Here is a 72,089-nt window from a genome sequence, read left to right on the forward strand (position 1 = left end):
ATAAGGCTATACAACAAATAGGCTTTATTGTTGGGATCACATTCATCAAATCTATAAGGAAGCCTTTTCTGTGTAGTCAAAATGCTACTTGGACTAGTAAACACTAGCCTATATTTAAAATAAAGTTTCATAAGATTTGCACATGAGCCTATCAGTATAAGAAAGTAATGAAAGATAAACTGTAACCAAAGTGATTTTTGACGTCAGTCAGTAACGGCCATTTTCTGTACAAGGTCCTCATGCTCGTCATTTTGATGAAGACTTAGGCTAAAATAAAGTAGACCTGCTTGTCCGAGAACTTGTTTTAAGATCCAAATAATAATCCTAATAATGAATCTTATTCTAGATTTCTGGTTCAACCCTGGTACCAGTAATTAGATCACTCAAAGGTTTAACTTGATTTTCTTTTTCCTTTCCTTTTTGTGTTTACAGAAGTCAGTCTCTCAATATGGCGATGAAGACAATAACACCACAACTACACCATACATTCAAAACGGTCACTGAGCACAGAGGCGGGCACAATTGTAAATACAAATCCACACAGCATAGAAATCTTTATCTCACCCTTTCAAATTTTCAAAAGTTCGTTGGTTGCCTCTCCATAACCAGCGGAAACGTATTATTCCCCACTCTTCCTAGCCCACATTGTTTACATTTAAACCAACTCTATAGGCTGGTCATCAGCGTTCAAACATTTTGAACGACGGTTCCTCTTGCGTTTACCGCACGACATTAATGGAAGCGCTTTGCTCACAGTGAAACGCAGCGTTCTCAGAAAACCATAGGTAACATAGAGTCGTTAGCCTATAGAATTATTCCATACCGAAGCTATGCAGTCGCTAGTGGGCGGAGACGCCTGCATTCCTTTGCGATACATTCGCCATAATTTACTTTCTTCACAACTGTAAATTAATTGAGCAGGAATGTGTTGGATGCAAATACTTTTCTCACATAATTTATTTGAGAGTCTTAGGTAATATAGATAACGCCAGACTAAACAAAACACGGAAATAATAGAAAAGTAGCCTAATTCACAGTAGTGGCTACTTTTGCCTGCAGTAGGACTGCTACTGAGAGAATGATCCGACTCCATATCAGCTAATCGGCGGCGTATAGCCTCTGCTTTGTAAGAGACAAAGTTGATAATTTAACACCTCCGGTTTTCTCAATAAGTTTAATTACCAACCTACTAAGCCGAGTAATGACACATAGCCTAGGATATAATTAAGTCAATCAAATAAAGATGCTTAATGCATGCCCTATACAAAGATGTCGACGTTTGTTTTGAAAAATAAATCCAATATTCCCGGAGTAATAAGTAGCCTATCTATGATTTTAAACTCCTCTCTGTTGAATAAATAAAACCAAATCGTATCGAAAACAAACGAAATTCGCCCGCAGAAGACAACAGATCAACTGTATCCCAGCCGTTTAGTAAACTGGTGTAGGTCCACTTCACCTCAACAATCAAATATGTATTTAAAAACGGGTGCGTAAAAGCGCACTTTGTGGTTGTAGAGTAACACTGTTTATTTCGCGCCTTAAATATCATAGTATAGGGGTTGTGAAAACCAATGAATGAACCGCTTCCGTTTGAGCCAGCGCTTGGTGTAAGGGACAGCGCGAAACGCTCTCTGATTGGTAGATTAGTCCCACCAATGGGAACGCGGCATGGGAATGCCAGAGGAGAGTTTTATTTGCGCTGTCAGTTTCAGTCAAGCTCGCCTCACTAGTAAGGGCGGCCAGACTGAATGAACACAATCTACACTTCATCCAAATTCTCACAATTTCACAGCAGCACATTAACCGGTCATCCTGCTACAAACGATAAGCAATTATGCCTGCAGTTATTAATTAACTTATTTCAAACCAAAACTTACGACAAGTATAGCCTAACTACATTCTAGGCTTACATTATTTTGATTTGTGTGAGACTTCCTATGTAATCATTGGCCTATACTAATTCGCTAATGTGTTGACTTAGGCCATACTTTTGTAGAATTAAGGGTAAATATATCAGTCTTTGTAACCTATGCCTATACCTACTAAATATGACCATTGGTTTTGGTCGATAGTCGTGCTCACTCAGAGGACGATAGTGGTGACTACGTAGGGAGGCAATATCCACAATAATGTCATTAGCATTATTAAAAACCAAATAGCAAATTCGACAGATCCCAGTGCTCGTTTTAAACAGAAAATGCTAATTTCTAGGGTCACTACATCTGATTTTGAATGAATTCTAAAAAATAACAAATGACGCTGTGAGCCTTTATATAATGGTGTTGGGCCTATCAATAATGACACACCGAATTAAAAACGCATCTAACTGTTGAATCTAATTCTTTGTTCTATAGGCCAACACGCTGTCTATCTAAGTCCGAAGAAATGTTCAGTTAGACCTATGGTTTCATCATGAACGCCGACCGCACGCGCCCCCATACCCTGCTGTAGGCCTACAGGGCACCCTCCTGCTGTTTCCTAGAGTGCACGTGTACACCGGAAATGTAAAGCGGGTAGCCATATCACCAACCCCCCACCCCCACCTCACACACAGAGAAACTGTCAGAATCGTATTATCCAACAGGCCCTGATGTAGGCCTACTTCAAATGGGTCAGAAGTGTGATTTATAATTCTACCTGCGTTGTGATAGTTCGAGTCAATTCTAACCTAGTTGGCATGCCAAAGAAAAACATGGAAGGGTTGCGTACACAAGTGGACATGATGCCTTTGTCAACGTGGACCACGCAGATGGCCACACACTCCCAAAAGCCATTCATGGAACACAGAGAAAGTGAGAGACGTGGTAGCCTCTGTGTAGTGGGCTACGGCTTGTCATGAGAGTGGCAGCCCCACCCCCAGTTCAATGCTACAGCCGCGACCACCGTGGAGAAACGAGGACTTTACAGAGACCCCGCACACTAGGCTTCCCGTACTACAAGGGGGCGTGCGTGAACCGCAGTTCTACTATTTCTCCGGCGACCAATGAGGTGCTGGAAAAGCAGATGGGTGAAAAAAAAGTCCACCGGGCAGCGAAGACAACCAAACGATACAGAAGGGTTCGCACGGAATCCCTCTGCTCACGTAGTCGGACTTGACCAGTCCAGCACCACTCCCATCTTTTCGACCCAGCCCATTTCAGATTGCCCCCACCTCAATCAACCCGTGCCATTAGGCTATAACGTTACTCAATACAGAGCCTAATTGAGTAACCGGGATTCCTCACGTGCGGGGGTTGATTTGTACTTTGAACACGTGGCTCATTCAGAGAAGCCGGAATATCCGAGTTTTTTTTTTTTCATGAATCTTTTTCCTCTCTTCTTCAGTTTTATTTAGAGGCGGTGCCGACATTTAACACATGTGACATTTAAGTCGTTCCGGCAAAGCAACATCGTCCCGCCATCCTCGGGAGAAACGGAATTAATAATTAAGTTTTTTTTTCCCGCACGGGAAAGGGCGAGCAAACGCTACCACGGTCAGCACGTCCATCAAATATCTCCGGTAGTGCTGTCTGATTGGGGAGTACGCGAGCGAGCCACTCCGTTCGGCTTCAGTACCATTCGTTCTAAAGACAGCCCTTCCGCGAGCACCGACAAAGGATTTCTCTCTCTCGTGCACTAAAGGTCGACTTTAAGGTGCAGCAACATGAACAAGCTTTATATCGGCAACGTAAGCGAAGAGGCCAGTGCGGTCGACTTGGAAAGTATCTTTGAGCAGTGGAAGATCCCTTATAGCGGACCGTTTCTCATTAAAACAGGGTACGCGTTTGTAGATTGCCCGGATGAAAAGGTAGCAATGAAGGCCATCGACACTCTCTCAGGTGAGTTTAAATTGTGTTCAATTTGTATTCCTTTTCATGGCGGGCAAGCGGCACTTGACCCTTTGAAATGTTGGCGTTGCAAAAAAAGTCGTCCATATGTACGGAAAAAGGTTGGTCCCTGCTCTTTGGGAGGCTGTGGTGTCACGGCGGTCCCTACCAGGTTGAAATCTCCTGCAGCTCTTCGTCCACTTCTTTCTTACCAAATTAAATCTGTTGTAGGCTACATGTTTGATTGAGACGCTACACGACCAAGAGAACAGCTTGGAGACGCATGTACAAGCATCGTCCTGTCCAAACTCAATGCTTATGGCAGGGTTTCTATTAAATAACTGTCGAGTATTGTTGCTTTCTGTATTGTCTTTCGAGTTTGGATTAAGTAGACCCGTTCCCAATGTTCTCCCAGTTTGGCTTTAAAGAGTCACAATGTAGGCCACATTATGATTCCTAAAGTGGTACAATTTAACTACAAGTCGTTACATTGTATCATATCCCATTCTGCAGGGCCATAGCAAGTCGAGCCAATGTAACGTTAGTCTATTATAGGCCACGAAGCACTCGTCTCAGTTATTTTAATAAATTGAGGTGCTTAATGGCTAATTTGGGGTACAACGCATATACTTCGGCTTGTTGTTTTTATGCCAGCCATAAAGCTCAGGAATTCCAAGCGTTTGGTGAATTTTCTTTTTCGGGCCTAGTGATCCTCTCTGGCGAAGGAGGTGGGGGCAAGTTTTGTCAACCATATTTAACCTTTGGGAATTCGTTGAACTCTTTTAAGCTGCCTGTTGAGATTTTAAAAACTTTGTTGAGAAAAAGTTGAAATTTCTGCAAAAACATGTATCCCTCTAATATTTAATGCGTCAATGTTACGTGACTGTGCATTTTGTCTTTACTAGGCTACGTTTTTATTTCAAGAAAATTGAAAAGAATCTCATTTCCTCTAGGTAAAGTAGAACTTCACGGAAAACTACTAGAAGTGGAACACTCTGTACCCAAAAGACAAAGGTAAATTAATTCACCACCAGGCTTATTGAAGTTGATTATGTGGCCATTTATATATAGGCTATATATATTTTTTTTATTATTATTTTGTATTGTTTTGATGACTGACTGTAAGAGTTGCTTAAAATGGCTATAATGCCGAGCATTTTCTTTTCTGAGTCTAGTTTAAAGTGGAGAATGGGGAACCTATGTCTTGCATGTGTATTTTAATTTAAGCATGAAGGCCATATGGGCTGGTCACATGCTTAGGCCACGGCTGTGCTTTGGGAGGTTAACAGGAAATAACTGCTGAGGATGTGTTTGTTCATTTAACCTGGGACATTAAAATGGGCCTATCCTACGTGTGTTCAGTCTTATGGGTGTGTTGTAGAATTGTGCAGAGTGATAATGTGCTGTGGCTTCAAATAACGTATCTGGGGTATTTTTTGTAAAAACATTTTTTAACTGAATAATTTTGACGATCTATGGCGAGCAATGAAGGTTATTGCAAAAACAAAATACGGTCTGAGGCTGTGGCTGTATGTAATCTGCAAGTCTGAAAGAGTGCTGTGTGTAGTCACAGGTCCCATGCTCGCGCCTGGCGTCCATTTGGAAGAAAGAAGATCTCGCGCTTCCGCCCCTTCTACACGTCCCCCTCCCCCTCACGCACTATGCAGTTCTTCCTATGCACGAGATGGATTCAGCAGCACGAGTAGAACTGGAAGGCTGAGGCCCCGTCACGGAAACCTGCATTGGGGTGGTCTGGGAGGGCCTTGCCCATGGGGGCACCATCTAGCACATGTGAAGAGATCCGCTTTTAGGCGTAGTAGTGTAATGGCGTCACCGGCCTTTGGTTCAACTCCGCTGTGATTAAAATGCTGGTATTCCGTAATTGATATATACGCAATCGTCCCCTATAGCCAGCATAATAGGACCTTATGTGATTTGGCGAAGATTGCTTCTTGTTCTTTCACTGCACAACACTTTTTCATTTTTAAAAATATAATAATGCCATTTAATGACATTAGTTGGCTTACACGAACGACCAGGCCTTGTTTGCGGTTTACGTATACACTTTTCTAATTAGACGTATGGCGCTTCCTCAGTAAACAGAAATTTAACAGAATGAAAAAAAAAAACCAACATGGCTATCATACTTTTGGACATAGATAGGCCTACATACATAATACATTTAAAAAAAATAATCAATTTTTTTCGCCAGATGGATAGAAAAGTGAGTGATTCAACTACGGTGTATTTTGTAAGTCAGGCACATAATGGCCTGTAGTCTGATGGCACACCATTTGTGGGTTTAAAAATCAACAAATGTGGCAGTAAAATGATATAGAATTGTGTTTTTTCAAGTAGCCTTCATACAGACATCTGACACCATTTATTAAATGTTGGTGAAATCCGGCTGCGCTCACACGGAAAGTCCCGTCCATAAAGCGAGTGTATGCCTCACGCAGGTCAGAGGGCATGGGTATTCACGTTGCCTGTAGTTGTTGAGAGCCAATGAGCGGCCGAGCGTCAAACCCACGCCCATTCACAGCAGTGCATTTTGGGAAGTCCATACATCCATGTGTGTTGCCCCAGCCCCCACCCACCCACTCCCTGCAGGCGATGGCTCTGTTACCACGCTTTAGGGGCGTGTGCATCTCCGTCGTTAACGATGGATTTTGGTGTCATATTCATATGTGGGGGAGGACACACTGGGTGTTTTTAACCGTAATTAATTTTGCGAAAAATAACCATTAATCGTAAAATTGCATGTGTAATTTGTGGCTATCGAGAGGTTTTCGTGTGTGTGTGTGTGTGTGTGTGTTTCTGTGTGACGGAGTGAGTGTGTACAATTTTGCAGACGTGTGTGTGTGTGTGTGTTTTAAAGGCGAGGTAGTAGCCCCACCTGAGAAGGGGGAAAAATACCCCACCTAAAGACGTTGGAAACACTCATACACAAGCATATAGGCTACGCTAGCCCGAGATGGAATAGTGCTAGTTATGTAGGTCACAGGTCGACTTGGCACATACGCTTCAGATCTCCACACATTACGTTTTCTTTGACTTGTATGTTTAAATAATTTAATTAATACTGTTTTGAAAGGAGAACTGAGATATTTGATGTATTGCTATTTTTAGTTTTTATGTGGTAGCCTATGCACCCATTTTATTTTTGACCACAGCATATGAATTAGATTGTTGGATTTACCCAAAAAAAATGGTTGTTCATGTGTCATACCTATATTCTCACAAACAGGGTGTTTTTTTTTTATTTATCTATTTTATTTTTTTTATAAATTACCTTCACTTCTAGGACATTTATAGTGAAACTATTTGGCCTTTTTGTATGTGTGTGTGTGCATGCGTGCGCCGCACCAGTTCTCCTACAGAATGAAGATGTGTTCTAGTGTACCCGATCACTATTTCCTGAGCCTGGGTTTTTCCCATGGGCTGCCGCTATAGGGGTCCCCCTGCCTATAGGGTCATCCTGCATTCCGAAGCACATTCCCACCACAGAGTAGGGCCCTGATGGGAACATTTGGGATGCTGTAGCTCGGATTGCTTGTAGTTTGGATTTTTCAATTTTATTGTATTTTCCCCCTCACCTTTTGTCATTGTTCCTTTTTTTTTATTGGGCCAAATTGATTGCATAGATATTTTTACCATTAATTTTAAGATGAAAGTTTAGTCTGAGCTTCACATCCACACAGTGTATCAAACTTTTGTCATGAGTGTGTGTGTATATATATGTGTATATATATATATATGTATATGTGACTTACAAGCGCGTGTGCACACACACACACACACACACACACACACACACCTAGAACTGAAATTTTGTAGTAGTTCAGCCACATGCACGTTGGTTGGTGTGTGTTGACTTGGCATGTTTGTGTGTACATTTAGAATGGTGAGAATAGATTAGAATGTGTTGGAATGTGAGAACATGTTCTTGGCTCAGGGCCAAAAGCATGTTCTGGCAGACTACTCATAAGACATGTTATGTGTGTGTGTGTGTGTGTGTGTGTGTGTGTGTGTGTGCACAGCTTCATCTTTTCTAGTTGTTCGTCTGGAGTGGCCCTTTTTTAGTTGTGTGATTTTAATAAATAAAACAATTAAAAAAGGGTGGTAAAATGCCTTTTGAATAAATCTTATAGAACATCCACCCCACACCTCTGTTGGCGGTAAACTGTTGAAGGTAGCCTAACATGCTAACTGGAAGCCCCCAGCTGCACTGAACCAGCATGTTTTAAAGCTAACTGGACATTAAATGCCTCTTTAAAGCCATGCTATGCATACCTTGTAATTCAGTACTGTTTTTTTTTTCCAACAGTTTTTTTTCAGTTATTTTTTTCAGCTTTTGTTAATATTTGAAAAAAAAAAAAAACTTTGCTTTATCTGCTCAAACGGTGCAGCATTGCTGTTTTTAGTGGCCCAGAATAAGTCAAATTTACAGAAATGCATTTAACAGGTGCATTCTATTCCCATGTTTTAAAAGTCTGAATAATATGTACTATCCAATACACAACTGGAAACCACCTTTCATTTACCTGCAATATGAAAACATCATCTTTCATGCCTTGTTTTTTTTTTTTTGTTAAAACAAATATAAAAGATAAGAGGTGTACTAATATGTTTAATGTATTTTGAACTGAAAGTCTTGCTGAATTTTTTTCTTAACTTCTGTTTAAACTAAACATAGGACCACGCTTCCTCCAGATGTTTTACTGTGGGAGCTAGCGGCAGCTCTTAAGTTTCCTTCATGGTGGGGAGCGGCTCACTTGCGAAGGGTTAAAGTAGAGCTCTGTCTGTGTGTCTCTCTGTACATTCTGTTCCTGTGGCCAGGTCAAGGTGTCAACACACATGCACGTATGTTAGACTTTGGACGTAGTTGCTGTTTACGTGGTGCAAAGTTATGACCAATAACGCACACTCCCTACTCTCCTAGAGTTCTTTGTGAAGTTAGACCAGTGAGTCCGCTCTCTCTCGGTGGGCTTATAAACTGATTTCTGGAAGTGAAGCAACATTGGATGTGAAGAGGTCATGTTATCCTGGTTATCTATCTGAAGTATGGTCTTTGAACAGATTTTAAACATTGGGTTGCCCTCTACAGCCAGACTAATGCAGGTTGGCAAATGGATTAGAAGCTGGAAGAAAGAAAAAATCCATGCCCATTCTAGTTTGATCTGTAAATGAGCAACACTCTCTGAGCGGTTCTGAAGCTGTGTTCACTGGGGCATGAGGATGCCCAGAACGGATGTATTGGTTAGTTACATTAGCGTGGCTAGTGTGCGTTGTCTCGCTAATATCCCAGGTGCACAGCAGCGCCGGTGGGTTGGGTAGTACGCTGTAGACGGGTCCCCTGAACGGCTCCTGTTTGAGCATCACCGCCCTTGGCCGCTCCATAATGCTGCCCCCCTGGGCCCTGGGCCGCTAAGAAGGTCAAGGTTGTTATTTCAGCTCATCATGGGACTTGCTTTGAAAAAAAATAAAAATTCTTGTGACCTCGGGATTTTGCTCCGATTGTAAAACCTAGCTTAATCCTGCTTGAAATAATGTCCTGTGTATCGGCCTTAAATCACCTACAGGGAACCAATAGCCTGGCACAGCATAAGGAAGGCCACCAACAGTTGTATAAAATGCACCTACTCTATGGGGGTTGGGGCGGAGAGGTCTCAAAACACTCCTCCACTATGGAGGATGACGAGGTCTCAAAGCACACCTCCACTATGGGGGATGACGAGGTCTCAAAGCACACCTCCACTATGGGGGATGACGAGGTCTCAAAGCACACCTCCGTTATGGGGGGTGACGAGGTCTCAACTCACCTCCGTTATGGGGGGTGACGAGATCTCAAAGCACACCTCCACTATGGGGGGGCGGGGTCTAATTTATGTTAAACTTTAATACTTGTGTTTAATATTTGAATAAACAGTAAGTGTCTGCATTCTTCATATGAATGAATAAATGTAACCATAAACATAGATTGGAGTAATAGTTCAAATGCTTAGCAATCGCTTAGGGGAGAGGGTCTGAAATGGCCATTTGTATTGAGGTGTGCTGCTTTGAGACCTGTGCACAGGTGGCTTTCAAGGCCAGCTCAATATGAACACCTGATGTAGAGCCAGTTTCCAGTCATCATGGGAATTTGGTTTGCTATCTTTTGTACTTTAACTTTGTGTTGGCTTTGAACCTTAACAGTTAAAGATGAATGTTGTTTGGGCTTCTGACTTGTAGTTAACCGCAACCATGCCCTAGGTCTGTGTGATGCAGTGTGCAGAAAGCTCATAGTTCAAAGCAAATTTAGCTTAAAACGAAACGAAACTCCACGTTTATCCCTAGGTCTCAGGTGTTCATAGTCAAATAACTCTCACTTATTATTATTATTATTAGTAGTAGTATTATTATTAGTAGTATTATTGTTATTAGGAGGTGCATTGACTGGACGGTGAGTCTTGGCGGTCCTCTGTTCTTGTTGGAGATGCTTCCTCCGTCGCTAGGAGACGCTTCCTACTATTAGAATGTGAACGTTCTAACCCCCCTGAGATGTTGTCACATCATTTTTAATGTCATGGCTTAGATGGCCCATGTGTCTGTGCTGTAGAACACACAATCACACGCACACACACACACACACGCTCACTTCTCACTACTTTCTCTTCCTCCTCCTCCTCCCCTCTGCTGTATGTGGCTTGAAGACACTGTTGTGGGCATTATATTAATTAAAGGATAAAACCTTCTGTAACACACACACAGGAGCACAAGCGTGTGCACACACACACACACACACACACACCATATTTATGACGTTGTTATGCATGTGTGTGTCCTGGCAGAGATGATTGCTCCATGCCTCACCAGGATGACTACAACTCCATATCCCATGCTGCCGATATTGATTTTATTTATTTATTTATTTTATTTACTAATTTTCTTCTCTTAACCAGTCTCTTTAATTTCCCTCTCAATTAGTTTTTATTTATTTTTATTCAAAATTTCAAATGTCAAATCAAACTTGGAGGGGGATCACTGTTCATGGTTGATATTGGTCTTGCAAAGCCAGACATAACAGTCCACAATACCTGGGGGCAAATATGGGGGAATGTGCTCTAAATTTGGTTGGGAACCGTGTGTGTGAATTGGAGGTTGAAAACCAATCCAGCACTACATGAGCGATGAGCTGAAAGTGGTTGTGCAGATTTAAAAAGAGGCTAGGTTGTTTGAAAAAAAATCAATTTTTTAATTTTTAAAATCCAGTTTGATGGTGGGGTTGGCAGGAAGCCCAGTCGTGGTTTTGACAGTCACCGTGATTGGTCAACCACAGTCTGGTTGTGATTGGTAGACCAGAGTCTGGTGTCCCGTGATTGGTAGACCAGAGTCTGGTGTCCCGTGATTGGTAGACCAGAGTCTGGTGTCCCGTGATTGGTAGACCAGAGTCTGGTGTCCCGTGATTGGTAGACCAGTGGCTGGTGTCCCCTGATTAGTAGGTCTGGTGTCCTGTGATTGTCCAATGGGGCCCCTGGCGGCTAGTGTGATTCCTGCTCTCAGGATGGGCAAAAACCTTTTGATTTAATTAGCCGTCAATTGTCTTGTTCATCTCGTCAGGTTTTTTGTTTTTGTTTATTTCTGTATGTATTTAACGTTAACAAAAGTGTGTTTCCTCTCTCCCCCGCTCAGGAGCTGTAAACTCCAGATCAGGAACATACCACCTCACATGCAGTGGGAGGTGAGTGAGAAATGCCTCTTGACTGGGCCATGATTCATCGGAGTGTTTGGTGTGTGTGTGTGTGTGTGGTGTGTGTGTGTGTGTGTGTCTGTCTGTGTACCTGATTTTCACTTTGTGGAGCATCTTAGGAATGTCACACACACACACATACAATGCACATGTAGGACTTCCACTCAATTGAAGCTTAAACCATAAATAAGACTTTCAAGTGTGTGTGTCTGTGTGCCTGTGTCTGTCTGTTTACCTGATTTTTCACTTTTTGGAGCATCTTAGGAATGTCTCACACACACACACACACACACACACACACACATACAATGCACATGTAGGACTTTCACTCAATTGAAGCTTAAACCATAAATAAGCCGTGCGTGCGTGCGTCCGTGCGTGCGTGCGTGTGTGTTAGATTGGCAGCCTCATCATGTATGTTTGCAAGCATGTGTCTGGGGTAGTCTTTATGGAGTGATTTCATGTCCAGGGGCTGAGCCCAGAGCATCCCGACACTGTGTGTGTGTGTGTGTGTGTGTGTGTGCGTTTCAGCATGGTCAGCCCACACAAAGATCCAGTATCTCTCTTGCTCATTCTCACTCTCCCCAATCTCTCTCTATCTCTCGCTCGCTCATTCTCACTCTCCCCCATCTCTCTCTCTCTCTCTCTCTCGCTCATTCTCACTCTCCCCCATCTCTCTCTCTCTCTCGCCCATCTTTCGCTTGCTCATTCTCACTTTCCCCCATCTCTCTCTCTCTCTCGCTCGCTCATTCTCACTCTCCCCCATCTCTCTCTTTCTCTCTCGCCCATCTTTCGCTTGCTCATTCTCACTCTCCCCCATCTCTCTCTCTCGCCTATCTTTCGCTTGCTCATTTTCACTCTCCCCCATCTCTCTCTCGCTCGCTCATTCTTAGTCTCCCCATCTCTCTCTCTTGCTCGCTCATTGATTCTCTCTCTCCCACATCTCTCTTTCTCACTCACTCATTCTCACTCTCCCCCATCTCTCTCTCTCTCTCGCTCGCTCATTCTTAGTCTCCCCCCATCTTTCTCTCTCTCTCTCTCTCTCTTGCTCGCTCATTGATTCTCTCGCTTGCTCGCTCATTCTCAGTCTCCCCCATCGCTCTCTCTTGCTCACTCTCATTCTTAGTCTCCCCCATCTCTCTCTTGCCCCTTCAACTAGGGGCCTCTGGAATGTAAGCCCCTCCCCCTCCTGCATTGTCCTTTGATCAGCTGAACAGGGGCCTCCCTGATTGATAACTGCTTTGACCAATAAGATTGGCTGCCTAGGGCGGGAGGGACCCTCCCAAGTCTGAGTAGTCAGTTGGGGGCAAGCGAGGGGGGTCGGGAGGGTGTGATGTGCACATATGTATGTGTGTGGTATGGATATATGTCTGTGTGTGTGTGTGTGTGTGTGTGATGTATGTATGTGTGTGTGTGTGTGATGTGTGCATGTATGTGTGTGTGTGTGTGATGTGTGAGGTGTGAGATGTGCGCATATATATGAGTGTGTGTGTGTGTGTGTGTGTGTGTGTGTGCGCGCTATGCATATATACGAGTGTGTGGCCTGCTCGTTGACCCTTGTGGGAACCGAGGGAGGGAGGGAGGGAGGCAGGCAGTTCTGGGTGAAGGAGCACGTAGCTTAAGCCAGACTTTATCAGTCACCACCACTGGCCTCCCAGTTCGGCGTAACCACTGGTTGCGTCCACACCGTTGGCTAGATTAGAGGGCGGAAGGGGATTGGATGAGACAAGGCGGTGTTGAACAGCGTCTTCAGCCTGATTGGTAGATTAGACGGCAGAAGGGGATTGGATGGGACGTGGCGGTGTTGAACAACGTTTTCAGCCTGATGGGCAGTTTTAAACTGGCTAGTCCCACTTGCCTTTATGATAACTCTATAGGTGGCTTCGCACAGCTGTCTGGTTGACCGCACACATTTTTTCTAGCAACACTTAAAACCATTATAATAATAAGTGATTAGAACTGAACGTCATTTTTGTTAGACAAAAGGAGTGTAAGCAAACTGTTTTACTAATTTCATTTTCAAGGAGTTTGCCTGGTTTAACCACGGGCCTTTTTTTTCCTAGAGATAGCACAAGCCAGCTTTAGGTGTGATTCTTTCCCTGCCAATTTGTTGTCTCTCCAGTATCTCCAACACTGGCCAAACCTGTGTGTGATCTCTTGCCGCCAAGTTAGTAGTTTCCTTCCAAGTGTGAATGGTGTGATCCCACTATCTGAGATTGCAGCGGCCGTTATCCTCACTATGTTGCAAAGACCTCCGACTGTTATTACTCAAAATCATACCGTCACTAGCTTTGAAATGCCTGAAAGCACGTCCATCAAATCAAACTATATTCACATGCAAATGGTCAACTTGCGCCACATTATTTTGCACTTGGCTATTTTGAAAAATTTAGTGTGCCTAGCGCTGCTGTTGTAATGGTGGGAAATGGTCTACTGACTAGAAATGGTCTGCTGCCCTGTTTGGAAGGGTCCCATTAAAGCAGGTTCCAAACTAATTTCACATCCTTGTGTTGTATAGTGTGACCCAAATCATTCTTTATTGATGAATACAAGGGCAATGTTCTACGTGTGGACTGCTGTCCAGAGGCTTGACACTATGGTGGCACATGACACCTGGAGGCTCTGAATGAGCTTCAGAAGCAACCAGGACTCTTAGAATAGACTTGAGTGAAAGGGCATGCAGAACAATCCTCCTACCCCCAGATTGTGTAATATAGCACACAAATCAGATCATAGAGTGTGAAAACATGGGAGCTATATCAATCATCACCCCAGATCAATGATTAAGGAGAACTTTCTCTTCCCTACTTCGGTGTCATTTGGACATGACGGGGAATTCTGGGAAGCACCGTTGGAAAATTCTGTATTTTTTTTTTTTTTTTTTTAAGCTTTTAGGGAAAAAAAATAAGTTTGCTCGACAGGCTGGGCTAGATGCTGAAGCTGACAGCTAAGGAACCTGTAAATTGATCAGAAGCTTAATTTTTTTCAGAAGCAGTCATGGTTGTGACTGATCCTGGGCTCTCCTTCAGCATCTTCATGTCTCTTGCTCCGTTTCAGCAAGCATTTCTGTAGCCATGGTGATTAATACAAATCAGAACTTTTCCCATCATTTCAGTAGCCATGGTGATTTAAAACAAATCAGAACATTCCCCATCATTTCAGTAGCCATGGAGATTTATACAAATCAGAACATTTCCCCTATTGTACATGTATCAAGCAAGTTAATAACTATGGTTACTGCTTGGTGCGTTAGGCCAAGGAAGTGATGTCAAGATGAGCACATGTGCCTTCATCTCTCCGCTCAAGCTCCTGTTGTCCACTTGTTAACAGAGACCACTTTCATTTTAGATGCCTCTTCTCCGTGGCCATATTAACACGGGGCTGCTAAACACCAACCAAAACAAAGCAAGTGTGTGTGTGTGTCTGAATAAATAATCCTGTGTTTCACTGTGCAGATACAAATCAGATTAGTTTGTGGGGCTTGTCAGCCACCCAATCACAAGCGGCTGTTGCTTTGACTGATTCCCTAAAGAGATCACCTTACAGCTATACCATGGGACCACCTTACAGCTATACCCCGGGATCATGCAAAGCTACCAGAGACCGTTAGTTATGAGGAGGAGAATCATGGGGAGAAGTTGTGTAGTGTGAGCTGAACAGAGGCCCCAACTCCACTCCTGTGTTTGTGTGTGTGTGTGTGTTATGCGGGGCGAGTTTGTGTTGTGAAGCCTGTAGAGCTTCGATGCTATAGATTCTACACACACACACAAATTTGTTTGTTTGTTTTGAGCATTGAGTTGTTGTGCTTGACTCTTCTCTCTCTCTCTCTCTTTGCTTCACTCATAGGTTCTGGATGGGTTGTTGGCACAGTACGGCACAGTTGAAAGCTGTGAACAAGGTAAAATGTCTAAACACGTCACGCACACACCCTCCTGTTCCTTTAAGCTCACTTCTGTCTTGTTTTAGTGTCTCACATTAAACACACACACACACACACACACACACCCTCCTGTTCCCTTTAAACTCACTTCTCTCTTGTTGGTGTCTTACAGTGAACACAGAGACGGAGACAGCTGTAGTAAACGTACGCTATGGAGCCAAGGACCAAGCCAGACAGTAAGTGACTCATCCACACACACACACACACACACACTCTTTCTCTCTCTCTCGCTCTCTCTCTCTCTTGCGCTCTCTTGCTCTGCTCTGCTCCCCCAACACCATATCAGCTCCTCTCCATCCTTCTGTATTTTACAAAGTCAAAGTGTGTTTTGTGTGTGTGTGTGTGTATAAGAAACTTGGTGTAGTCACAGCATTTTCACCAACTAGATGCTTTGGTTGCATGTTTGGGTCCAGGCCAAGCGGTGTTTGCTAGGTGTTAGAGTTGCTTCATGTGGTAACTGCTGTGGCTGATGGTCAGTTTCGTGTCTTTGAATAGAGCTGTGGGCTGTGTTTGGTACTGCCTCCCAAGACCTAGAAACCTCAATCTCTCTTGCTGTACAACGGATGTCTGCCACATTAGGGCCATATCAGAGCCACCCACTAATTGGAAAATGGCTAATTGGGTCTGCCCTTGCAAATGGACATGTACAACATTCGTCTTCGTAGTTGTGATATGAGTGTCCACGGTAATCTAGATCAGTTCAAACTTAAGGTGCCCATGCCCCAATAGGGTGATTTTTACTTCTGAGTCTGGGATTGACATGGAACACGGGTGTTGGGGAAGAGACTTTCCATTCCACCGTTGGGAATTGTATGGGTCTACCACATGCCTCCCTGAGCCAAACAGCTCTCTGCAGCCCACTGCTGGTTGAACGCCCCCCCCCTCCTCTATCCTTGGTTGTAGCTGACACTGGGGCTCAGAGTTGGTTGTCATCTAAGGGTCCCTTCTCTGCTAACGTGTGTGTGTGTGTGTGTGTGCGCGCTTCAGGGCAATGGAGAAGCTGAACGGCTTCATGATGGAGAGCTATGCGCTGAAGGTCTCGTTCATCCCAGACGAGTTGGCCACTGGCCCCGAGGGGCCTGGCTTGGGGGGCCGCAGAGGTATGGGCTCCCGTGGAACCCCTCGCTCCGGCTCCCCCTCCCTGGGCGCTCGGCCCAGGATGCAGTCGGACGTGCCACTGAGGATTCTGGTGCCAACGCAGTTTGTGGGAGCCATCATCGGCAAGGAGGGCTCCACCATCCGCAACATCACCAAACAGACCCACTCAAAGTAAGACTGGACCAGAAATTATACCCAGCGCTCACACACACACAGAGACACACACACAGAGACACACACACAGAGACACACACACAGAGACACACACACAGAGACACACACACAGAGACACACACACACACACACACACAGACACGGTAAGCCGAAGGTACCAATACAGTCTAAAAGAAGCAAACATTTCAGTGTGGTAAAGGCACTTTGAAATGACAGGCTCTTCAGGGGCCGTATTCACAAAGCCTTTTATCTTACCACTAGGAGTGCTCCTAACTCGCGCTAAAACCTTTTACGTAGGAGTAATTTCTTAAAAGTGATTCACAACGGCTCTGAGACCTACTCATACTAAGGATAATACCAACTCCTAAGCTTAAGATAAAAACTCTGTTGCTATGGATGATGTCCAATCTCATCCACGAGTTTAGAAGCGGTGCGTACGGTGATTGGTTGCTGACAGGCGCTCTCATTCAAAACTCAGTCCTAACATCCCCCTAACGATCCCACTAAATCAACAGAAAATAAGAGAATAACCTAGGCTTAAAATGAAGTCATATTAAATAGTTATGGATAGTGCACTTAGCAGAATGCACACGCATGATGACAAGTTTGTGCATCCAACGAGAATGACACTTTGCACGTTAAAGAAAGAGAAATTGCCGAAAAAAACACGGAAATTGCATGAAATCAAGGAAGTAATAATTAAAGCTCCCTGCAAACTATTAGGTAATCTGCATATTTCCAGCCCTTAAACACTTCAAATATCAGTCTATACGGCTCTTTAAGTCCTCCTGTCATAATGGACGAAACGAGGGCGAGACGTAAGAGAAAGTCGAACTGGTCCCAGGACCAACTGTCCATGTTGGCCCAGAGTGTGCTGGAGAGGAAGGGAGTTATAAAAGCTAAATTTGGCTGTGGGGTGACCACAAAAAATAAGCGTGAGGCATGGGAGGACATATGTGTTAACATAAATGCTTCATTCCCTGCCGTGTGTCGCTCTGTCTGACTGCGAGAAGCGGTGGTATGCGCTCCAGTCACAATGTAGGATGGAGATTGCGGAGTGGACTTTAAAAGAGCCGTCGCGGCTACAGGTATTGTGTCACCAAAATAGGCCTCATGCGTATACTTGCATGTTGTAGTTCAACTGTGCTCCCGGTTGTGGATTGAGGAAGGGTGTCAAAAGCCATGTCTTGCATGGATGGCCACTGTCACCCAACAAGTGGCATCCAGCAGGTACATGGTGCCGCTCAAAAAGCTGGCGCAAACCGCGCTCTCCATTAAAATGCGCGAATCGTGAGTAGATCCAGGCCACTTCGCAACAATATCCATGATTGTGAAATTTGGATCAAACACTATCTGTGTATTAATTCAATGTACCTTTTTGCGGATTACAAAGACGTCCTCATCTCTGGATGGAGCAATTATTTTAATGTGTGTTCCATCGATGGCACCCACGACACCGGGCATTCCTGCAAACGCCATGAAATTGACCTTGATCCTTTGAAGTAGGCGATTGTCCAAAGGGAACCGGATAAACTGTTGTACAATGTGTGGTCTACAGAGTGCGGTGATTGTTTGATGAATGAATCGGCTTACTGATGATTGCGATATTCTGAAGTCGTCTGCGTTGCAAAGTTGCATTTTCCCCGTAGCCAAAAATCTTAATGTTATCAAACATTTAACTTCCGGACTGATTGGGTTGTTTCGGATAGTTGGAGACGTGATTGCATCCCGCACTAATTCTAGTAAAATGTTGATGCCTTCACGGTTTAAACGATATCTTCTCAACAATTCAGAGTCGTTCATTGTCTCCAACACGTTGCGTCTGGCTTCAGCCATTTTAAGACTTTTTGTGAATAGGTCTTAGTGACTTAGGAGTCCTCATGAGGAGTTTTAAGCTGTCCTAGACTTAGGTGCTACTTTTAGGGATAAAATATTTTGTGAATTGCTCTTAGTAAAAAAAAATAGGAGTCCTAAATTTAAGACTGACACGCCCATTATTTTTAGGAGTTTCTCCTAAATTCGCCACTTATGAGCTACTTTTAGCCCCAAGATTCTTTGTGAATACGCCCCCAGATGAGTAGCATGTTGATTAGGTCATTGTCATGACCTCATTGCCTAGGGTTAACTTAGTAAAGGACGGTTCTCAATGTTGTGGTCTGCACGATGCAGAACTTCCTGTTACCCTTAAAGATGACTTGTCTTTGGGTGGAACATCAGAGGAACCGTGTCACTTAACCCCTACTGCAGCACTTTGGCGTATTAAGCTTTAAAGAATTTTGTGTGTGTGTGTCTGTGCCTGCGCTTATGCCTGTGTGTGTGTTCATGCTCCTCTGTACATGGGTGTGTGGTATTGTTTAGTCTCTGTGTATGTGTGCAAGAATGCTCACACGTGTGTGTGTGTGTGTGTGTGTGTGTGTGTGTGTGTGTGTGTGTGTGTAGGATCGACATCCACCGTAAGGAGAATGCGGGCGCTGCGGAGAAGCCCATCACAGTGCACTCCACCCCCGAGGGCTGCAGCGCCGCATGCCGCAGCATCATGGAGATCATGCAGAAGGAAGCCATGGACACCAAGTTGTGAGTCTGACTGCTCGCTCGCTCTCGCTGTTTGTTTCTATGGAGCTGACTCTCTCTCTTTCCCGCTCGCTCGCACTCTCGCTGTTTCTATGAGTCTCTCTCCTCTCCTCTCTCTCTCTCTCTCTCTCTCTCTGTTTCAATGAGGCTGGCTCGCCCTCTTTCTGTTTCTATGAAGCTGACTCTCGCTGTTTCTATTAGGCAGGCTGGTTGCTCTCTCTCTCTGTTTCCATGAAGCTGACTCTCTCTCCTATCTATCTATCTATTTATCTATGACTATCTATCTCTCTTTCTCTCTGCTGTTTCTATCATTTGTTCTCCATCATACGTTCTCACTCCCTCCCTTCTCCTTGATCATCCTTCCCCTTGTCATAGTTGCTCTGTCAGTCTGTCCCTTTCTCAGTCACACGTGTTTAAATCTCTCTAGTGCCCTCTCACTCTTCCCTCTCGTTTACGCTCTCGTTCTGTGTGCCCCTCCCAATCTAAGAGGGAGCTCTGTGACCAAGCGAGTGGCAGACGGAGACTCGACCTCACTCTCTAGTCTCAACCACACTTGTGTCTCAAGTTCACTCTCATATCGTCCCCCTCTGTCTCACACTTGTGTCTCTCTCTGGTGTCCTCCCTCATTCACACTGGTGTTTGTCTCTGAGACAGAAGGGACAACACTGTCATCCCCTCTCTGCCTTACTCTTGTTTCTTGCTCTTTATCACTCTTTCTCGTCCGAAGGCCGTGTTCTTATAGACTGTGGTCTTTGTGTTTGTGGTCTAATGATCTGTAACTTGATCAGTTAAAGTACTGCTGTGACAACATATGGATGTGTCTTATTGACTTCAGACGAGCAAATTAGTCAATAATAATAGTCTGATACGGTTCATTCGGTATGAAATACGCTAGTTTTAGGATGTGGCTTCACAAAAATCAGTCATGGACAGCTTGTTCCTAACCTCACTGTCTATCCCATGAGACTTCAGTCTTTACAGGCAAGATCAGTAGGACTGAATGGATGTTAACTTTATTAACACAGCAAATCTCTCTCTCTCTCCCCCACCCCAGTACTGAGGAGATCCCTTTGAAGATCCTGGCTCATAATAACTTTGTGGGCCGTTTGATCGGCAAAGAAGGACGAAACCTGAAGAAAATCGAAACGGACACAGAGACCAAGATCACCATCTCTCCGTAATTCCAATTTTCTATATCTCTGCCTTCATCTACAGATACATTGTTTGAAGAAAGCTATAGGTAGATGATGGGAAACGTAACTGTTAATTCATTTCCACCTGTGCTGGCACTTTTGCCTGGATCAAAGATTGTCTTTTGCGCCCTCTAGTGGTTTTAAATCATGTTTGCTCTTTCACTCACATATTCATTCAGATTGTCTGTCTGTCTCTGTCTGTCTGTCTCTCGCGCTCTCAGTTTGCAGGATCTGACCCTGTACAACCCTGAGAGGACCATCACTGTGAAAGGATCTATCGAGGCCTGTTTCCAGGCTGAGCAGGAAGTCATGAAGAAGATCCGAGAGGCCTACGACAATGACATCGCTGCTATGAATGTAAGCCATGTTCAACACTGCCCTCTAGTGGGCTGGTCCCACCCCTGCGTCAGCCCTGTAGGGTCATGACCTGACATTGGCTTGAGCTGCAACCTGTGCATTAAACAATCAAAGCATCTTAGTCTGCGTAGTTAGTCTAGTGTCTCTCGCGCTCTTCTTCTTCTTCTTCTTCTTCTTCTTCTTCTTCTTCTTCTTCTTCTTCTTCTTCTTCTTCTTCTTCTTCTTCTTCTTCTTCTTCTTCTTCTTCTTCTTCTTCTTCTTCTTCTTCTTCTTCTTCTTCTTCTTCTTCTTCTTCTTCTTCTTCTTCTTCTTCTTCTTCTTCTTCTTCTTCTTCTTCTTCTTCTTCTTCTTCTTCTTCTTCTTCTTCTTCTTCTTCTTCTTCTTCTTCTTCTTCTTCTTCTTCTTCTTCTTCTTCTTCTTCTTCTTCTTCTTCTTCTTCTTCTTCTTCTTCTTCTTCTTCTTCTTCTTCTTCTTCTTCTTCTTCTTCTTCTTCTTCTTCTTCTTCTTCTTCTTCTTCTTCTTCTTCTTCTTCTTCTTCTTCTTCTTCTTCTTCTTCTTCTTCTTCTTCTTCTTCTTCTCTCTAATCCTAGACCTGGTCTTGGTGTGTCGCTGTTTAATGACTATAGTAAAGAATCAATGTCTGTGTAGACAGGCTAACATGATCCCAATCTCTCTCTGTCTGTAGTTACAGTCCAACCTGATCCCTGGCCTGAACTTGAATGCACTTGGGCTGTTCCCTGGTGGGGCGTCTGGGGGACTGAGCCCCTCCATGATGTCAGCGCCTCCTGCTGGTCCTGGACACCCCCCTTTTGGTGTGAGTATCCACAAGGGGAAGGGGCTGTAAAATGCTGTGTGTGTGTTGGTGCTTTGTGTGTGTGTGTTAGTATGTCTGCTTGTATGTCACACTGGGCATGTCCTGTGCAGTATGTGGGGCTTAGCTGGAGCTCCCTGAAGTGTCTGATCATCTCCCTCATGTGTAAACGGGAGCAGGGAGCGTCTCCCTCATGTGTGAACGGGAGCAGGGAGCGTCTCCCTCATGTGTGAACGGGAGCAGGGAGCGTCTCCCTCGTGTGAAAGGGAGCGTCTCTCTCATGGCCTCATGTGTGAACGGTAGCAGGGATCGATACTCAGGAATGTCTGCACCCTCAGTCTCCCTCCTGATGACCTAGTAACACAGAGGGGGACACGCCTGTATGGCTGTGTGTGAATGAAATCAGTAACATTGCGGGTAAGCACATTAATCCATCTACCGCCATCTGCTGGACTGTCCCTCACCCTGTCTATTGTGGGGGGTGTGTGTGTGTGTGTGTGTGTGTGTGTGTGTGTGTGTGAGAAAAGGCGTAGGAGGGAGATGTTCCTGAATGTAGCTGCATGTTTGAATAGTGACTCATCACTAGCAATGCCTGATGGGTTATCCCTGTCTTTTCCCCAGGAGCTCCGTGTGAAGGAGGCCTATGCGTCTGCTTAAGAGCACCTATGAGCTAGCCTGTAGCCATAGCCTTATCTGCCCAGTAAAGAAGGGCCACACAGTAGTTAATTAGTCTAACAACCCTGGGGCCGGTACTAATGGCTTACAAGCCTTACTGAAATGATCAGCCAGTCAGTTCCCTAATTGAACTCCTAAACTGTCCCCATTTTAACCAGCATGCTAATAGCATGAACATACACCTACGTACCAGACTGTCTCACTGAGGGTTTGAACGTTGTGTGTGTGTCCTCTCCAAATCTTGAATGTTTGTGTGTGTTCTCTCCAACTCTTGTGTGTGTGTGTTCTCTCCAACTCTCGTGTGTGTGTGCGCGTGCATGTCCTCTCCAAATCTTTAATGTGTGTGTGTGTTCTCTCCAACTCTCGTGTGTGTGTGCGCGTGCATGTCCTCTCCAAATCTTTAATGTGTGTGTGTGTTCTCTCCAACTCTCGTGTGTGTGTGCGCGTGCATGTCCTCTCCAAATCTTTAATGTGTGTGTGTGTTCTCTCCAACTCTCGTGTGTGTGTGTGTGTGCGCGCGCGCAAGTGCATGTCCTCTCCAACTCTTAAATGTGTGTGTGTGTGTGTGTGTGTGTGTGTGGTTGTGTGTTTGTGTGTGTGTCTCTCTGTGTGTGTGTGTGTTCTTTCTCTAGTACGGTGCGTGTGGGAGTGAGGATGCCCCTTGGCCCTCTGTCCCTCCTGCAGCCAGCCCCTTCCTGTCTGTAAGTCCCGCCCCCGTGACTAAAGCGCTGCACGATTGGCTGCTGCTCACGTGTCCATTGGGCTTAAGGCTGCTTGCATTTCATTGGCTGGGGGCCAGAGCTCTGAAGGCTGCTCCCCTTGTGTAGGCTCCGCCCACACAGCTAACATGGCTGTCCTTGCAAAGGTGCTACCGCAGTAATGAAGTATCCTCCTAGACGTGCACTGCAAACCTCAGCGTTTGTGTTTCCGAAGTCTTGTGTTGTGGACACGCCTCTGAGCACACAAGCTCAAAACACTCTGCCCCTTCGGAACCCTCTACTCCTCTATCTACATGGCGCTAGCCACCTACTTTAAAATATTGTTGCTGGTAATCTAATCAGCTGTGATTTTGATAGAATGAGTTTAATTTATTTCATGCTTCCAAGACTCCACTAGTTTATTCCGAGGGAGCTAATATGCTAAAAGAAATGTGTTTGCTTGACCCTGAGCCAGCGCTTTAAAACCTGCATGCACAATCTTAGAAAACATGCAAACACACCAGTCCACGCAGGCAATGCACACACACATACACACACACACATACATACACACACACACACACCAGGTCAAGCAGGCAATACACACACACACACACACACACACACACACACACACACACACACACACCTGTCCACACTGGCAGCACGTACAGGTCTGAGTAGATGGCACACTGGAGAAGGGACAGTTTTGGATGAACAGACCACCACTGGAATCTGTCACTAGTCCACCCTGCCCAGTCCCTGCCTCTGCCTGCCCAGTCCCTCTCATCCAACCCTGCAGTCTCGGTGAACTCTGTGGTCAAGTGTCTGCCTGTTTTTTTCCGGAGGAATGCCATCAACAATAATTTTGATCATAGGGTGTAGGGTATTTAGGCTTCTGTGATGCTGATCTGATACTGACAGCCACAGGATAGGTCAGAGGTCAGGAAAGGGTCAGATGTCAGCTGTTCCAGGGTGTAGCTGCTTCTGTCCCCCCCCCCCCCCTTCAGGTTGATCTCCGTGAGCCCTGTAGGAATCAGTCTGTTGCACCCCTGCCAAGGAGGTTCTGTTCCCTGTGGTTTGTTTGTCAGTAAGATTAGCAGGAAAAACTAGCGGCCCAGTTTTCATGCCACTTGGCGGAAGAGTGCATCATGGGCCCAGGGAGACTCCATTCTACTCTGGAGTGGATCTGAATCACGGGGGCAGGCACACATTATTTATCACTTTTGGCCAGGCAGTCCAGCTCGATCTCCACTGGCGAAGGCTTGAACAGGGTGATTTTAACAGGACAGGTGTCTGTCTGATGCTGCTTGCCCAAAGTGACTGTGTGTGTGTGTGTGTGGTTGTGTGTGTGTGCGCGCATAGATGCTGACCTGCTTAGAAGCGCATGCAGCTGCAGGTTTTCAGGACGAAAAGATGTGTACATATAGTAGCTGATCATATCCGTGTGTGTGTATATGCCCCCTCCTCCAGGGTCCGCAGGAGACGGAGACTGTGCACCTGTTCATCCCTGCACTGGCAGTGGGGGCCATCATCGGCAAACAGGGGCAGCACATCAAACAGCTCAGCCGCTTCGCCGGTGCGTCAATCAAGGTGAGTGACAGGTGCCAACAGACTACCATGGTAACGCCGCTCCAAAGGCACTGGAAGAGTGATTTCCATGCTAACACGGCTGCTATTTTGTCAGAGATGTAGAAAAGAAGAGGAGGCCCTAAAAGATTTAGGGGTCCAGCTCTGAATAGGGGGCCCAGCTTTGAATAGGGCCCCTGGAATATGCCATAGATGTATGTTATTTTGAGACTATTGTTGGGTAGGGATTTTTATTGGGTCTCCTTGCCTCCGCTGGTGTGATGACCATATAGGAGTGACTATAACGTGATGGATTGCCATGGTAACACGGCTGCTGCTTCTCCCTCAGATTGCCCCAGCGGACGGTGCTGATGCCAAGCAGAGAATGGTCATCATCTCTGGCCCTCCGGAGGCCCAGTTCAAGGTAGGCTTTAAGCCTTAAAAGACCTTAAACCTTAAAAGACTTTAAACTCATTTTGTTTTGTGCACGCTGCTAGTTTAAACATGTGTTTAGCGATGATTCTGCTCCGTGAGACGTATAAAGTGGAAGGGGTAACATCTAACAAAGATGTTGCTACGGTAACCTCCTGCAGCACCTTATAGCCAAAAAAGCACAGTGGACCTTTAATCAGCATTTATCCAAACAGCGTGTGTGCGCTTCTACCCCAGCCTTTAATTGTGTGTGTGTGTGTGTGTGTGTTGCAGGCTCAGGGCCGTATCTTTGGAAAGCTCAAGGAGGAGAACTTCTTTGGACCCAAAGAGGAGGTGAAGCTGGAGGCGCACATCAAAGTCCCATCCTCTGCTGCTGGCAGAGTCATCGGGAAAGGAGGCAAAACTGTACGGAACATCCGCGCATGCACACACACTTATTGACACACACACACACACAGCAACTGGCATTTCATTTATTTATTTATTGGTTGGAGGCATGGCCTTCACACCTGCACTGCAAACAGCTTTCCATGGCTAAGTGAATTTTTATTAATTTAAAGGTGTTTAAGCCTAAGAGTTAAGAGTGTTCCCTCCTCCCCCAGGTAATTTAATTGTGTTTATAAACACAATGTAAATCACTTTCTATTTAAATCACATCTAAAATCACTTTCTAAAACTTATTTGAGAGCGTTCCCTCCTCCCTAGGTGATTTAAATGGTGTTTATGAAGTGATTTTAGATGTGATTTAAATGGTGTTTATGAAGTGATTTGAGAGTGCTTCCTCCTCCCCAGGTTAACGAGCTGCAGAACCTGTCCAGTGCTGAGGTGGTGGTGCCCAGGGACCAGACGCCAGACGAGGAGGAACAGGTGGTGGTCAAGATCACAGGCCACTTCTACGCCAGCCAGGTGAGGCTAGCAGTCAGGCCTACACACTCACACACACACACACACACACACACACACACACACACAACATATATACACACACACAGACACCATCAACCTTTACACACACACACACACAATCGACCTACACACACACCATCAACATATATATACAGCCGCGGAAAAAATTAAGAGACCACTTCAAAATTATCAGTTTCTCTGGTTTTACTATTTATTGGTATGTGTTAAAGTAAAATGTACATTTTAGTTTTATTCTATAACCATCTGGCAACATTCCTACCAAATTTCAAATAAAAATATTGTCATTTAGATCATTTATTTGCAGAAAAATGACAATTGGTCAAAATAGCAAAAAAGATGCAGTGTCTTCAGATCTCGAATAATGCAAAGAAAACAAGCTCATATTCATTTTTAAACTACACAATACTAATGCTTTAACTTAGGAAGAGTTCAGAAATCAATATTTGGTGGAATAACCTTGATTTAAAATCACAACTTTCATGTCTTGGCATGCTCTCCACCAGTCTTTCACATTGCCGTTGGGTGACTTTATGCTACTCCTGGCGCAAGAATTCAAGCAGCTCGGCTTCTTTTCATGGCTTGTGACCATCCATCTTCCTCTTGATCACATTTCAGAGTTTTTTTTTATGGGATTCAGGTCTCGAAATTGGGCTGGCCATGACAGGGTCCTGATCTGGTGATACTCCATCCACACCTTTACTGGCCTGGCTGTGTGGCATAGTGCATTGCCCTGCTGGAAAAAACACTTCTCAGAGTTGGGGAACATTGTCAGAGCAAAAGGAAGCAAGTTTTTCTTCCGGGACAACGTTGTACTTTGCCTGGCTGGGGTTTGTAAAAGACCATAAGGATTGAACCAAAGCGGACTGGAGGGTCTCCTAGTTCGTCTTCTCTGATGAGTCCAATTTTCAGCTTTGCCCAACACATGGTCGTCTGATGGTTAGACGGAGACCTGGAGATGCCTACAAGCCACAGAGTCTTGCACCTACTGTGAAATTGGACTCATCAGAGAAGACGAACTAGGAGACCCTCCAGTCGGCTTTGGTTCAATCCTTATGGTCTTTTACAAACCTCAGCCAGGCAAAGTACAACGTTGTCCCGGAAGAAAAACTTGCTTCCTTTTGCTCTGACAATGTTCCCCAACTCTGAGAAGTGTTTTTTTCCAGCAGGGCAATGCTCCATGCCACACAGCCAGGCCAGTAAAGGTGTGGATGGAGTATCACCAGATCAGGACCCTGTCATGGCCAGCCCAATTTCGAGACCTGAATCCCATAAAAAAAACTCTGAAATGTGATCAAGAGGAAGATGGATGGTCACAAGCCATGAAAAGAAGCCGAGCTGCTTGAATTCTTGCGCCAGGAGTAGCATAAAGTCACCCAACGGCAATGTGAAAGACTGGTGGAGAGCATGCCAAGACACATGAAAGTTGTGATTTTAAATCAAGGTTATTCCACCAAATATTGATTTCTGAACTCTTCCTAAGTTAAAGCATTAGTATTGTGTAGTTTAAAAATGAATATGAGCTTGTTTTCTTTGCATTATTCGAGATCTGAAGACACTGCATCTTTTTTGCTATTTTGACCAATTGTCATTTTTCTGCAAATAAATTATCTAAATGACAATATTTTTATTTGAAATTTGGTAGGAATGTTGCCAGTAGGTTATAGAATAAAACTAAAATGTACATTTTACTTTAACACATACCAATAAATAGTAAAACCAGAGAAACTGATAATTTTGAAGTGGTCTCTTAATTTTTTCCGCGGCTGTATATACAAAAGTCTGAATATATATACAAAAGTCTGAATATATATACAAAACTCTGAATATATATATACAAAACTCTGAATATATATACAAAAGTCTGAATATATATACAAAACGAAGTCTGAATATATATACAAAACGAAGTCTGAATATATATATACAAAACGAAGTCTGAATATATATACAAAACTCTGAACTCTGAAGCGCTCAATCCGTCTTTGTCCGCCATTTTGGATTGAGCGTTTCCTATTAAATCAATGGTACCAAAATGTTTATAATTACGTATTTTCTGCTTCATGAAAAACTGTTTTTCTGTTATATTGTTCACTTTTGACATTGATGTCTCACTAGAAATGCAATAATAACACGTTTATTTTACACCGTTTGACTTCACCAAGGATATTTTTAGAGGCAATTTCTCCATTCACTTGACTGGGGTCTTGTCAAAACCTTCGTACTTCCTTGTTTTCTGCTTCATGAAATACTGTTTTTCTGTTATATGGCTAAGTTTGATTAAACATTGATTTCTCGCTAAAAATGCAATAATAATAACACGTTCATTTTGCATCGTTTGACTTAACGAAGGACATTTTTACGTTTAAATGGGATAGCCTACATCGTATCCTCTCGTCACATGATCAAATAGGGACTTGACATTGGACAAAAAATGATTACCCAGAAATCCTCATTGCATATACCAATGAAAATAAGACATAATTAATTGAATTGAATAGTTTTTTTTTTAATAGTTTCCATAGTTTATGTAGGATAAGCATATAATTGTGTTATAGATTGCTACTGACCATTTCCCTTCTACAAAATAATACCCACCATGACTTAGATAGGTTGGCCATTCCAAGGGTATAAATACCATAAGGTACTTCATCATACAACAGTTAGCCATTTGTCGCGGGTGTGTTTACAGAAAATGTTCTACCCTTACATACTCGCAGACATGACATTTTGTGAAGCACCCGACGAGGCAAAATCCCGGACGATTTGGGAATACCTGCCGGACGCATTTTTTAGGTCTCAAAAAGAGGACATGTCCGAAAAAGAGCACGTCTGGTCACCCTACCATATGAACAGAAAAACAGTATTTCATGAAGCAGAAAACAAGGAATTACGAAGGTTTTGACAAGACCCCAGTCAAATCAATGGGGAACCTGCCTCTAAAAATATCCTTCGTGAAGTCAAACGGTGTAAAATAAACGTGTTATTATTGCATTTCTAGTGAGAAATCAATGTCAAAATTGAACAATATAACAGAAAAACAGAGTTTCATGAAGCAGAAAATACGTAATCACAAACATTTTGGTACCATTGATTTAATAGGAAGCGCTCAATCCAATATGGCGGACAAAGACGGATTGAGCGCTTCAGAGTTCAGAGTTTTGTATATATATTCAGACTTCGTTTTGTATATATATTCAGACTTTGTTTTGTATATATATATTCAGACTTCGTTTTGTATATATATTCAGACTTTTGTATATATATTCAGACTTCGTTTTGTATATATATTCAGACTTTGTTTTGTATATATATATTCAGACTTCGTTTTGTATATATATTCAGACTTTTGTATATATATTCAGACTTTTGTATATATATATTCCGACTTTTGTATATATTCAGACTTTTGTATATATATTCAGACTTTTGTATATATATATTCAAATGTTAATTTTCCTGAACGGCATGCCATAATATATATATATATATATATATATATATACACACACACCAGCAACACACACACACACACACACCATCAACCTTTACACACACACACACACACACACACTCACCATCAACCTTTACACACACACACACACACACAATCAGCCTATACATACACACGCACACATACATAATTATAAACAGGACTTGCTTCCATGAATTTTGACTTTATATTTGTGTGTGTGAATGATTCATAGACATTCATAGACTAGTCTATGACCATTACGCCTGTTCATTTCATACGAGAAGGGACAGATTAAGGTGTCTAACTGATTAAGGTGTGTGTGTGTGTGTGTGTGTGGCAGGTGGCCCAGCGCCGTATCCAGGAGATCCTCTCTCAGGTGAGGCGGCAGCAGCAGCCTAAGCCCAGCCCCTCTGGCCCCTCATTGGCCAGGAGGAAATGAAGCTGCTTGGTCGCCCGGGAGATGCAGAGCTGATTGGACAGGACATGACACGCCCTTCCCTGTAGCCCGGCCCTGCCTGCCTTCAGTCCCGCCCACGCTGTGAGAGTGTCAACCTCAACACAACCATGTAGACTTTTCTTTTTTTACGATCTCGAGAAAAACACAAGGACACAAGGAAGTATCTTTCTCTGCGCCGGTGTGGCTGTTGCACACCCTCCCCACAAATGTTTCAGTTTCATTTGTCAAGGACATTTAAGGAAACTAAATTTTGCGAACTGTAATTGGTTAATGAAGTGATCCTCGAGTTGAGGGTGAAGACGTCACTCACATGCTGTTGGGCGGAGACTGGGTGTGGCCTAAAGGGACTCTGGGTGGGGGTTTGCCTAATGGGCGGGGCTTAATGTATGGATAGTGGCATTTTATAAATTTGGATGCATTTTTATATATATATATATATATCTAACTGGAGGGCGGAGACATGGCCACTGCCAACTGAGGGAGTGTTGACATAGGTTGGCCAGGAAACCAAGTTAATATGCATTTTACTTATCTACCTCAGGCTCTAGAACCTCAGAGAAAAAAAAAAATTATCTATATAAATATATATATATATGAAAAATGATCCGTTCTTATTTTTATTTTGCTTTGTGGTATTTTGTATACTTTATAAAGCTAATAGTTCTTGAACATTTTTTATTTTTTTAAGAAAAAAAAAACGAAATGAAAATGGTCAGCCGCCAACTTGCTGGTCCTCGATATTGCCGCGGGTTCTCCAAATGCGCACATCATCAAATGACCTTGACATGACCTTGTAAATAGAATTGTGTGTGTGTGTGCGCATCTGGTGTTGACCGAACCGTTGGCCTCTGCTGTTGGTGGTCGAATCGATGGGAGTATTAAAAGAATCACCTCAACAGCTGAAGAATCACCATCTGAAAATGTCACCTATCTACCAGAAGTGCAGTAGAGAGAACTGCCCCTTCACACGGCAGTCATACTGTTTCATTTAGTTTTTTTCCATCGCTTTTCATTTTCTTTTTTTGTTCTTCTGATGAATTGAATCTTCTCTGCTGCTTCACTAACTTCACACTGCGTATTTGAGACGGGGGTGGGGTGGGGGGGGGTGTGAGTTTCCTCTCGCTCCGAGGAGAGCCTCCGAAGGCCGTCGCATTGGGGGTGGAGGGGTACTCTCCTCCTTCTGGTCTTTCGTTGGCGGGTCGGAGGGGGGAGGGGACGGGACTCTCCTCCTTCTGGTCTTTCGTTGGCAGGGTGGGGGTACCCCCCTCCTTCCTCTGGTCTTGCGTTGGCGGGGCGGGGGCTTGCGCAGTGGGCTGGTATGGCACAAGGTTTCAGAGTTTTGTGACGTCACGGTCACTGCATGGTTAAGGGTTAGGGAGTCACAGTGCAGATATGTAGTGATTTTTGCTGTTAATAATGATTGGATGCATCAGTACAAGCAGCATCTGTAGGGCAACTGGAAATTAAATGAAACGAGGCAAATGTTTTCACCCATTTTCTATCCTTTTCTGAAAAAAATAAAAAAAACGCCAAATAGCTGGAATATTCTAATTGATAAATGCTTAATAAAAGTGAAATCAACCTTTCTTCTTTTTTTTTTCATGTGGAATGTAAGTATGATTTGATTGTGGTAAAGAGCTTGCGTGTAATGCTTCCTCTCAAGGAAGAGCACCTTCTACCTCAGCCGGACAGGAGCGGGAGGTTGCGCTCGACTCCGCTCGACTGTCCCGCCGCACGCATGCCTCTATACCTCGCGTCCCTCGCCAAGTTTTTACACTTTCAGAAAGGTCTCACGCCACGCAACGCAACGCCAGGGAGGGCACAAGTGTCTTTTCTTTTTTTTTTTTCTGTTGCCATTTTGATCTACCTCTTCATAGACACGTGTTTTGAATTGGAGGCATTTCTGTTTGTTAGATTCTAGGGGATCACCGACCCATTCCTTGAGGCAAATCCAGTGAATCATGTTGTAATGCTTAGAGTTTCAAGACTGTATTTTTTTTTTGCCTACACTGTTCTATACCAATTGATTGAAAAATTACAAAAAAAAAAAAATTACAAAAAAAATAACTTACTTTCTGCTTTTTCTTCCATTGTGGTGCTGTGGCTTCTGTGTAGGTTTACAGTGGGGGTTTTATTTGGTTGTTTTTTCCTATTTCTAGGGTAGGTCAGATTTTTGGATGCAGTAAATGAAAAAAATATATATACTGCTTTATGAAAGGACCTGTATTTGTGTTCTGATTTTGAGTTTTCTTTACCCTTTTGTCAAACAGACGCTCTAGTGCTCAAACGCTATTTGTCTTGAGCTGTGTTGTGAGGTATGACTCGTACTAGAAAGATGTCACGTGGGTTCAGAATCTGGAATGGTTTGGAGTTGATTTGGATTTAGTGTTTTTGTTTAGTTTTTTTTTTTGTTTTGTTTTTTGAAGGAGAAAAAAAAGCAACCTGATTTCAGCATGACGTACCTTCGTTCAGTGCTTGTGCCACCTCTCACCTACTCCACCCATCAAAATGCCTCTCAGATAATTAAATAAATAAATAAAAAGTCAAGTTGGCTCCTAAAGATGTCTGGCCTCATTTTTTTCCCCTCCACCCTTTCTAGTTGGGCACCACAAACACACACACTCTCAATCACTGTAGCCAACTCTACTGTTACCTCAACACGCACTTGGTTGGGTCTGGTGAAGCCAGGTGAGTGACTTTGGATTCATTCACTAGAAGCATGTCAAAGATAACAGTCATGTAATTTGATTGCTGCCTATATGGTCTTTGAGAGGGCCAGTGAAGCTGATGGGGATTTTAATTATACCTTTTACACTGGGACCAAAGGAGTACCAGACAGTCAGATACTGGAAGGAATGTATTTCTTCCCTACACCACGTCTCAACAGATGATTCTTTTAGTGGGTTGGTTTAGAATCTTTATTAGAATAAGAAAGAACTTTCCAGAATTGTTCCAGCATTACACATAGAAAAACACTTAAAAATAATATATATTTATTAGTATATGTGTCTTTATTTTATTATTGGTTTTAAACTTTTTGTAAAGATCATTGAAGGCAAATGTAATAAAAACAGTTGTACATGCGCAGGTAATTTTGCCAATAGAGGAGGATAAAGTCTCTCGTGCCGGCAATGTAACAGATCAGACTAGCCTTTAGTATTATTAGCATCAGTTGACTTGCTTGCACTCATGCCGGTTAGATTTGTTTAATTCTAAGCTAATTCTGTTCAATTTAAGCAAAGCTTGACATGATTTCTAATACACCTTAATATACACCGTTCCCATCTCGTATGCCATCACATTAAAGCAGTGTTGTTGTTAATGTAACAGTTACACTATCAGTTAGACTACGTCTACCTATTCGAATACTCCACTTCAGTACGATTCAAGCAAGTAGTATGTTCACAAGGTAAAGGTGACATGCAGATATGGTATGCTCAGTGGAATGTGTAGTGTGATATGTCTGACACTAACTTAAGTTGCCAAACTATATTATACCCACAGTGCATCACTGACAGGAAGGAGCTTTTGCTCGTTGACCAATGAAAAGTTGGGCAACATAAGAGGAAGTAGGCCTACCTGGTACAAATAGTGCAACAGTCAGCCAGAGCAATTATTTGTTACCCCTTTTAATATATTATTCACCCAAGTGAAAGAAACTTAAGTGAGAAACAGCAAGTGTACTTTATTAATCCAGCTATGTATCCTAACTCACTGCTGCTGGTTCATCTATAATAGCCTCCCATGTTTTGCACAGTAGGTGAACTCAAGTCATGCACTCTATTCCCGCATGTGCTGTTCCTTTGTGTTGACTACAGGGGGCGCCTGTCTGTCAGCAGGCGACTCCGCTCCTCATTGGCTGGGAAGAGGGCTGTCCTAAGCCTCTCCAGGTGGCCTCCGGCCCTTTCGGGTTCTCCTGCGTCTTCCACAAGGGAACGTCGCACAGGCCGGTACACTTTGTAGCGCCTGAGACAGAAGGACAGCAAGAGAAGAGGGTCAGTTTGTGAGGCAAAGCCACTATTAAGACTGCAGCACCAGATACTTCCTAGAAGCCTATTTGATGTTCACTTTTTTTGCCAAAGGATCAATTTGAAACTACAAGGACCAAAAGAATAAGGGGAGACATGTCATCCAACAGCCAACAGGACATAATTGAGCTTCTACCAATATCTCTGTCAGTCCTAAAGCGTCTTTGAGAACTGTGAAAAGCGCTATATAAATGTGATGTATTATTATTATAATTATTATTATTATTATGAGTGGTACTATTACCATACGGCAGTCTGCACTGAAGGGGACTCAGCTCATATATAGACAGACATACAGCCGCGGAAAAAATTAAGAGACCACTTCAAAATTATCAGTTTCTCTGGTTTTACTATTTATTGGTATGTGTTAAAGTAAAATGTACATTTTTGTTTTATTCTATAACCTACTGGCAACATTCCTACCAAATTTCAAATAAAAATATTGTCATTTAGATCATTTATTTGCAGAAAAATGACAATTGGTCAAAATAGCAAAATTGATGCAGTGTCTTCAGATCTCGAATAATGCAAAGAAAACAAGCTCATATTCATTTTTAAACTACACAATACTAATGCTTACACTTAGGAAGAGTTCAGAAATCAATATTTGGTGGAATAACCTTGATTTAAAATCACAACTTTCATGTGTCTTGGCATGCTCTCCACCAGTCTTTCACATTGCCGTTGGGTGACTTTATGCTACTCCTGGCGCAAGAATTCAAGCAGCTCGGCTTCTTTTCATGGCTTGTGACCATCCATCTTCCTCTTGATCACATTTCAGAGGTTTTTGATGGGATTCAGGTCTCGAAATTGGGCTGGCCATGACAGGGTCCTGATCTGGTGATACTCCATCCACACCTTTACTGGCCTGGCTGTGTGGCATAGTGCATTGCCCTGCTGGAAAAAACACTTCTCAGAGTTGGGGAACATTGTCAGAGCAAAAGGAAGCAAGTTTTTCTTCCGGGACAACGTTGTACTTTGCCTGGCTGGGGTTTGTAAAAGACCATAAGGATTGAACCAAAGCGGACTGGAGGGTCTCCTAGTTCGTCTTCTCTGATGAGTCCAATTTTCAGCTTTGCCCAACACATGGTCGTCTGATGGTTAGACGGAGACCTGGAGATGCCTACAAGCCACAGAGTCTTGCACCTACTGTGAAATTGTCAGAGCAAAAGGAAGCAAGTTTTTCTTCCGGGACAACGTTGTACTTTGCCTGGCTGAGGTTTGTAAAAGACCATAAGGATTGAAAAAGCGGACTGGAGGTTCTTCTAAGTTCGTCTTCTCTGATGAGTCCGATTTCACAGTAGGTGCAAGACTCTCTGGCTTGTAGGCCTCTCCAGGTCTCCGTCTAACCATCAGACGACCATGTGTTGGGCAAAGCTGAAAATTGGACTCATCAGAGAAGACGAACTAGAAGACCCTCCAGCCCGCTTTTTTCAATCCTTATGGTCTTTTACAAACCTCAGCCAGGCAAAGTACAACGTTGTCCCGGAAGAAAAACTTGCTTCCTTTTGCTCTGACAATGTTCCCCAACTCTGAGAAGTGTTTTTTCCAGCAGGGCAATGCTCCATGCCACACAGCCAGGCCAGTAAAGGTGTGGATGGAGTACCACCAGATCAGGACCCTGTCATGGCCAGCCCAATTTCGAGACCTGAATCCCATCAAAAACCTCTGAAATGTGATCAAGAGGAAGATGGATGGTCACAAGCCATGAAAAGAAGCCGAGCTGCTTGAATTCTTGCGCCAGGAGTAGCATAAAGTCACCCAACGGCAATGTGAAAGACTGGTGGAGAGCATGCCAAGACACATGAAAGTTGTGATTTTAAATCAAGGTTTTTCCACCAAATATTGATTTCTGAACTCTTCCTAAGTGTAAGCATTAGTATTGTGTAGTTTAAAAATGAATATGAGCTTGTTTTCTTTGCATTATTCGAGATCTGAAGACACTGCATCTTTTTTGCTATTTTGACCAATTGTCATTTTTCTGCAAATAAATGATCTAAATGACAATATTTTTATTTGAAATTTGGTAGGAATGTTGCCAGTAGGTTATAGAATAAAACAAAAATGTACATTTTACTTTAACACATACCAATAAATAGTACAACCAGAGAAACTGATAATTTTGAAGTGGTCTCTTAATTTTTTCCGCGGCTGTATATCATTATCATATCATGCTGGCCTGGCCCCTGCCTCTGAGCCGACTAGGTTTTGTGTCACGCTGTGCTGAATGAACTCACTTGTACACCATGAAGGCGATGAAGGCAAAGATGGCCACCAACACCGCACTGGAGGACAGAACCACCTCAGCGGCACGTGAGGACTTGGACACTACAGGACCTGAGAAAGATAAACACATGAAGAATGAGTCCAGTACAGGACGAGAAAGATAAGCACATGAAGAAAGATAAACATATGAAAAAGAAGTCCACTACAGGAAGAGAAAGATAAGCACATGAAGAAAGATAAACATATGAAAAAGAAGTCCACTACAGGACGAGAAAGATAAACATATGAAAAAGAAGTCCACTACAGGACGAGAAAGATAAACACATGAAGAAAGATAAACACATGAAGAGGAAGTCCACGGGGAAATATCAGACCATGAAAACAAACACAGTCGAGACAAACAGCACAAAATGAACTGGACTCTTAAACACGAGAGAAAGGCATGGATGTGTGAAGGAGTCAGAGGAATGGGAGGAAAAGGGAGAAGACACGAAAAACAATAATCTCTGTTTTACAAGACAACTTGCTGAAAGACAGAGAAACAATCACCTGCTGGAGGCCAATACAACACCATAGTTAGTGGAGACAGACCAGACCTCATTCCGCAGAGCTGTCAGTCAAAATAGTGTATGTATTCTTTGTAAAAATCGACCAATGGGATAGCTGTCTGAGCTCACATGACCCACCCTTGTCGGCGCTCTTGTCGATGGTCACGGTGGTGGTTGCCAGGGATCTGCTCTTGGCATCCTCCAGGATGATGTTGACGCAGTAGGTGCCAGGCTCGTGGAAGGTGCGTCTCAGGATCACCTGGCAACCCAGGGGCACCATGGGAACGTCATCACATTTGATGCTCTTCACCTGGTGGCAGGTGGCGTCCGACACCACTGTGCAGGCCGAGGTGGGGTTGCTGGACAACACAAAGAATTATGGGAATTTAACGGAACATGGAACAAAATCGAGTGTGCGTGTTTTTGAGTGAGCTAGTTTAAAGGGGTTTGTTTGTGTACTGGTGAGTGCGTGTGTTTTGTTTGCATGTGTGTATGTGTGTGCACAGGTGTTGTTTTGTGAGTGTGTGTGTGCATGTGTAGTATTGTAAGTGTGTGTCATGTGTGCGTGTGTGCATGTGTAGTATTGTACCTTCCAAGGAATGTGACGAGGAAGTTGACTGTGCTGTTGGTCATCTTGGCAGCGGACACCTCTAAAATCCTGCTGGGAGGCTCTCTCTGCATCATGTTGGGCAGAGGTTCTAAACACACACACACACACACACACACACACACACACACACACACACACACACACACACACAGTGAAACGTGTGCATGAGACTACTGAGACTAAACGCACACACACAAACATGCAACACTCACACACACACACACACACACACACACACACACACATACATACACACACACACACACACACACACATACATATATATATATACACACACACACACACACACACACACACATACATATATATATACACACACACACACACACACACACACACACACACACACACACACACACACACACACGCACACACACCTTCTTTCCTCATCACGTCTACTCCTGCTGTGTGTGCCTTACCGATGATGTTCAGCTCGTCCTCAAACGTTCCGTACATGTAGCGGAAGCACTCGGAGTTGGCTCCCTGACGGAGCATGGGTGGCAGCGTGGGCCATCCCGGCGTGGGGCGGCTGAGCATCGGAGGCAGGGATCCCGTGACGGCGGCCGTCGCAAACGGGTCGGTCGGCAGCGCGTCAGTCACGTAGACCGTCGTCGCAGGAACAGCAGTGGTGGGTGGGGCAGGGGGAGGGGTTGATGGAGCTGAGAGAGGATGAATCATACACACACACACACACACACACGCACATAGACACACACACATGAGGAATTAATTATTTTTGAAAATATATACATGTCTTTATGTTGTGTTTCTCATGTACAGAGGTTGTTCTGGGGTAAAACATTAAGCACCATCAGTGCAGGAACATGTTTTTACGGTAGTTTTTTTAATTGATCTCGCAAGTGAAGTACTGGATATTTTCTAGTGCATGTTCATTTGAAGGTGTTTGTTTGAAGATGTAAGATGACATGATTTTGAGTGGAGAGTTTGGTTTTGACATGGAAGTTGGATGTTACTGAAGTTGAGCGTGCAGTTATGCATTTTGTGTTAAGAGTTTTGGAAAATCAAGCATAATTTCACACACAGTCTCACTAGTTTAGACACACACACACACACACACACACACACACACACACACAGTCTCACTAGTTTAGACACACACACACACACACACAGACTCACTAGTTTAGACACACACACACACAGACTCTTTGCTATGACACGTAACTCACACTGAACTCAATCAATCTAGTGTCGATCAGGTGCACTTGTAAGGGCCTGCATCTCCACTGTGGATCAGGTGCACCGGTTAAGGGCTTAATCTCCAGTGTTCTCATTTTAATGAATAACAGAGTCTCTCTTTGTGCACTGTGATGTTAACTTTGATTTATACACACACAAACACACACACACACACACACACACACACACACACACACACACACACACACACACACACACACACACACACACACACACACACACACACACACAGACTCACACACACTCTTACCTCGAGGGGTGGTCTGCACTTTGCTAGTGGCAGCATGAGTTGCAGGAGGAGCCGTAGCGGCACCTGTCAATCAAACCCAAAACAGATGATTAATGATAGACACAACAGCTGGTCAAACTGATTTTTCAGCATGTGTGTGTTTGTGTTTGTGAGTGTGTGTATGTGGTTTACCTGTAGTGGGAGGGATGGGGATGTGCATAGGTCTGTGTATGTGTGTGTGTGTGTGTGTGTTTGTGTGTGTGTGTTTGTGTGTCTGAGTATGTGTATGTGTGTGTGTGTGGTTTACCTTTGGTGGGAGGAATGGTGATGTGCATAGGTGTGTGTCTGTGTATGTGTGTGTATGTGTGTGTGCGGTGTGTGTGTGTGTGTGTGTGTATGTGTGCGGGGTTTACCTTTGGTGCGAGGAATGGTGACGTGCATAAGTGTGTGTGTGTGTGTGTGTGTGTGTGTGTGTGTGTGTGTGTGTGTGTGTGTGTGTGTGTGTGTGCCGTGTGTGTGTGCCGTGTGTGTGTGTGTGTGTGTGTGTGTGTGTGTGTGTGTGTGGTTTACCTTTAGTGGGAAGAATGGTGACATGCATAGGTGTGTGTCTGTGTATGTGTGTGTGTGTGCGTGTGTGTGTGTGTGTGTGTCTGTGTATGTGTGTGTGTGTGCATGTGCGTGTGTGTGTGTGTGTGTGTGTGTGTGTGTGTGTGTGTGTGTGTGGTTTACCTTTGGTAGGAGGAATGGTGACATGGTGCATAGGTGTGGGAGTGGGTGGAGGGCAGGCTGTGCGGAATGCCGCCTCCACGGTCAGCTTGACGGAGACGTTGCCAAGGCCACGGTAGGCATGGGTGGCCACATTGCTATGGGTGACCAGCTGGTTGCCATCACGGAAGTCCCAGATGTAGTCCACAGCATCTGCCGTCTTCAGGTAGTTACTAGGGTCGTGGACGTTCACCTGGAAGACCACGTCTGAGCCGCGCACAAACACATTCTTCTCTGTGATATTAACAGCCAGCTTCTGGGTCAAGTTCACTGCGATTGGAATCTTATCTACACACACACACACACACACACACAGAGGAGAGCAGGAGGGGACAGCCATTTTATAACTGTAGTCAATAACATTTATTAAGTAGGGTATGTTTTCTAATAGATATAAATCGAAAAACGGTTATACATTTTATTAAGTAGTCCTCTGAGGGATGAATGTCTTAATTTGCATAAGGACTACGTGTGGAGAGGTGCATTGTGGGAGAGACAGTGGGCCCTTATTTCATTGACGGGCAACAAGCAAAGTCCGTCGCTCAACTGAAGATCTCGTGAGACATGTGGGAGCATTGCACTGACGCACACATGTTTTTGCTTTAGATACTGTTCACGGTATTAAATTAGCTAACCGGTTTTGCCAAGTTATTAAATTAGCTTTAGTTCATGCATGGCGGTCGTTGCCCGTTGCCTCAGTGGTGTGTGTCGTTACCAGTGACGAAGAACACGTGGCTGTCGGTGGCCATGGGCGTGTACTTTCTGAGCTCGCGTTTCCTGTACACCAGAACCTCCATGACGCCGGCGCCAAAGTTCCATCCAGTCGTGTTCAGGGTCAGGTGGGAGGAGGAGCCGTCACATGTCTCAAAGTACTGACCTGGAGACGGAGGGGGGAGGGAGGGAGAGAAGAGAGAGGGAGGGAGGAAGAGAAGGAGAGAACAGAGAGGGAGAGGGATGAAGAGAATGAAAGCAGAAAGAATCAGGGAGACAGGAAAGGGAAGCCAAAAAATGTAATTAGGGAAAAAAAGGTATTGTGTGTGTGTGTGTGTGTGTGTGTGTGTAATAGTAAACCTGTAGAGAGGTGTGTGTGTGATAGTGAACCTGTAGAGAGGTGTGTGTGTGTGTGTGTGTGATAGTGAACCTTCACTCTCCTGCTCATTCTCTCACCCATGGTGTGCCAAACGTAAACGTAGCCCTTGCGTCGGTAGTCGTTGCTCTGTGGGAAGGGTTTGCCGTCTGGGAACACGTTACAGAGCTTCTTGTCTGTGCACTTCCCAAAGCCGTAGTCGTCCATCCATGCCGTCCAGTTGTACACGTACCCCGAGCGCACCTGACCATTGGCTGAGTGCAGCAAACAAGGGTAGGAAGGGGCAGAAAGTCACTAAAGCCTAAACTAAAAACACTGTTGTCTCAGTCTCATGATCTAAAGTCACTAAAGCCTAAACTAAAAACACTGTTGTCTCAGTCTCATGATCTAAAGTCACTAAAGCCTAAACTAAAAACACTGTTGTCTCAGTCTCATGATCTAAAGTCACTAAAGCCTAAACTAAAAACACTGTTGTCTCATGATCTAAAGTCACTAAAGCCTAAACTAAAAACACTGTTGTCTCATGATCTAAAGTCAGTTAAGCCTAAACTAAAACACTGTTGTCTCAGTCTCATGATCTAAAGTCACTAAAGCCTAAACTAAAACACTGTTGTCTCAGTCTCATGATCAGCCGTGGCCTACTGGTTAGGGTTTCAGGCTGATAACCGTAGGGTGGCCGGTTCAATCCCCGACCAGTAGGAAAAATGTGGGCGTGGGAAGTGATAAACCACTGCTCTCCCATGCAAGGCACCTAACCCTGATCACTGCTCTCCGGGCGCCGCCAATGGCAGCCCACTGCTCCGGGTTAGTGTTACTTCACTTCACTGTGTGTGTGTGTGTGTCACTTCCCTGGATGGGTTAAATACAGAGGTTGATTTCAGAGTGTGTGTGTCTACACCACCTCTGCCATAGAGAGGACTTTCACTTTTTCATGATCTAAAGTCACTAAAGCCTAAACTAAAAACACTGTTGTCTCAGTCTCATGATCTAAAGTCACTTAAGCCTAAACTAAAACACTGTTGTCTAATGATCTAAAGTCACTTAAGCCTAAACTAAAACACTGTTGTCTCAGTCTCATGATCTGCATCTCAAAGAAAACTGACAATAAAGTCTTAACTTATATAAATGGTCATCATTAGTATTATGGATTAGTGGACATTTTTATTTTAAACCTTAAACATAAACTTTTGCTGTATGAAAATCGGTTATTATGTTGTGTAGTCCGAATAACCCATTTTCTTTTAATATTAATTTATGATAAAGATAAATAAATAAGTTGCCTAATTTACACCCATGGGAATTAAATCATATCCATTAGTTCTATCCTGTTCTGAGAAACCTCAAAGCCTAAATTGAAATATTTAAAGGCTGTGAAACAGAAAAGGTCAGAAGGTCAAAGGTCAACGTGTTAGAGAAGCACCTGAGGCCTCCATACCGTCTTCACAGTGCTGGTCGTACACCAGGTCCCCGTTGGCGTCCTCCTTCGTGCACGGGGCATGTTCGATCGCCGCCGTAAAGGTCATGCTCGAGCCGTTCATGGCGGGACTGTCACTCGTCAGGCGAATCGTCGGTGGCGGCGTTCCTGAGTGAGAAATGTACAGATTCGTATTTAAGGTCTGAACAAGTGGGTGCCGAAGAGGTCAACGGTCGTTTTTAGTGTTGTACTCACCATGTTTGTGGAAAAGTTCTGGTTTTGGAGGCGGGTAGAGTTTGTCGAGCCAGGGGATCGAGTCCGGGTCCCATCCTGGGATGGGGAACGGGATGGGAAACTTGCCTACATGTTTATGAGCAAACATGTCCTTGAATGCTGTGTGTATGTGTGTGTGGGTGGGGGTGGGGAGAGAGAGAGAGAGAGAGTTCTGTTAAACTGATCCACCATTAATTAAAAGTCGACTTCAACCAAATTCAAACAACGTGCCACTGTTCATCTTTTAAAAAATCAAACTATGTGCCACTGTTGTTGTGTTTTTGCTGAAGACTTTCCTGGTTATCTACAGTTCAAAGACATGTGTGTCTACAACAGAGCACCTCAACTCCACTTTGTCCAATGCATCCAGAGGGTGCAGTTCTTTTATATCTCCACTAGGTGGTGCTATACAGCAGGCCCAGATGTGACGTGCATTGAAGGAATAAGGTGAAGCTTGCCGTTTTGGTTGTCAAAAATAACAAAATCTGGCAGACCTCTAATGAAAATAGCCTACAGTACTGAAGTCATTACTGAAAGATTCCACATGTATTACTCACAACGACATATTACATTAATTAACATTATGCATAATGATGTAAATAACTACTTTAAAAACACATGAAAGAGAAATAATATGGCAAGTATTTCATTGTTGTATTTTTATTATTTGTATTATTTATTCTTTATTTCAGACACCAAGTTCCATGTATGTCGACAAAATCCTTAGTTATATTAGTTCTAAACCACTGACAACAGAAACCTTGCAGAAACCTCGTTGACTAAACACACTATGGAAGCTACTCAGGCATAGGTGACCTAGTCTACAATGACTTAATGTTTAAACACGTGAAACCCATTTACCATATTATTTTGTTGAAGCGGGAGTTTAAGAGGGACGAATTAGAGATAATGGATACGAGTTAATCCATCCTCGCTTGACTCATTTCTGCATTTCTGATACATGTATTTAACATATGTATTTGAAATAAAAAATGATTATGTAATTTATTCAAAATACTAGTGTTCACCAGTTTTGCATTTTAAGAATACAAAATCAATTAAATGTGATGTATGCTTTTTTGCCTAATTCTTTGCCTACTTTTGACATGGCTACGATCAACCAGCTGGTTTGAATTCCTAACAGAGTGCTTCTCAAAACAGATTTATAACGTGCCTTGTTCAGCAGTGAAAAGCTGTCAAATATTATCAAATGGTCACATGTGGCTATGAATGGAGGATTGTGATGTCATGTTGCCTTGAAAATATTATTTTGTACTTTTACAACTTGAGTATTTTGTATCTTAGCCTATATCAAAATACATTAAGCTGTATTTTTGCCTATCCCCAGTAATACGTACCTGCAATTATAAACTTAATTATCCCGTTTGAATAGTATCCATGTTCTTTTAAAACGGTTATTTTCAAATCCGGAACCCGTGGCCAATTAAGTTATCTGCCCAACAGGCTTAATTAAATATGCCGGAAATCACTTTCATGTTGCCTATACATTCCTGACATCTGTAGCCCACAGATTTTTGCAGCTCACATGAAAAATAATGGAAATATATGTGTGCATTTCGCAGTTTGGGGGATTATAAACAAACAACCAGGGACTAAAGTGCATGCGCTTCCACGAAACTCAATTCACAAGACCTGGTGCGCCTTCCCGTAACGGCATAATTGGGTGCATGAGACACGGACGACAAGCGCGCGGTTTTCACTGCCCCAAATAAACAAGGAAGTGGAGTTCTAGATTGACTTTAAAACGGAGAGATTACAAAAAAAAAATGAAAAGAGAGATGTCACGATTTAAACCAGTTTGAACGAATACCTGACCAAGAGAACTTAATTACCTTCCATATCGTAATTAATTTGTATCTGTCTTCCTATGAAGTTAAACAGAAAAGTAAAGAAACAATAGACCAGGGCGACTTTTGCACTCCATTAACTTCAAGAAAGACAAATATGTTTGTCCTATATATAACAGCTTGTATTTATTTCATAGGCTTTTTGCTCAAAAAGAAAAGTGCACTTACTCTTCCCCTCGACTTGAGCGACGATAAATGCACAGACCAGTAAGCAAACATATCTTAAACCTTCCATGGTTCCTCGGGAAGCAGGGAATTCACCGTCCTCTGTCTTATTCCGTGATCTCCGCGAAAGAACTTCAGCATCCACACCCGGATCCCTCTTGTGCCGTCTGATCACACAGGCTCTCGTGCACCTTTCCATCCTCTCCTCCGTGCGCCCGAGCCATAATTGAATAGTGGGCATGGCACGCGCAATCATGTGACGACTTCATAACGAGATGCATCTCATCTCTTATTAGTGCGCTCGCTCGCGGGGCTCACGCCACTCATCTAGGATAGACCAGTTGCTGAGTTACTGTACCCACTCTCCTCCCCAACACACACAGATTTAGGATAGTTTATAGGTATTGTTTGAGTCCTTTCGTTTTCATGTGAAGAATCCATTCGGACTTACTCATTCCTCTCAATACTTGTGACCTTGAAGAGTGTTTTCGTGTTTACGTGTTTACGTAACTTCCCAATTTCACAATGACCCGAGAAACTGATTTGCGAAGTCATTCTCATGACAAAATGTGATGGAATTTAATCCCGCGCCCATGAGTAAACCAGACAGGATCATGAGTAAACCAGGCGCAACCCAAACTGTCCCCTTTCCTGTCACAGGACCCAGACAGATACTGCACACTTGCCAAAGAACATCAGATCATATTTACTCGACGACATTGGCATTGACCATTTAGCAGATGTCAAAGCTTAGCTAGAGGTCAGCGCACAAAGCATGCTAGAGGTGAAATGCCTGCTTACTGATTAAAAACCCTTGGTGTATCCAGTTGAGATTATTACCAGCAACGGAAGCACTATGTACTGCACTTTGTTTTTTCTTCAGAAAAATGTATAATGGTCATACAATGTTGTTTTTATTAGGGGATCTCTACCAGGATATTTTATAAGTAGCAGTGCAGTATCCCGCGTTCTTCGGGGGGTAATTTTGGAGGAAAGACTCACGAGGACACTGGCTGCATTATACACGTACTCTCTTGGGCCTCCCAGGTCACATAGTCCTGGCTGATTTACTCAAATCAGACGTCTGCACAAGGCTCAACTTCATGGGAGATAGCTTCTTTTTAGTTCAGTTGTAGTTTGTGTCGTTCTATAGTTTATCTAGTTAGCACAGTTTATTCTTTACGTTTCTTTTCTTTACGTCAGTCTAACATCTGTTCTGAAGTGTACAAGGGGAGTTGTGTTCTTCCTTGTTAGTTTATATGGGAAACGCAGCTTCGCAAAGTAGGGGAGAGAATGTAATGACTACCGGCTATATATCCTGTCTGAGAATTCTCTGAAACCAACTGTTATTTCTTCAGCATCTCTCTGAAGATCCTCAGATTATGAAAAACTCCAGCAGGAGTTTGTGTCTGTGACTATACTTTCTCTGCAACACGGGTCTTACTTTACTCTTTGACTGGGGAACTACATAATGTGTTTATCTGTCCTTCACATAACCATGCCTCTAATAAAAATGATACCAGAACTAAGCTTTCTCAAAAACTGGCAAATAAATGAAAGATCTAGGAAAATCTAGCTTGCCGGTTTAACAGCAGCCAAGAAGATTATTGTACAAGTCTGGCTGCCACCCCACAATTTATCATTCGAACATTGGTTGAATACCCTTTTGGACATTATTTTGACATGTTTGGGATATGTTATTGTATATATGCTTAATAAGAATGTTTGGAATATTGTAATCCCAATTTAAACCAATAAAAAATAAATACTAAAAAAAAAATAAAAAATGTGAATGCACCATAAATGAAAATGTGCTGGGAGTTTTCTACTATTTTAGGTATTTGCTATATGTACACATGCAAGTGTGTGACAGCCGGACCATTGTCATTTGTTTGTGTTGAGAATGTATGAGGCATGTCTTACACAGCTCTAGTCTCATTGAGAGGTGTGCTGTCCACCCAAATCCACTGTCCCTCTGTCTCCAGGTCACCTACAGGCCCTGTGCTTTGTTCTTCTTGATCTTGATTCCTTATCATGTCTGAGAGGGGACAGATTTCACAGATGCCAATAGGTCCAAACATTTTATCCCCACTGGTTTCTTTGTGTGCTCATAAAGGAGAAAATAAAAAGACTCCTGCACATTTAGGTAGAATAGTAGGGCTCTCTCCTTAGTGTGGTGCAGCCTCTTCATCTTCATCTTCCTCTCTCCTTAGTGTGGTGCAGCCTCTTCATGCGTCCCATACCGGCACCATCTTCCTCTCTTCTTAGTGTGGTGCAGCCTCTTCATCTTCCTCTCTCTTAAGTGTGGTGCAGCGTCTTCCTCTTCCTCTCTCCTTAGTGTGGTGCAGCCTCTTCATCTTCATCTTCCTCTCTCCTTAGTGTGGTGCAGCTTCTTCATCTTCCTCTCTCCTTAGTGTGGTGCAGCTTCTTCATGCACCATCTTCCTCTCTTCTTAGTGTGGTGCAGCTTCTTCATGCACCATCTTCCTCTCTTCTTAGTGTGGTGCAGCCTCTTCATCTTCCTCTCTCTTTAGTGTGGTGCAGCCTCTTCATCTTCCTCTTCCTCTCTCCTTAGTGTGCTGCAGCCTCTTCCTCTCTTCTTAGTGTGGTGCAGCTTCTTCATCTTCCTCTCTTCTTAGTGTGGTGCAGCTTCTTCATCTTCCTCTCTTCTTTGTGTGGTGCATCCTCTTCATCTTCATCTTCCTCTCTCCTTAGTGTGGTGCAGCTTGTTAACAGCGTTCCACACCGGCACCATCTCTTCCTTTTAAATGTTGCGCCCCATGACAGAACAGATAGATAGGGGGTGCAGTGAGGGCGGAACAAGTGACGAGTGAAAGGTGAGCCACTCCTATTCTTAGTTGTATTCCTTGGCGTATCTATTTCTGGGAATTAATCTGAGTACCTGGCCAGGATTATTCAATTCAAATTTTTATTTTTACCAAAATGCATAATCTGTATGTGCAACTAGTTACAAGATGAATCTGTGCTGTAGAAAAGTATTCAATGTAGATTAAAGATTGTTTATTTAGGTTTATCTTTCACCCATAACGACATTGAAATTGAAATTGCCAAAGGTGATTTGGCACCTTTGACCGAAGCCCACGCACATGAGGCTGCACTGGGTGAAGATCATTTCATTTAGAAATAAACTGGACTGCATGAGATTCCCAGGAAAGATGCTTAGTCTATGCAACATGAGATCATGTTTCTGTTCTAAGTAGCGAGGTCATTCGCCTCATTGTTGGTTTGGGCATTTTTGGAACATTTGACCCCCATAGACTCCAGTGAATTCATAATCATTACACATCAATAGTTACATTATTCACTAATTTCTAGCTTGTCCATCCAGAACAAACACCTTGCATGGTTTCAATTTCTGCAAGATGCAGCATTTCATGAAGTTGGTACTTCGTACTAAGATGATGCCTTTGAGAAAGGCTCTGTGAAGTAGGTAGACTTATACTTTGACACATTTTTGCTGTAAGAGACCAATGTAGTTTAAGAACTCACTTTGACTTCGCGACCTATGGAATGGCCCGGTCTCTTGCCTGTGCTGCTAAGACATACTTATACCATACGAGGGCCTATGTTTGCGGAGCATGTGTCAACATATCCCATGTTTTCCCAAAATATCTAGGGACATGGATACATCCTGCCCTCTAGTGTTAGCAAAAATAATTGCCTTTCTACATCTACATTTCCCAGGTTGAACTACCCATAGCCTCAATTATGAAATATATCATATAACAACCTCAGTCAATAATGACGAAGGTGGTCAATCAATTTACTTCAAATGTCCATTTACATTTTTAACTTAAACATCTTTGTGATCATGGAAATTATACATTTCTGTTGAAGAGGCTGAGCTCTCAAAGTCACTAAGGTTTTATCTCCAGGTCCCATTCCAAAGCTTTGTGAACTGACTGAGTAAAGATCCTATAGACATACTTTATGTGCAAAAGCTGCATCATTTCCCGAGCATCATTAAACTATTGACCAATAATGTTCAGAAGACATTTACAAAGAGATGTATCGATACGTGGAATATCTGTGACCCGTGAGGTTGTGGCTGTGAATGTTGAGCGCTGATAAGGTGACAGTGCTTTGTTTCGGTCCCTTCTTAACTTCCTCATGATACTAAGAGTCTGCGAGGGTGAAGGTGAGGTCTTACTCAGTGTGTGATCGCTAAACTGACACGTCTCTCATTAGCGCACATTAATCATTATTATACTACTGTAGTGTCAGAATGGACCATGTCTATGGGAATATGAATGCGCCTGCAGTCAGGAAGGACAGTAAGTAACATCAGATTTGACTCTTGCAACCGACTATTAAAGAATGATCATGTTACAAATACTGTTCATTGGCTATCGTGTATAACTTGTCATATTTGTAACTGTCTTTCAGCTGTAGGAAGCAGAAATGATTCATTAGATGAGGTAAAGATGTAGTTATTAATTTAATAATTGAGGAGTTTTATTTCACACAGTGTCTGGCTCCAGGTTCCCTGAGGCCACAGATCCTCCGTGTGCCAGTGGCGGAGGAGAAGTTTCCAAGTCCAGAAGGGTTGCTCTGCTTCCTCTGGCTCTTGGCCTCGGCCTCGGCCTGCTTTTCACCCTTCCAGCTCTTGCTGCAGTGGTCCACATCTGTGAGTTTCCTTTCAAATTCAAAAGTGCCTTATTCACATGACAAATAGACATTTGCATTGCCAACGCAGTCATTAGATACAAAGAACAACAAATCAAAACATAAACAAAGATACACAGGTAGGTTGGGCACAGGTGATACGTTTAATATACATATAATCATTTTCTGCTCACACTTTATTACATGGTACATTATGGTAATTATCTCATACTTACATCTCAGTTCCTCTTTGTGCTTGAGCTTGTACACATTTTGGTCACACTGTTTTTAGATGGTTTCCTACAGGCAGTCTACAAATGCTCGGATTTTAAAACAAAGTATCTGTTGAAACTCTTTTAACTACAGTTTATGATTAAGGTGTTGGGTTCGGTTAAGGATATGTTCAGTGAACAATTAGAAAGATTGAACTTGAATTTCAACAAACTACTGTGAAATATCTGGAGGCGGACTGTCCAAACCCAGGGGTGTGAATATCTCTGCCTGTTCACCTCAGAGCTGTTTACTTTCACTCTGGCCAGTCTTATCTCGCCCCTGTGTCTGGCATACTTCCTACAGGAAGTGTTTAAATAAATGTCAAAAGAGATATTAAATACAACTCCATATGTAATGTAATGATCCGTAATAAATACAACATTTCTGAATGAAATGAATTCTGAATTCTGAATATGCCAATGCCTTTATGATGTATAATGCATGGATTTCCTCTATGGTATAGTGTAATACATGCATGATTCTGACCCCTAAATGATTGCATTGTATGCATACTTTGGTAGATACCAATGAACAAGCAAAGCTTCATCAGATAGAAAAACTGCACAGGAATCTGTCAGCAGCCTTGAATACCACCGGTGAGTTTGCTGGACAGTACTGCTTTTCCTGTCTTTTTTGTATTATTATTTGGATGACAGTGACTTTGTATAACATGCCATAAAGATAGAAGTTGAACTGAACTAAAAGTTCAATGTAACGTTTCTGGAGGCGGACTGTCCAAACCCAGTGGTGTGAGTTTCTCTGCCTGTTTATCACAGAGCTGTTTATTATCGCTCTGGCCAGTCTTATCTTGCCCCTGTGTCTGGCATACTTCCTCACCTCAGTTATTTTTCACATTACAGGAAGCGTTTAAATAAATGTCCAAAGAGATATTAAATACATCTCCATATGTAATGTTATGATCCGTAATTAATACAACATTTCTGAATGAAATGAATTCTGAATTCTGAATATGCCAGTGCCTTTATGACGTATAATGCATGGATTTCCTCTATGGTTTAGTGTAACACATGCATGATTCTGACCCCTAAATGATTGCATTGTATGCATACTTTGGTAGATACCAATGAACAAGCAAAGCTTCATCAGATAGAAAAACTGCACAGGAATCTGTCAGCAACCTTGAATACCACCGGTGAGTTTGCTGGACAGTACTGCTTTTCCTGTATTTTTTGTATTATTATTTGGATGACAGTGACTTGCTATAACATGCCATAAAGATAGAAGTTGAACTGAACTGAAAGTTCAATGTAACATTTCTGGAGGCGGACTGTCCAAACCCAGTGGTGTGAGTTTCTCTGCCTGTTCACCTCAGAGCTGTTTATTTTAGCTCTTATCACTCTTATCTTGCCCCTGTGACTGGCATACTTCCTCCCCTCCCCTTCCCCCTTATTTTTCACATTACAGGAGGCGTTTAAATAAATGGCAAAAGAGATGTGAAATAAATCTTTGTATGTAATGTTACGATCCGTGAATATCAGCAGAGTGGTAATATACCCGTGAAAGTGGACTGAAAGTTTTGTCCACTTCTGCAATGTCATACTCTCCAAGAGCCATGGTCTTTTTTATAGACTTAATTGCAGGGGTAGAGGACCTGCTTGTCAAGCAAGAACATTTGTTGACCCTCCAAAAGTCTTTTGATGGTAAGTTTCAAATAAAGATTATTCATTTAGTCAAATGTGAAACAAGCTTAGAAAGAACTTTCCACCTCCCCCAGAGAGTTTAAGAAGGGAACATTTAGCGACAATTGCTGACTTGTACTTTCATTGAATGCAAACAGCATGGTGTTTGACATGATGTTACACAGTACTCTAAAGGCTGCATTGGTGAAACATAGTGACAGCACTACCCACTGATCAGTGTTGTCATGTGTGTGTATAGCCACCTCTGGTTGTAGGGTCTGTCCTGATGGGTGGGCTCACAACAGTGGGAAGTGCTATCTCTTCTCCTCCACTAGAAAGACCTGGAGTCAGAGTCGAGATCACTGCATCACATTAGGGGGGCATCTGGCCATTGTGAACAATCAAGAAGAACAGGTGAAGTAAAAGGGTGTTTTATTCGTTATTGCACCCTATGCTTTTTTCCAGAACATTTTTGAAAATGTTCTTTTAAGTTGGTACATGTTATTATTTTTTGTTTTGTAAAAAAGCCTATAGATGGTTTGGGCTTTTTCATGTAGTTAGACCATTTAGGAATAAATATCTCTGATCTCTCCCATTAGAATTTTCTGTCCCGAAGGGCCATTGAGGATTTCTACTGGATGGGACTAACTGACCTGGAGACAGAGGGACAGTGGATTTGGGTGGACAGCACACCTCTCAGTGAGACTGGAGCCGTGTAAGACATGCCTCATACGTTCAACACAACCACATTACACTTACTTGTATGTGTCAATATTCTACATATTGTTTCATGTACAATGATGTAAACATGCAGTGATACACTCAAATGTATCAATCTGGCTGTGCTGTTCAGCAGTGAATAGAGGCGCTGCTACTGTCCTGCTCTTCTCATGGTAACACTTGAAAGCACAGCAAACTTGTGCTTGTCAGTCAGACGCAGCACAAAGACTATGGAGGCAGTAGGTTTGACACAGCACAGCCTCACTGCCATTGCAGATGCAGAATTGTGTTTGTGCTGCCGCCCCTTCTTCAGTGAATTTAGAGACGGACAGATACGTAGTATAACTGTTCATCATCTTCCAAACAGAGCATGTCTACATCATGGTCCATTGTGTTGACTCAATCCACCCTGTTTGTTTACAGATTCTGGAAGAAAGGTTTTGATGGACGGGATGAACCAGATAACTGGAAGGAGGAAGACCCAGCTGGGGAGAACTGTGCACTTGTCTCCAAAGTTGGAGATTGGCAAGACAACTCGTGCAAGAATCTGTGGAGATTTGTGTGTGAGACGATAGCCACTGATTAGACCCGATTAGATTGAATATTCAGCTGCTATATATGGAGGCTTTAAAAAAAAATCTTTTCATTAAATTTACACAGTTATTGCTACAATATGGTTGCAAGGAACCACTTTTCTTTTTCACAAAACAGGGCTCTCAATGCAATCTCTATGACCTCCGTGAGGGCTTGCCCCACCATGCTTTCGTCATACGTAACTGTGTATAAGGACGTCATACGGCTTTGATCAAGTCACATTTCCTCAAGATGGCTAACGTTCAGTGCAACAACTTGATTCGCTCTTTGAAAGAAACTCCTTTTTGTTGGCGTACTAATGCAGATAAATTGACAGCAAAACAATTAGGACCTCCTAGACCAAATGTATCCATTCAACAGGTTCATCCAATAATTGGTATGAAAGGAAATCGTGGCTAGAAGGCTGTGAAGTGGCTTAAGCAGTTTGCAGTCTGTATTTCTATTTACCACTGTCACTTTTCATAGGTCTCACAGTGTGAAGGTTCGCTACTTGCACTAACACTGAGTTATTTTCTATGTTATGACTTATTTTGCTTTTGTAAGCCAATACTTTCAAGATCAGTCAATAAATATTGTTGGTTTTGACTTATATGTTGCCTCCTTCATTTTGTTACTGGACATATAATGTGTCCTGTTAAGCTATTTTATATGATATAACATTTGAGTAATGTGAATAATTAATAAGTGGGATAACTTATTGTGGAGCCACATCATTTTTGCTTAAGAAGGCTCCTGGATGCAACTTTCTTCCATAGCTTTCCACCAGTAACTCTAGCTACCCTATGAATTCAGGAGCTGCCACTGGTTACGGAGCAACACTCAGCCTCATCCTACTCAACTAGAGTCTTGGCCAAGTCTTGGTCCTGACCGTGGATGCATCGACAAAACTAAAGAAAACTGAAATATCAGCATTCATTTTTTGTGTTGTTTCGGTTGTCTTTTCATTTCATCCATTGAAGTCCTTATGAATTCAATTTAACATCTTTGCTTGACACCATGATTTTCTATCTGACTGCACTCCCCCCCCCCCCCCCCCCCCCACACACACACACTCACACACAAGGACAGGCAACCCATGAGCAAGAAATAAAACCTCTTGTCTACAGTGCCCCTAGTGGCCATGTTATTTAAGGGATGGTACTGGTCCCCTAATTCCTCTTTCATCCTCAATCCAATTTAAGTACATGGCATGATTGACATATTAGGCTTCAGTGTTACCCTCAAACATACGGGAGATGCTTTGGAGGTCAGGATCCTGGTGGTGCTGACTGAATGAGAATGTTCTAAGTGACAAGGTAATTTGCCTCATGTTGGTTTGACATTATTCACTCATATCTAGCTTGTCCATCCAGAACAAACACCTTGCATGGTTTCATTTTCTGCTAGATGCAGCATTTCATGAAGTTGGTACTTCATATGTACTAAGATGATGATTTTGAGAAGGCTCTGTGAAGTAGGTAGACTTACACTTTGACATGTTTTTGCTGTAAGAGACCAATGTAGTTTTAGAACTCACTTTGACTTCACAAGCTATAGAATGGCCCAGTCTCTTACCTGGGCTGCTAAGACATACTTACACCATATGATGAAATATGAATGACTACAACTACTTTTAAAGTTCTGTAGATGGCTCTTTTCCCAAAGTATCTCAGACCCGATTATTTATATTTTAAATTCAAATATCTTAAGATTTAGCTCTATATAGAATGATGGTGTGTAGAACAAATGTCTTTGCTATGGCAGGAGGTGACCTTGAAGTTCCATTTTTTTCTCAATATGGATACATGCCGCTTTCTAGTGCCACTAACCAAATGTCTTCAGTTATTATGGACTCATGTAAACAGCACAAATGGTTTCTACATCCACATTTGCCGGGTTCATCTCCATTTCTGTTGAAGAGGCTGAGCTCTCAAAGTCACTAAGGTGATATCTCCAGCTCCCATTCCAAAGCTTTGAGAACTGACTGAGTAAAAATCCTATAGACATACTGTATGTGCAAAAGCTGCATCATTTCCCGAGCATCACTAAACTATTGACCAATAATGTTCAGAAGACATTTACAAAGAGATGTATCGATACGTGGAATATCTTTGACCCATGAGGTTGTGGCTGTGAATGTTTAACGCTGATAAGGTGACCGTGCTTTGTTTCGGTCCCTTCTTAACTTCCTCATGATACTAAGAGTCTATGAGGGTGAAGGTGAAGTCGCACTCAGTGTGTGATCGCTAAGCTGACACGTCTCTCATTAGCGCACATTAATCATTATTATACTACTGTAGTGTCAGAATGGACCATGTCTATGGGAATATGAATGCGCCTGCAGTCAGGAAGGACAGTAAGTAACATCAGATTTGCAACCGGCTATTAAAGAATTATCATGGTACAAATACTGTTCATTGGCTATGTATAACTTGTATAACTTGTCATATTTGTAATTTCAGCTGTAGGAAGCAGAATGATTCATTAGATGAGGTAAAGATGTAGTTATTAATTCATTATTGATGAGTTTTATTTCACACAGTGTCTGGCTCCAGGTTCCCTGAGGCCACAGATCCTCCGTGTGCCAGTGGCGGAGGAGAAGTTTCCAAGTCCAGAAGGGTTACTCTGCTTCCTCTAGCTCTTGGCCTCTGCCTCGGCCTGCTATTCACCCTTCCAGCTCTTGCTGCAGTGGTCCACCTCTGTGAGTTTCACATTCAATTTCAAAAGAGCCTTATTCACATGACAAATAGAACACTTGCATTGCCAACACAGTCATTAGATACAAAGAACAACAAATCAAAACATAAACATAGATACAGAGGCAGGGTAGGCACAGATGATTCGTTTAATATTTAATATTTAATTTAATAATCACTTTCTGCTAACACTTTATTTCACGGTAAATTATGGTAATTATCTAGTACTGACAGTTCCTCTTGTGCTTGAGCTTGTACACATTTTAGTAGATGGTTTCCTACAGGCAGTCTACAAATGCTCAGGGCCTCGTTTCCCGATAACGACGTATCTTAACGGCCTACGTGGATTTTGGCGACATCGTAGACTCAATAACACTTTCTGCTTACAAGCGTTTCCCGAACATGATTTTAAAGTCAGGTGCATGAGCGCAACATGCACGAGTTCTTAAGTATCTCTTAGGAGCTGTTTACGTTAATTGCTGTGAAATTAGCTAGCCTATGCGTGCATCGAACGTGCACTGTGCACTGAATTCGGGCGGGGATAGTAACGCCATCTCCAGCAGAGTATTTAAACTGTGTTCCCATTGTAAGGACATTTATTACGATCTGTCTGAGAGTGGGCTGTCAAAGCTAGCATCATCGAAGTCATACAGTACAGTAGGCTACATACATTCAATAAAATTAACCTACATTTGAGTCCAACTGCATGACCATTCTTACCACACTTACCCTTACAATAAAGAAGTGATCCTATTTCAACCATAACTTAATTTTAAATAATTTCTTTCTTTATGACATTTAGTTTATAGTTTAGACAGCAACGTTGACATCTATATTCAACTGCATCCACTACATAATCTCAAACTTTATTTGTTGGTAACTCTCCAAAAAGGCTACCATTAACACATTTCTTAATGAAAAGGAAACATGCATCACAATAATACTTCAGTGTAACCTGTACCTATGTGGAGTGCAAATATGTCTTGCCATTACACTACCCAGTGGCGGTTTTAGGCACGGGCCACCCGGGCGGTGGCCCGGGGCGGCACTTTTTCAAGTCACGTGGAGGGCGGCACGACCAAGTAAATAAATAAACTAGAAAATGCATTTCCTGAAGAAAATACCAGTGCATGAAATGCAAAAGTTAAGAAAGGAAGAAGAAAAGAAAGAAGAGTGAAAGAAGGAAAGAAGAAAGGAAAGAAGAGTGAAAGAAGGAAAGAAGAGTGGAAGATGGAAAGAAGAGTGGAAGAAGGAAAGAAGAAAAGAAAGAAGAGTGAAGAAAGGGAAGAAGAGTGAAAGAAGAGTGAAGAAAGGAAAGAAGAGTGAAAGAAGGAAAGAATAGTTGAAGGAAAGAAGAAAAGAAAGAAGCGTGAAAGAAGGAAATAAGAGTGAAAGAAGGAAAGAAGAAAGGAGAGTGAAGAAAGGAAAGAAAAGTGAAAGAAGGAAAGAAGAGTGGAAGAAGAAAGGAAAGAAGAGTGGAAGAAGGAAAGAAGAGTGAACAAGAGTGGCTCTGGATAAAGAGAAAAAGAGAGTGAAAATATTGAAAAAAGGTGAAGTGAAGAGTGAAGAAGAGAGATTGAGTGTGAGAGAAAGTAGACTGAGAGGGATAGAGAGAAACATGGAGAGATGGAGAGAAAAAAAAGTAGAGAATGGATGGTGTCTTAATGTTCCTAGTTACAGTTAAATTGAGAGGGACAGAGAAGGTTCCTTGGATTTGGCGCAGGTGTCAGTGAAGCACAGGTGCAAGCCAGTTTAAAGACCCTATTATGATGTCATAATGGCCCAATGTAAGTCAATGGGAAAATTTAGATTCGTTTTTATTTAATATCTTAAAAAGTATAAAGTTTAGAAAAGTGAAAAATACATAGCATAAGTGTCCTTTACAAGACCTACGCGACAAAATATGAATGAAGTTTCTACGTTAAGCGGTTCGGGCTGAATTAATCGCAGAAAAAGGTAACAAGAATAACTAGAAAATGCATTTCCTGAAGGAAATACCAGTGCATGAAATGCAAAGGTTAAGAAAGGAAGAAGAAAAGAAAGAAGAGTGAAAGAAGAAAGGAAAGAAGAGTGGAAGAAGGAAAGACAAAAGGAAAGAAGAGTGAAGAAAGGAGAGAAGAGCGGAAGAAGGAAAGAAGAGTGAAAGAAGGAAAGAAGAAAAGAAAGAAGAGTGAAGAAAGGAAAGAAGAGTGGAAGAAGGAAAGAAGAAAAGAAAGAAGAGTGAAATAATGAAAGAAGAAAGGAAAGAAGAGTGAAGGAAGGAAAGAAGAGTGGAAGAAGGAAATAAGAAAAGAAAGAAGAGTGAAAGAAGGAAAGAACAAAGGAAAGAAGAGTGAAAGAAGAAAATAAGAAAGGAAAGAAGAGTGGAAGAAGGAAAGAAGAGTGAACAAGAGTGGCTCTGGATGAAGAGATAAAGAGAGAGTGAAAATATTGAAAAAAGGAGATAAAAATGGAGTGAAGAAGAGAGATTGAGTGTGAGAGAAAGTTGACTGAGAGAGAAAGATGGAGAGATGGAGAGAAAAAAAAGTAGAGAATGGATGGTGTCTTAATGTTCCTAGTTACAGTTAAATTGAGAGGGACAGAGAGAGTAGAGGTTCCTTTGATTTGGTGCAGCTGTCAGTGAAGCACAGGTGCAAGCCAGTTTAAAGACCCTATTATGATGTCATAATGGCCCAATGTAAGTCAATGGGAGAAATTTATATTTGTTTTTCTTTAATATCTTAAAAAGTATAAAGTTTAGAAAAGTGAAAAATACATAGCATAAGTGTCGTTTACAAGACCTACGCGTCAAAGTTTGAATGAAGTTTCTACGTTAAGCGGTTCGGGCTGAATTAATCGCAGAAAAAGGTAACAAGAATAAGAAGAAGAAGAAGAAGAAGAAGAAGAAGAAGAAGAAGAAGCCTAGGAATAACAATACAGGGCATTTCATGCACTGTAATAAGAAGAAGAAGCCTAGGAATAACAATACAGGGCATTTCATGCACTGTAATAATAATCTGGGCCGCGAAGTGGTTTTCTACTATCTATTTTATCACTGTGTGGGGAATTGGCGAATTGGCGCCCCCTGGGGAAAAGTTAACCTCTGGGACTCCCAAGTGGAACAGACAAGTCGGGGGACGGGGGGATCCACTGTAGGCTATAGAGCAGTGGTCCCCAATTATTTTTCCCCAAGGGCCAAATTATGTAAAGCAAGTGAGGCTGAGGGCCAACAACCCCCCCCCCCCCCCCCCAAAAAAAAATGACAGCGGTTTAAAAAAATAACAGTTTTTATTAGTGCTGTCAAACGATTAAAATATTTAATCACGATTAATCACAAATTAATCGCAAATTTTATTTTAATGCTCTTATCATGGAAAAGTGGATTGGCTTGCTTTATGCAATGTTTTATTTTATTGAAAAACAACATTGCCAAACAGGGGTGTACAAAATAAAATTATAAAGTGCACATTTCAGACTCTGAAAAGCTGCCCGTTGACAGTGAAGCTCGCTTCTTTTGCACAACTTTTAAAAGGTAAACTTTCTATTCAGAAGCTTTTTATCAAACATTTCGCCGTATCGCGCTCACCATCACTCAAACCGTAACGTTAGCCTACTACACAGTTTGCGAGGCCAAAAAGAGCGTTAATCTTTAAAAAAAAAAAAAAAAAAAAATTTTTTTTTTTTTTTTTTTTTTACGACGTCGCGGGCCAAAAATGTGCCGTACCCGGGCCGGATCTGGCCCACGGGCCGCCATTTGGGGACCACTGCTATAGAGCAATACTATAATACAATTAGTGGGCGCAAGTCAGTCACACCTCGACTTTCTTGCAAAAAACGCAATAGTTTAATTACAGGCCTATAATTCCTGCACGTTTTTTGTTTTTCTGAATTGTGTGAAATGGCTTATACAAATAGGTAATACTGAACGATTATGTGTCACCAAGGTCGAGGTGAATTGGTTTAGTCTTAACTTCTGTACTGACGGTCTTGGGGGATGGAGAATGTGTTGATTGTCGCGTGCAAAATAAGCACAGAGATGGATAGGAAAATGCAAAAATCCGTCAGGTGCCAAATTTCGAAAAAAAAAAGAAAAGAAGAAGAGGAGAAACAAGCAAAACATAAAGGTATGCCACTATGCTCTCTCTGTTTGATGACGGTATCCATGAAGTGATGAAAGGCTAATGTTAATTGGTGGTAGGCTATAACTCTTACATTTGTTAGCCTGCCATTCTGCTCCCTATGATTATACAACAATAAATCGGTTTTAACTCAACAAACACGAGATCTAATTTCGCGATAAGACTGTGCTTTGCAACAAAACTGTTACACGTGCAGTTTAAGGTTCATCATTGACGTTGGACCATGTAATTAGCCAACGGAATGTTCATATCTTTTGTAGGCAGTTTCAAAGACGGAACATTTATGGAATCAGATCAATGCCATAAATATTTTGTAATCTGTAATATAGATTTTGTATCTGTAATATAGATTTAGTATCTGTGAAACCATCTACACTTTCAAAACCTATCTACAGATACGGATTTCAAATACGAAATGTATATACACTTTCAAAAACTATCTTCACTTTCAAAATCTATTTACAGATACATATTTCAAATACGAAATGTATCTACACTTTCAAAAACTATCTACACTTTCAAAAACTATCTTCACTTTCAAAATATATCTGCAGATACGGATTTCAGTTACGCATTACGGAGTTCTGTTACGAATTACAAAATCTTTTTGGCACTGTTTTTACAGCCTTTCTAAAGAGCCAATCAGCGCTTTTGGCAGATTTTCTAAAGCGCAAATCAACACATTGTATCCTGTACTGACTAGCCAATCAGCGCTAGCTTGCTGGCAACTGCTGGCCCGCTCATTATTATTCAATACTTATAACCTAAATCTGCCACTGCTCTGCCTAGGGAGAGATCTGGGGTCTACCCCGCATGGTTTGAATACAATTCGGTGTCCGAACGCCTTGGGGGAAGTTTAACAAGCATGCCTTATGTCTGGCCCAAAGGGCTGATGAACACCTGTTCTATTTAGTTAATCTTAGGCTCTGGCGATTCAGAGATCGCTTGGGTTCAGAACGCATTGTAACTAAGAAATTGGTCTCGCTTGCTGCCTCATATATCTCTTCCACTGAGACGCTAGAAAACTCGCTTCCACAAAAAATACACAATAAAGAAGACTTCAGAAAATGGTTACAAATAGGCTACCCCAAAGTGCCATGAAAAGAAACGAAAATTACATTGCAAGGTGGTTTTGAAATCAGGCTGGTCATTATCCAGTTGTTGAGGATGCATATGCACTTAACGGTATACCCCCACCATCACTTTGCATGTGTCTGGAGAACAAGACAATAGCAGTCTGTCTGCTAAATGTTCTCATCGTGATAATGGGTCATATGAATACTGTTCATGGTTAACTTAATTAAATGTGAATTGGAGATCGGTCACGAAAATGCTAACGTTAGCTTTCGTTAGCTACCAAAGCAGATCCTAATATCTTCCATACAACGACAAGGATCTTTGAAACAGGTGGAACGAAGTGTGGAGTGAAAACCACTGACTGATTGTGCGTTTTACAATGACTTTATGAACAACTCCAAATATAGGACTTCTTACTTGTGCCATTTCTCGGTCTCTGATCCATGACAGCTGCATACACCGTTTCACTCAACTTTCCCAGTTCCCAGCAAGCTAGCACTGATTGGCTAGTCAGTACAGGATACAATGTGTTGATTGGCGCTTTAGAAGATCTGCAAAAAGCGCTGATTGGCTCTTTAGAAAGGAAGTTAAGACAGTGCCAAAAAGATTTTGTAATTCGTAACAGAAATCCGTAACTCGTACTTGAAATCCGTAATGCGTAACTGAAATCCGTAACTGAAATCCATATGCAGATAGATTTTGAAAGTGAAGATAGTTTTTGAAAGTGTAGATAGTTTTTGCGAGTGTAGATACATTTCGTATTTGAAATCCGTATCTGTAAATAGATTGTGAAAGTGAAGATAGTTTTTGAAAGTGTAGATACATTTCGTATTTGAAATCCATATCTGTAGATAGGTTTTGAAAGTGTAGATGGTTTCACTATACAAAATCAATATTACAGATACAAAATCTATATTACAGATTACAAAATATTTATGGCATTGATCTGATTCCATAAACATTTGCCATTTGCCTTCGTGACAAAGTATAGTTTTCCAGGAATAAGTTGAAGTGTGGCATGCATAGAATTCTAGGCAGTAACCAAGCAGCTAATTGTTCCTCCCTGAAATAAGTTAATATAGCGTTTAATGACAGATATTTAGCATGTAGGCAGTAAGGGCATGTTTATTCCCATTGATTATTTAAACTTCTCTGTAAAGGATTTGTGCAATTGTGCAAATTTTATCTTTCATTTATTTAGTTATAAATATAGCCTATATATAAATATAGCCTATATATAGCTCGGAGGGGGCCTCGCCCGGGGCGTATTAACCTGTAGAACCGCCACTGGGTGGCAGCGCTCTGCCTTCTGATCTGTGAGCAGACCAGCACACACAGCAGTGGGTCAGTCAACACCCTCAAACACATAGCAATGGTGATCAGCAGCCAGGCAAACTCTAGCACAGAGTATGGGAGGTTTGATGGGTAAAACTCTGGGACACGGTAAAGGGGTGATCATCTGCGAGGTGTGATGGGTAGCGTGCCAGGCACATGACTACCAAGACAGGCAGGTAAATAAACTAAAACATCCAAATTGATGCCGTGGTAACTAGTATGAATGCCCTTCTTCCCTGCCCAGTTGAGGAGGCCTGAGAGTTGATTGGACGGTCAGTGAGGGCTAGCACACATGTGACAATAGCCATGACCAGAGGGACCAAACACAAGACTACAATAATGCTGAAACTGAAATATGCAGGTGCTTTGGTGTTGTGCCTTTCATATTGAGGCCTTATGTTGTTACATGTGAGACTAAGAAATACCACACTAACCCACACAGATAGACAGATTAACATCGAGTTGGGAGGAGAGGCAATGCGAGCTGAATACTGGGGGTGTCTGAGATGGAAAATGCTCTCTAGGGCCACCAGCTGGTGGAGGTAAACAGCAAGGAGCCGTGTCACAAAAAACAGAGTGGAAATGCCCCAGTCAAGGATGTGACACCCAGATCAAGGAGGTCACTGAGGAGGAGCAAGCGGATGAAGGTGGAGACTATGCCAACACCACGCCAGTAAAGTAGAGGTAAGACATTGCCCACAGCCAAATAAACAGTCCCAAGAACACACTGGCACGGAGGATGATAGACATGGTGCTGTCATCCATTACTTGTCAGTCAGGAGCTCAGAGTCACTGGTGCCTCTGCAGGTTGCAGGAAGAACACAGCTGGTCCTGAAGATGCTTTACCAATGGGGATTCAGAGTTTGGATATCCTCCTGACAAAATGAAATCAGTAACTTAAATTAATATTTAGTGTGTGTGTGTGTGTGTGTGTGTGTGTGTGTGTGTGTGTGTGTGTGTGTGTGTGTGCTGTGTGAGTGTGTGTGTGTGTGTTTGTGTGTGTGTGTGTGTGTGTGTGTGTGTGTGTGTGTGTGTGTGTGTGTGTGTGTGTGTGTGTTTGTGGCGTGTGTGTGTGTGTTTGTGGTCGTGTGTGTGTGTGTGTGTTTTTTTCTCTCTACATGCTGTGAAGGAACACTCAGAACTTGTACTAAAAGGCTGCTAGGGCATTTGGCCTACTTAACCAGCCACAGATCTAACGTCTAACGGTTAAGTCTAAAGGCGGCTGCTTGGTTCTGCGTTGGGGTTAATTGTTGTACAAAATTTACTCATAGCAGTTCATGCTCCCAAAGGTTGCGCGTGTTGTCATGAGCCTGCCATTTGCTTGGCAGATAGAAAGCTGTTTCCCTAACAGAAAGTCTGAAGCTTGAAGTTCTTTTCAAACCTTTGCTTGGGTAGCACTGTTAAACTGAGCAGACATGCAGACTACATTTTAGTAATCTCATCACGTAACATTCGTTTTCTTTTAGGGTAGTTTTATGTATAATTGCACTTTTAATAATTCTAACTAAAACTCATATGACATATCATTAAGAATTTAGGTTGTTAATAATAGACCTAACCCTATATTTTAGTATTAGTTGTACCTCAATCAGTTTGTTACAAAACATTAACTGATTGAAAATACACACAGTTTTCTTCCCTTTGTAACCTCTCTGCAACCTTAATCAGGAGCTTACCTTTAACTCTCTTGCTCCTCGTCAGACTGTGTCACCCTCTAACCATCCGTGTGTGTGAGAGTGGAGTAGACAAGTGATAAGTTATTACGCCATCAGGAAGGTTGAAGAGGGAGATATGATCTACTCAACAGTGCCCCCACTGGTAGGGCAGAAGACTACCGAGCACCAAGCAAATACATTGGCCCAAAGTGTATTCATAAATTCATATTGATCCATCTATATATTAATATTACATTTATGAATTTGCACTGACATTCAGAGATATAGTAAGAATTCACCTTATTTAATCCAAAGCGATGTGTCAGGTGTGGATTTAACTCTTTTTTGACCACTTCATCATCTTTTTGTGGCCACAGTTTTGAGAGAGTTTTGTACTCATTCATCACTGGTTCAAACAGAAACAAGAGAACAGACTTCAGTGATATTGATGTTGCTTTTTTACATTCCCAGCTGGAGGAGCCCGTGAGAGAGAAGAAGCATAACTTCACTCAATCCTCCTTACTACGCCATCTAGTGGCTAGAAGAAGGTATTACTTTTGCAGGCCATAGCAAGACTTCCCAGTCAGAGATGGGCTCCATTATGGGCCTTGCGTATAACACAAGGTGGATTATAACACCCGGCACGTAAAAGATTTTAATGATTACTGAAAAATTGCCAGCAGTTGTCACATATACAAATACATATCAAAGAAACCACTCCCCTGGACTAAAGCAATTACATCTGGAGTCCTGCTAAGCCCAATCCCCCTATTCTCCAAAAAATAGTATCATGTCTCTATAGTCATGGAAATGTTTTTGTTTGTAGAATGCAAATAGTGCCATTAGAATGCATGGGTAATTCTATAGAACTGTGCAGTACATGTTTGTCGGGGATCACAGACACAGACACAGACACAGACACAGACACAGACACAGACACAGACACAAACACAGACACAGACACAGACACACACACACACACACACACACACACACACACACACCCACTCACCCACTCACACGCGGTCACACGTTTACAGGCGTTTCCTCCTCCATCCCCCTGCCACAGCAGCGTTCTCAATCAGAGGTACTGCAGTTCAGCAACAGGATAATAGAGGGCACAAGAGTATCGCCAGAGTTTCAGTCGGCACATCCAGACCTCCAGTCCCAGGGCCCAGCAGGCCACTCCCAAGGCTGGGAACAGGCGCGGCAGAGGAGAGAGAGGGGCTGAGCTGAGGCGGAGGCCCAGCAGCAGAGGAGTGCGGAGGAGACGTCCAGGATGAGGGAGAGCCTGAGCCAGGTGTTCCCGGGGCAGGTGAGTGCAGTGACGCTGGCCCTACAGACACACCCAGCCCTCACGGACGTGAACCTGCTATCCCACTTCTGTGTGTGTGTGATGTAAAGTATTTCTGAACATATATGGGTTGGGTTGTCCTGTCATGTCATAATTCTGTTTACATTCAAGTATACCACTTCCTGTAGGTTTTAATGTCGCCATAACTATTATTTAAGATAAATATCACCATGTTGCAATAATGTTATCACATGAAATAAAGTTTAAATATAGTCACACATTTGTAATCATTGTGATGAAAAACCAACCAACTAGCAGGAACCTGCAAACAGTAGATGTACAACGACAGTAAGGACGTTAGCAGACACAGTCTCCTCCTCCTCCTCTTCCTCCACCTGTCCCACTTGCTTCAGTGACAAGCTAGCCTATTCTTCCAAGCTAAGTGATGTGTGCTAGTTTCTAGTTCTGATTTGTGTGGACTTAGTAAGAATGATTATTACACAGACTTACTGTATCATGTCTGAAGTGCAGTTGAAGGGTCAGTTACTGTTAAATAAGTCACAGAATACATTCACTTAATGCTGTGATAGACTTTTATTTAGAACAAAGTTTAAGCAATGCACCAGATGAAATACATCATAACCACTATAAAGAGCCCAGAGAGGAAATAGCTTATGATCTAATCTAAAAGCTGACATTTAACAAAAGAACCAAAACATATAATTTCTATGTATTAGTGCACAGTTCACTTAACAATAGCGAGGAATAACTCAAATATATTGTGTTTCAGAACCCTATCCATACCCTACTTGGTCAATCCTCCTTAATAGTTTAGCTGTCAGGACCAGAGATAGGAATCGAACCCTGGCAGCTGGATTTCCGGTCGGTGAGGAACTCACTGAGCAAGTACGACCCAATTGCAAGACGTGCGAAAACATAGTCTTTAATACCTTCCAAACAATGAGTAATCCAAAAGACAAAAAAAATGTCCAACGCTCAGAAGATTTGATCAAAAACAGTGAAGTAAACTTTAACCAAACAAGAGGCTAGGAATTCACAAAAGACTTACAAAAACACACAGACTGGCGATGCAGCGAAGCCCTATTGTATCTGTATGGTTTCTTCTTCTAATTATTTTTATTTTTAAGTTGCTCGAAAACTCACCGAATTTGGCAGGGAAGTTATGCCAGGAAATCTAAGATCTTTCGCGTTGATGGTTTTTTGGGGCGGGGCAAAATGACTCTGTAGCGCCCCCTAGAACATTGCAAAATGTTTGGCATAGCTCGTCGAAATTCGGTAAACGCCTTTGTCATGCCCAGACGCACCAAAAAGTGTATTGACGCCATGGTGGCAGGTCAACAGGAAATCGGCCATTTTGAGTGGAATATGCGTTTTTCTGCTTTTTGACTGCGTTTTTGCCTGTTTCCACACCTCGCATCTGATCGAACTCCTCCTACAGATTTAATGGTAAAGCCTTCAAACTTGGTCAGGATACTCTTCAGCCATGGGGGATCAAAAGTTACTATAATCTTTTCCAAAGTCTGAAGTCTACTAAATGTTAGTAGAATCTTTTCCAAAGTCTGAAGGTTGTGGGCGTGGCAGACCCTCAAACTTTGCCGAGACGCCAGCGCTCGCCACAAACCACAAAGTCACTTATAACTTCTGCGTACATTGTCTGATCCTGACCAAAAGTCATATAATCGTCACTTTGTTTCCACACCTCACATCTGATCAAATTCCTTATACATATTTTATGGCAATGCCTTCATACGTGGTCAGGTTACTGTTCATTTATGGGGGATTAAGTGTTAGTAGAAACTATTCCCAAGTCTGAGGGTTGTGGGCGTGGCAGACCCTCAAAGGTTGCCGACTCGCCAGCGCTCGCCACAAACCACAAAGTCACTTAGAACTCCTGCCTGAATTGTCCGATCCTGACCAAACGTCATAGGGTGGACGCTGGACCCAGCCTGAACGCGGACATATGCCCATAATGCCACTCGCCTATAGCACCACCTGTTGGTAGTTGGAAACGTTGCTTTGTTTATTCTTTGAGGCGTATTGTTGTGATGTTTTGATGTACGTGGCATTCTCACAGCTTGCTCTAAGCTTGACGGACGGCTGTGCACTGCCGCCGACCAGCGCCTTCCCCGACGCGCGTGCGTGCTCGGCCCCGTTCATCGCTGCTTGCAGCTTTAATTTGTTCTTATTATTCTAGGATCTTCTGTGCGTGTTGCAGAAGCAATACAGCTGCATTGATAGTGTGAAGAATTAGCAAAACATATAAAGCAAGATCATTTCAACAGGGGGACAAGGTGATGATGTCAGCCTGACCCCTGCTGTCTCTGTGGAGGCTGCCATTTCAGGGTCTCCCTGCAGACGAACACACACAGCACAGGTTCTGTCACCAGCCGAAAACTGGTGACAAGCATGGCCCTATTAAACCATGAAGACTTAAAGCGCGGGTAAGGAGGGTCCATGCTGTAAATGACCAGGCATGGGATATAGACAGTAATGAGAGTGAACATAGCGGTCACGAGAATCTTCAAACCGGATCGCTTGTGCCTGATCCGGACAGCAGACGAGCCCATGAGTCTGATGGTCAATGCATTTGTTATGAAGGCCAGGATCACTGGCACTGCACAGAAGATTGAGTTGAAGATAAGACCAATGTCTAAGAAGAAGTTACAGCTGATTACAGTGATCCACACAGTCAAAGACAGTGCCGGGGGCAGGAACACATGAAAGAAGTGAGAGGATGATTGGGGGTAAGTCAGACACATAATCCCCTCTAGCGCCACCAGCTGGTGGAAGTGCAAACCACAGAGCCTTGCCTCAACTATACTGAAGAAGAGCACCTCGCACGGTGAACATGGCCCTCTCTGCAGGAGCGATGTTTTCAGGAAGGGGCTCAACACCAACTCCAAGATGTTGCTGACGATAAGGGAGACTACAAAGGCTGAAACGGTACCCCCTTCTTGCTGATGGCGTCTCAGATGGTAGAGGGCCCAGACGATGGTGGGCAGCCCTGCACACAGAACAGCACAGAGGAACACAGACAGCAGTAACTGTTCGGCCATGGTGCAGGTGGTGCAGGTGGTGCAGGTGGTGCTGGTGAGAGAGATGTGCAGATCCTGTTGAAAACAAGACAAAGACAGGATTTAAATTAGGAATTGGACAACAGCATCCAAACTATCAAACTATTGTGTGTGTCTGTGTGTGTGTGTGTGTGTGTGTGTGTGTGTGTGTGTGTGTGTGTGTGTGTGTGTGTGTGTGTGTATGTGTGTGTGTGTGTGCGTGTGCGTGTGCATGATACCAGAGCCCATCCCACCATGCCCCAACCACAGGCACAGACATACCTAACGTCTGTCACTGAGACCTGATTACTCCAGCTGTTTTACTATATGTTATATTTACAGTTTTTTCCTATCGTTTTAGGTCATGTTCTCATACCATGGTAACTTTTCCCTATCACTTAACACAGCTGGCTTTAGAGAGACACACCTCTGCATATCTGTTAACCTTTGGTGCAAAATGCACTACAACAACCACACCACAACCAATGCTGCCATAACTTAACACATGTTTCCTCTCAGAACAAAATGACCTAAAAAACACTAACATCTGCATTGCATTGCATATAAAAAATGTGGCTGTGTCCTCCAGTTTGGCATAGATTTCCTGTAGTGTTGCATTGCAAAAAGAGAAAAAACACAGACAAACACTTCTTTGGACTACAGTATTAAAGTTTGTAATATGACAGTAAACAAATAATTCTAAAATGCTGAAATATGTCAATCCAAGCCAAGAATCTGCTGACAGTGTTCACATGTCGGTTTCTCTCTCACAATAGATGTCACAATTGACAAGTGTAATTGCAAATACAGTAAATGAGTGTTTTATCAGAAACCTAAAATAAGATTTTTTTGGGGGAAATTACGTAATACTGTATTTGATCGAAAAACAAATCACAAACACAACAGATTGTCGTTAACATCGTAACATATGGTTTATCTTGCCATTCATCATGGATACAATCTTTGTGCATGCCTTATCCAGGCCTGGATGTCTTCGGGGGCTATGTCCATACACCCAGCAGCAATTGCCTCTAAAAGTGACATCTGGTCCTGTGCCTGTGGGCGTTGGTCATAGACCTTCCATCTCCATGCGGAGAATGCGTAAATCTCAATGGGGTTGAGAGTACGGCGGCAGGAATAGGGACACTATCCTAGGATGCGCTGCAAACCACCCTGTGACTTGGCGGGAGTTGTGAAAGGCCAGAATATCCCATACAATCACTAAAGTTGCTAAATTCTGCCTGTCTAGCTGTATTTCAAAAAAGGAATTCCATGCCAATTCACCAAGAACTATGGTGCACAGGAAAACAAAAATAATAATAATTACTATCTGCTAAAATAAGAATAATTTTTCTTATTCAAACATATACAGTAACTTCATTTGTCAGTCCAAATGCAGCATCTTTCCATCTACAGTGATCTTAATAACTGATAAGTTAGGTTTTCAACTGAAACTTTAACAGAGTATCTAAACATTGGTAAAATATGCTGTAGTTGCACAGCGTTTTGCCGTGAGTGAGCATTGACTGGGACAGGTATCCATGAATTTTGGAAGAAGGTGTCATTGCCAGCATTTGTATCTAAGCATAGGGGCAAGTATCCACAGTTTGGTTCACATGGTCTACTGGTATGCTCAATACGTTAAGTGTTTTGGGAATGTGAACATGGTTTAGGTAAATTGACTAAAACGATAGGAAAAAAAAATGCTATAATATAAAAGTACAAACATGTATTTGCTTTGACCTCTTTGTACGAATTATTCCAAATAAAGTGATTTAAACTATTTGTTTAGAATAAATTGTGGTTTCCTGGTATAGATGAAATCACAGTGGCCGACCATATTACTGCGCAGCGAATGGCAAGGCATTCATATAGCACATTTCATACCCAGTGTTCCATCTGGCTGTTGCGTTGCTTCAAGGGTTGCGTGGCAACGATTTATTTAGGAACTATAATTTTTAGTGGCGGAAGAATGATGGTTTATCATTAAACTATTGTTTCTTAAATTGAATTGTCTTAATTTATGAAACCATATCAAATATTTGTAGTAACAGGTTTAGAAAAGCAATAAGCACCGCGAGTCCGTGCTTTGCGCTGATTATAGAACAGGTAAGGGGGTTTAACGGCACTCCGCTTCGCGTCGTGCCTAACAACGTTATTGCTTAAATATGTATTAGTGCTGTCAGTTTAACGCGTTATTAACGGCGTTAACGCAAACCCATTTCAACGCTTTTTTGGCCTTGCAAACTGTGTAGTAGGCTAACGTTACGGTTTGAGTGATGGTGAGCGCTATACGGTGAAATGGATGATAAAAAGCTTCTGAATAGAAAGTTTACCTTTAAAAGTTGTGTTGTGCAAAAGAAGCGAGCTTCACTGTTGTCTGAAAATGTCAACAGGCAGCTGGCTGAAAGCACAGAAGTAGTAGGCTTACCTTTTATTGGTAACCTAACTGTTACGGTTCATTGTTTTTGAAATAAGAGGCCTGACTTCTATGTTCACAGCAAACTTGAAAAAAAGAAAATATTGAGCCATGGTTTAACTGCGCTATAGGCTGAGTCCTTGTTTATCTGAAATGTGCACTTTATAATTTTATTTTGTCCCGCCTGTTTGGCAATGTTGTTTTTCAATAAAATAAAACATTGCATAAAGCAAGCCAATCCACTTTTCCGTTAAAGAGCATTAAAATAAAATAAAAATGATGAAAAAAAAATATTGAAGGGACATTTAGAATAGATTTGCGATTAATTAATTTGCGATTAATCGCGATTAATTTTGAGTTAACTATGACAAAAATGCGATTAATCGCCACTAAATATTTTAATCGTTTGACAGCACTAATATATATATATATATATATATACATATTACAGTTTTATATATTTGTATTATATTTTTTATACATATGAGAAAGCCTTAATACTAATACATAAATTATTCTGGTTATTATTCTGGTTACTAGTGATCTTACCAAAAAACGAAATGTACTGTATCCCTACCTAGATGTACTCAATTTTACATAAAATATAAGCATACACAGCACATTTCTTTCATTCCGAAAATAGTACTTATTGAAAGGAATTAAATTCTGACATAACAACAACTTTCAACTTTGACATTAAACTACTTAAACTATTACACCGTGCGGAAGGTTCAGACCATATAAATTAATATAAAAATAATTAAATAATTTCTAAAGCTTTCAGTTGAACCCATGTGTGTTTCAGGCATGGATAGTTAATGTCAAACTAACTTAGCCTTACCTGTATTGCCTGGTGCAGCAGGACTAATATTTTTTTGATGTTCATGTGACTTATAGGAGATGAGTGAGTGTGTGTGTGTGTGTGTTTGTGTGTGTGTGTGTGTGTGTGTGTGTGTGTGTGTGTGTGTGTGTGTGTGAGTGTGAGTGTGAGTGTGAGTGTGAGTGTGTGTGTGTGTGTGTGTGTTTGTGTGTGTGTGTGTGTGTGTGTGTGTGTGTGTGTGTGTGTGTGTGTGTGTGTGTGTGTGCGTGTGTGTTTGTGCGTTCGTGCGTGCATGTGTGTGTGGGTGCGGTTGTATGTGTGTGTAAACTCAAGGGTTTGTATTTACTGTGCAAACTTATTTTTTCCTGTCAGCGTCTCACACACCGTGCATCTAGACGCTTCATCTCACCACACTGTTGAGAACAGATCACCAAGCACCAGCCACAAGCAAAAAAAACTAAACCTTTGTATGTATGAAGGCCTGTGCTTTCTGGCACTGTAACTGTTCCATCTAATCATCTTTACATCTCCCATGAGGCTATCGAAATTATGTCCATCAATCCTTCCTCTTATCAATTAAAGGTATAATCACAATCAGAATCACAAATCATCGTTCTAACTGTTTTTTCGAATCATTTTAACTCTTGTATCAATACCCTGTACACATTTCCAAAACCCTTAAAAACAGTGATTGAAGAATGCAATTACAGTAAATTTACAACACTCAATTGTGACATCTATTGTGAGAGGTAAACCGACATATGAACATTGTCTTCAGATACTTGGATTGGATTACTGTAACGTATTTCCAAGATGCAATGCAGAGGAGAATGTTACCATAAATGTGAAGTTCAAACATGTAAAAGTTTGACACCAAATGCAGAGGACAGAATGGATTAGCATTAGGGCTACAGCAGACTTCTAGTGGTATTACAGTACTTTGGTGACTATCTTGTGTTGATGTATGTCATTTACTGAATTGGAAATACTGCAGTAAATACGTAGCATATTCATGCCTTTTTGCTGTAATGTATAAGCCTATAAATATCAGGATCACATGCAATTTTAGCATACGGCTGTAATGAAACATATTGCAGCATTTTATAATTATTTGTTTACTGTAATATTTCAAACTCTATCACTGTAGACCAAAGAAGTGTTTCTTTGTGTGTGTTTTTTTTTCTCTTTTTTGCAATGCAACACTACAGTAATCTATGCCAAACTGGATAACACAGCAACATGTCATATATGTAATTGGCAATGCTTCAAGTTGTTAGGGTTTTTTTGGTCATTGTACTCTGAGAAAGAACATGTGCTAAATTTACGGCAGAATGAGTTGTGTTTTGGTGGTTGTAGTGCATTTTGCAACAAAGGTACCTGATATGGTGAGGTGTGTGTCTGTA

General features: G+C 42.4%; 3 protein-coding genes across 3 annotated transcripts; 2 read left to right on the forward strand and 1 right to left on the reverse strand.

The window, feature by feature from the left end:
- Positions 1 to 3,646: 3,646 nt before the first annotated feature.
- igf2bp3 (insulin-like growth factor 2 mRNA binding protein 3) lies at positions 3,647 to 30,294 on the forward strand (the record flags this gene model as incomplete). Its single annotated transcript, XM_080859091.1, has 16 exons — positions 3,647 to 3,821; positions 4,763 to 4,823; positions 11,481 to 11,529; positions 15,385 to 15,436; positions 15,591 to 15,654; positions 16,466 to 16,747; positions 19,190 to 19,324; positions 20,376 to 20,498; positions 20,736 to 20,871; positions 21,557 to 21,685; positions 22,990 to 23,058; positions 24,529 to 24,648; positions 24,974 to 25,048; positions 25,330 to 25,461; positions 25,849 to 25,962; positions 29,796 to 30,294. The coding sequence occupies 16 exons, from the start codon at positions 3,647 to 3,649 to the stop codon at positions 29,892 to 29,894; spliced, it is 1,815 nt and encodes a 604-aa protein (XP_080715217.1). The 3' UTR covers positions 29,895 to 30,294.
- A 2,633-nt stretch (positions 30,295 to 32,927) lies between these two features.
- On the reverse strand, positions 32,928 to 44,194 carry gpnmb (glycoprotein (transmembrane) nmb; the record flags this gene model as incomplete). Its single annotated transcript, XM_080858729.1, has 12 exons — positions 32,928 to 33,878; positions 36,178 to 36,277; positions 36,844 to 37,073; positions 37,304 to 37,412; positions 37,723 to 38,004; positions 38,817 to 38,879; positions 39,525 to 39,848; positions 40,276 to 40,437; positions 40,728 to 40,901; positions 42,068 to 42,229; positions 42,317 to 42,454; positions 44,188 to 44,194. 12 exons carry the CDS (start codon positions 44,192 to 44,194, stop codon positions 33,725 to 33,727), a joined length of 1,905 nt encoding a protein of 634 aa, XP_080714855.1. The 3' UTR covers positions 32,928 to 33,724.
- Positions 44,195 to 48,497: 4,303 nt separating this feature from the next.
- LOC308381209 (CD209 antigen-like protein A) lies at positions 48,498 to 52,211 on the forward strand (the record flags this gene model as incomplete). Its single annotated transcript, XM_080858730.1, has 7 exons — positions 48,498 to 48,525; positions 48,856 to 49,014; positions 50,344 to 50,418; positions 50,855 to 50,926; positions 51,165 to 51,319; positions 51,505 to 51,620; positions 52,049 to 52,211. The coding sequence occupies 7 exons, from the start codon at positions 48,498 to 48,500 to the stop codon at positions 52,209 to 52,211; spliced, it is 768 nt and encodes a 255-aa protein (XP_080714856.1).
- Positions 52,212 to 72,089: the final 19,878 nt, after the last annotated feature.

The sequence above is a fragment of the Sprattus sprattus genome, assembly GCF_963457725.1.
Source record: "Sprattus sprattus genome assembly, chromosome: 20".
In the NCBI taxonomy this organism is placed as follows: Eukaryota; Metazoa; Chordata; class Actinopteri; order Clupeiformes; family Clupeidae; genus Sprattus; species Sprattus sprattus.